The sequence below is a fragment of the Juglans microcarpa x Juglans regia genome, chromosome 1D, assembly GCF_004785595.1.
Source record: "Juglans microcarpa x Juglans regia isolate MS1-56 chromosome 1D, Jm3101_v1.0, whole genome shotgun sequence".
NCBI lineage: Eukaryota > Viridiplantae > Streptophyta > Magnoliopsida > Fagales > Juglandaceae > Juglans > Juglans microcarpa x Juglans regia.
The window spans coordinates 18,769,959-18,830,906 of NC_054594.1; the positions used below are offsets into that span (position 1 = coordinate 18,769,959).

General features: G+C 34.5%; 2 protein-coding genes and 1 pseudogene across 3 annotated transcripts; 1 reads left to right on the forward strand and 2 right to left on the reverse strand.

Moving 5' to 3' along the window:
• Positions 1-6,223: 6,223 nt before the first annotated feature.
• LOC121238423 lies at positions 6,224-7,537 on the reverse strand (annotated as a pseudogene).
• A 34,061-nt stretch (positions 7,538-41,598) lies between these two features.
• LOC121238432 lies at positions 41,599-42,430 on the forward strand. 2 transcript variants are annotated; one of them, XM_041135287.1, is made up of 2 exons: positions 41,599-41,716; positions 41,857-42,430. In XM_041135287.1, exon 2 carries the CDS (start codon positions 41,869-41,871, stop codon positions 42,268-42,270), a length of 402 nt encoding a protein of 133 aa, XP_040991221.1. In that variant the 5' UTR covers positions 41,599-41,716; positions 41,857-41,868; the 3' UTR covers positions 42,271-42,430. The 2 variants fall into 2 exon arrangements, with proteins under 2 accessions (XP_040991221.1, XP_040991215.1); XM_041135281.1 differs by having other exon boundaries at positions 41,861-42,430.
• Positions 42,431-51,247: 8,817 nt separating this feature from the next.
• On the reverse strand, positions 51,248-51,658 carry LOC121237469. Its single transcript, XM_041134243.1, has one exon. It carries the CDS (start codon positions 51,656-51,658, stop codon positions 51,248-51,250), a length of 411 nt encoding a protein of 136 aa, XP_040990177.1.
• Positions 51,659-60,948: the final 9,290 nt, after the last annotated feature.

A 60,948-nucleotide genomic window follows, 5' to 3' on the forward strand; every position in this document is an offset into this window, starting at 1 on the left:
GACGAACTTTAGGTTAAATTATGCAATTTTTAAAATGCATGTCCTTTTCTTTTCTTATATAGCTTTTGTTGTACTCATAATTATATGGTGCAAACCCATATGAAAAAAGTTAATAAATGATCAAGGGGGGGGGGGGGGGGGGGGGGGGGCGTACCATGACATGTCACATGTTACTAATGATGATTTCTTCATGTGTCAAACCATTATTTTCTACGAATCTTTGTCTAATTAATTAATACCCACTCTATCTCTCTCTCTCTCTCTCTCTCTCTTTTTTTTCGGTTCATCCAGTTCTCACGAAAGGATGCCAGCCTAAAAGAATATGGATGGAATAAGCTCACCTAGAAATATTTATTTAATTTACAACAGTGCGAATTTAAGGGACTTTAAGTCTTTAACAAAGCAATTTGCTTTGAATTTTATATGCACAAGGGGAGGACGCTGGTTTTGACAGAAAATAGTTCATGGAATTTCAGTGATAGCTAATTTGAAAATTAACGGTACCTAAGATCTAGCTAGCAGGGTCCTAATACAAGTGTGTATATATATTATATGCAAATTTTACTTTTTAGATTAGGTTTAGCTAGACAGTTGAGATGAAAGTTTAAAATTAAATAAAATATTATTTTTTAATATTATTATCGTTTTGAAATTTGAAAAAATTGAATTATTTTATTGTATTTTATATGAAAACTTATAAAGATTTTAATAATAAGATGAGATGAAATTGATTGAGAGCTCCTAGTCTCAATCCAAACCGAGCCTTAAGCTTTACTTTCAATTTATATGATACCTTAGATTGAAAACAAATATATAATAAAAGAAAAGGATATATAATACAAATCCAACATACGCATTTATATCTATTTATTTTTTATGTTATTTAATTATAATATAAGACTATTCAATTTGTCTAGATAATCAAACGATCAGACAATCAAAGCTGAGTGTTTCATTTCATATTCTACTCACATCAATTTATATACTGCTGCTATATATGAATTTGCTACAAAATTATTAAAGAAAACTGTTTATATCTTATCAGTTATTTTCTGTAAAGATGATTATTTCCTGTTAAAATGAATTTGTTTTCGTCGTAAATAATCCGTCACAAATACTCGTTTTTCTTATAGTAAAACTATACCTATATCCTACTTTCATTTTATTATGTGACATGTTTATCAGTATTAATTTTTTTTATATATATTTTTAAAAGGAAAATCTAAAGATTGATTAGTTATATGTCGACTAATCATCGTAAGAGGATAGAAGTAGGAAGACGTTATAGTTTACATAATCTTTCCCTTTAACGTCCACCCACCTCGCAGCATGTCACATGCTAATAAGCACTAATGATTTGATGCCTCTACCTTGGAGCTGACACCTTTCAATCTATGACTAGATTTCGTATTGTTTAGGCTAAGTGGACTAATTAAGACTCTTGATCATTCGTTATCTTTATTATATGTCGGCATTAATCTTTTCTGTGGGCTGTTATTAACTTGGAGCCTAATTCAGGATAAAGCCAAACCCTACCGCGTATTAATTAACGAGGGGTATTAGATTTCTATATACCTTTTTTCTACTAAATAGTGTAAACTTTATTTATTTATTTTTGTTTCTATTTTTTTAATAAATTAATTTAAATATTTTATAAATAAAAAAAAATAAATAAAAAAATACTTCATTAATCTTTAAGTAAAAATAATTAAAAAACAATTGGTACAAAATAGGTGTACACTTTTTATATAGCTCTATCATTTCTCTTAATTAATTGCATGCCTTTTTATTTCTTTCCGTGCTATATACACATATATACCAATTGTGTGATTAAAGTTGCGTTTGAATAGTGATATATTCTCAGGTATATATTCTGTAAATAATAATAAAAAATATGTAAAAAATAATAATAAAATAATGAATAGTGATGAAGTATTCTCAATATCCAAACTGTCTAATTGTTTGGAAGTGAAAGCATTTATCTTTGACAATTAATCACTTGTACGTGCGTAGTTGTTATCAAATAATTTATAAGATGATTAAGTGATAATGTGCAATGCTGCTAGCTAGCTAGCGTGTGTGTGTGGTGAAAGGAAACTTTTAAACGTTTCAGTGGATGATGAGGGTCATGTTTGTTGTTGAAATCTGATCTATTTGATAATTAGTATGTTTTCTTGGCTCCCAATCTTAGTTTCACACCATCATTGCGTGCAGTTGATGCCACAAATAACACTTTCAACATGGAAATTATAAATTCGGACTTAATTTGTCAGGAAAGACACACTGATCATATATATATATATATATATATATATATATATATATATATATATATATATATATATATATATATATATGGTCTTCGACATTGCATCTCAAAGTCAGTCTTGTTTTTAGAGTGGTTTCAGGAAGCGCGCGCGGTATTGTGGATATATCCGAATTAACAATGCCTCCCTCACGATGAGGTTTCTCGAACTCATGATCTTTGGCTTTGATACCACTAAATAGAAACAGTACTTGAGCTACCAGTCCACTTAAAGACACATGATTCGAATCTTTTATGGCATTCGATATCATACCCCACAAGTCTGTTTTTAAAGCAGTCACAAGAAATATTATTGAGAATACGTAAGGAAACTTTAGATTATTTCAATAAATCTAGAAAACCTTAGTCATTATCAAATACACTATAAGACACTACAAGAAAAACGGATATTTGTAGTCATTTGTTTGTGATGAAAATATTTTGTGACCAAAACAAACTAATTTTAACTGTAAATAATCATTTCGTTAGAATTAATTAACTGTAAATAAATAATTTTTTTTTTAAAGTGAGATATATATATTTTTAAAAAATATGTAGTGTACAGCAGAGAAAACCTTAAAATAAGTGACTTTTTCACGATATTAATCCTTTGTATGATGAACTAAAGCAAAGGCGGGAGACATCATGAAGAAGGGAATAAATAAATCATGTGCTTAATTGCTAGTTTCCTCTATTTTTTCTTTTCTTTTCCATTCCACTCAATAAAAAAAAAAAAAAAAAAAAAGAGAGAGAAGAAATTATGAGAAGGCTTCTGTGCTGTGATTGTGACCATAACATGTGCACCAAAAGTTCGTGCTCGATACGGGTTCTAGGTTCCTAACAAGCAAACGTAGGAGTGGCAGCCTACTTTAAAAACTGCTCATGCATTCTCATCTGGACCCCAATAATTAGAAGCGGAGCCGGATGTCGACGGATAAACAGTACGTACTTCCAAAGCCACTTACTTTTTTTTGTTTGTTTGTAAGTTTAATCGGCTAAAATCTCCCTTTAACCATTCGTCACAGTGCTGGGATTCTACTGACACTGATGATCTGGTTCCTTCACGTAAAACACCGTTAATGATCGGTTTGAATAGTGAGATGAGATGAAATAAGATAATTTTATATGAATTGAATTAAATATTATTAAAAATATTTTTTAATATTATTATTATTTTAGAATTTGAAAAAATTATATTATTTATTATATTTTATATGAGAATTTAAAAAAATTGTAATGATAAGATGAGATGGATTGAGAACGTTTCGTTATCCAAACGGAACTATACGGAAATGGAGGTTAAAATACACAACCACATGCGCTAGCTGTTTGTAAATATGCCAGAGCCAAAAGAATGCTACCATCTGCTGCTTTCACAAGTTCATGACATCCAAAAACGAGCCTACCTATCTATATATACATATAAACTGCAGAAACTGCATGTGGTCCTTAAATTTTGAACCCCATCATCGAAATCGAGTGCCTCATCCACTTGATTTAGCTCATTCCCCCCCCCCCCCCCCCCCCCCCCCCCAAAAAAAAAATAAAAATAAAAATAAAAAAGACAATCCCAGCTGCACCCGTGTGCCTCAATTGGGTACGCCACCGAAAACGAGAGGCGAGTACTCCTATTAGATTTTGAGATACATGCATGCAGGGCACAAAACAACAGGGTATTTAACCCCAATAGGACATCTTGAGAGTGACTTTACTAAGGAAACCTGTCCGACGAATGCTCCATTTGGTAGGGTAGGTTGACCTAAGATTGGAACAGTTGCATGGCGGCGGGGATGCATATTGCTGCCCAAACTCGGGACTTGTCTAATAAATAATTTTTTGGCACTTTCGACCGGCAACTTTTTGGGACAGTGGAGTTAGCTATTCAAGACACTCCCCACATGTTGCGCTCTGCACGATGGCCATTTGTATATAGGGTCCGCACGCATGCACCTTTTGTAAATCAGAGTTAGGACAGCTTACTGTGTGAGCTCCATTCATATATGTACCTAATTTCTTAGGCTATGAGAAGCATTGATATTAGATGGATATGAACTTTGATTATTTCCCAATAAGGGATTGTCTTTTCTTCTCCATAAAGCTTAGGAAATTAAGATCCCTCCTATTTTTATTGGAGGTTGAGAGATGTGATCATAATGAGAGAGGAGATGATTTGAATCCTTTGTCGTGGTTAGGGAGTACATGGGGCATGCATCTCACAGCAGTGACAGAATCTAGGAGGCTAGTCATTTTTTGGAAAAAAGAACACAAATTTTAAGGAGTTTTGTTCTTATTTTTATTAAAACTAACCTCCTAAAAATATTTAATGTAACTTCATGGTTCTCTTATATATAAGCTTCCATCCTAGCTTCATCAAAATGATAGAATTCCTTGAATAAAAAATCTTGTACAGTAAATATAACAACTTGCCTAATCCACCCATTTTTTTTTAACATCAATCATAAGAAAAAAAAAATAGAAAATGCTAGTTTGTCCCTTTGATTTGCCTCTTGAATTTAATCGCTAGTGCCTTTTTCTTTTTTAATAATTTTTAAAAAATTTATTAATAAATTTGTATTTTTTAAAATATTTTAGAAAAGAGAATGAACTAGCGATGACGTGCATAATAAAAACTGGACCGCGCAGAAGCATCGTAAAAAATAAAATTGGCAGTCCGCACAAATATCCATTAACCCAATATGATGACACGAGAATGTTTTTCTGACGTCTATATTCATATTTATTTAAAATGATACAAATTTAAGAATTATTAAATGCTGTCGGGGCAACATGATGTATAATAATAAAATAGTTGAATAGTTTCTTGACTTAATTAATAGGAAATACTTAATTGGACACCGAGAACCACAAATAACATATCTTGATACAAAATAAAAATCTCCAGGTATGTTTATCTCGTAAAAGGATCTTCATTAGCTTGGTCAAATACATTTTTAAAATTTAATAAATATCACATAAATTTATATTTATCTATTTCATTTAAATTTAATCCTTATATTAGATTATCTATTTACTCTCTATATAATAATAAAATATTATTAATTTAATAATTTTTTATTTAATTTATTTTTATCACATTTTGTAATTCTACCAATTAAATGTTAATAATAATTTAATTACAATTAAATTAATACTAAAAAATCATATTTTCAAAAGCCATTTAATACTAATAACAAAAAATATTTGATTAAACTCATCTAAAATTTTATATAAATTTCTTAATTACTAATTAAATATCTAACAACATACTTATATTCATGTCAATAAGAAATCTATATTCATGTCAATAAGAAATCTGTACTTACATAAACACTTACAACAAATTATCATGTCTGTACTTCCAACACCTACATAAATTTAGATTGAGAAATTATTATTCTAATATTTGTTGAAGTTAATCCAGTCTTCCATATTTAGTGAATGACTGTAGCTGAAATCTAAATTATTTTATCAATATCCAATTCAATATGAAATCTTTTGTCACATATTATCTAAATTTTAGCCTTCTTTAAACTTTGTTCAAGCCAATGAATATGTAGAGAAGCATCAAATACCTATATAGCAGGAAATCCTTCTATAATACCTATGTATTATTGGTATGGAAAGATTTTATAAAAATAAGCTCACAATAAATTAATATAATTTAATATCTTATATTATTTTATAATAAAGATAACCTTAACCGCATTAACGAGAATTTATAAATTTATTTATATAAAATTACTTTCTCAAATGAGATAGATCTTTATTTTGACAACGGATATACTACCAAACAAGATGCTTTTAACGGCCCATTAAACAATTTAATGCCCTCATCGAATATGAATTTCTTAAACACTCTAATTTCCAAATCAATTTAGAGCAAAGCCGATGTCTATCGAATGAAATTGTTCTCCAGTCTTCGTTGGAAATTGGGATGGTATTTACTTGGGATTAGAAAGGAACATGTATTTAACAGATAATAAAAAGAGAGATTCAGAACAAAAATTAAAAAACAGAAGAGAGGTGAAAATCAAAGTGAAATGACACCTGGCAATAGCCAAGAGGTGTCATCATCAGCTGGGCGGCGCCGAATTAGAGCCGGCGCCGGCGAGCCTATCGGCGAGGCTGTCATGGCTCGAATCTGCATCTCAAGCGCCGCGATATAATCAGTGGCTTCTTCTAGAATAACCGGCAACGGTTCTTTCCTGCAACCGGGGACCAACCGCCCAAGAACCGCACTTTCCTTTGCACGGCCGGTAGACCCTTCCCCTTCAGCCTCAACACATTCACCTTCGGCTTCCTCGACGACGAAGACCGGTTAGTCCCGGTCACTGTCGCAACGACTCTCTGCCTCTTGTGCTTCTTCTGAAACTTGAGCTTCAGCCTGTTCGTCAAAATCGCCCTGCTCCACCTCGTCCTCCCCTTGGCAGCCACTGCCAGGACTCTATCGGCCGCCTGGCGCACGGCTCGTCCCCGGGCGGTGCCGAGGCCGAAGCCGAAGAAGAAGAAGAAGATGGAGGAGAAAGAGAAGGAGGAGGGCTGCTGAGGCGGATTTGGCTCAGAGCTTGGAGGAGCTTGGAGGAGTAGGTTTGTTGCTGAGTCTCGGATTTCCATTTGATATGGTCCTGATCATGGTGATCCTTGGCTTGAGTTTTCTTCTTCTTCTTCTTTCGCGAACGATCAGAGTTCGTTACCGGGTTCGAGATCATCAGAGTCGATGCCATCGCTTAACCGTATGGATCCGCAAGAATTGCGTATGCCTCTGCGCCAAAATTTCACCAAAAAAGAAAAAGATTTCTGTGCCTTTTTGGCAGAGAAGACGAGCATACACCTGGAAAAGATTAAGAGATGTAACAGAGAAAGGGAGGATTAAGGTAAACCCGATTTTGATATTAATCAAATCCTTGGGGAATCAGATAAAAATCCCATTTCGGATCGGATATTGAAACATAATTCTGGTATCAAAATCTTAAAAAAAAAAAAAAAAATCGAACACAGGAATCGTGGGAAAGTGAAAGAGAGCTTACCTTAGAGAGAGAAAACAGAGCAGTCTCCTTACGTATCAGGCTCCAATTGATACATTCAGAGATGGTGGAAATGATAGAACGGGGAGAGGCTAGAGCGAATGAGTGTGAGAGAACGGAACGGAGTGGGTGAGGTGTCGCTCGGTGGTTACGAGATGAAGGAAGAGAGAAACGTTGGGAAAGAGGTTTATAAAAAAGGAATCAGAGGATAGCACGCCTCCTTTGCTTTGAGACCACAATTTTTTTTTCTTTTTTAATTTAATCTTGCATTTTTTTTTTTTTCCCCTTTCGTTCCGAGATGATAAGGAATACCAATACAGAGATGCTTATAAGTTGAGGTGTCAACGTTTCACTAATTATTTAATTTATTATAATTATAAAAAAGAAATTAAAAATTTAATTTTGTTATGCTAGATAATGAAGTAAACTTTAATATTCATTATAAAAGAAAATAAATATTTACGACGAGAATAAATTCTTTTTAATAAAAACTAAAAGCCATTTTGATTACAAATAATTAGTAATATTTATCCATATACTAAAAAAATTATTTATCCACGCACTAAAAAAATTATTTATTTTTTTATTAATAAATAAATAATTTTTTTAGTGCGTGTATAAATAGATTTATCAAAGATGATATGGACATGACCACATGGATGATGGATGTATTAATGTGGAAGGACTATGGCTGAAATGAAATTGGTTTTACATATAATTGTAGGCGGATGGATGGATGAATTAACGACATTACGCGTTGAGTAATTGACATTTTTGTGGACGTTTGTTAGTGGATCATATGGAAAAGTCATTTAAAAAAAGATACGGAGGGTTATATTTCTTATCATCAGAGAGAAGTTGGGGGCGAATCTGAAGTGCATGAATACAAATTATAATGTCTTGAAATTAAAGACAATTTATATGTTCTTCACTGTATGTAACATGACTATTTTTTTTTTTTTTTTTGTGTCGGTAATAAATTATATTCGAGAACCATTAATGGCACGTGCCTCTAGCTTTGACAAGTAGTTCTAGATCAACAACTACTCATGATGATAATGTTTCATTTTAAATAATATATCATAATCAGAAGTTTTATGGCAAATAATTTCTTCCTTGCATGATTAACTTAATTTCTTATTAGCTGTATTGCATTATAAAAAAAACGGATTTTATGATTAATTTATTACAATTAAAAGACTATAATTTACAACCAATTTTAATTATAAATAGTCATTTCGTTAATATTAACTGATCGCAAATAAGTAATTTTCTTGTAGTGTTGATTTGGTACTGCCTTTAACTAATTTATTTTTTTTATGGGCATACTATTATTTTTAACAGTATTTTGTCGGTACAATCATGATCTTGAATTTTGTCTAAATATTTAATTAAGCTTCTTAATTTCCACAGAATATATGTTCTTTTTTTTTTGTCCTATGTTGTTTTGATATATATATATATATATATATATATATATATATATATATATATATTGTTACAATTCTGACTTCCTTAGCAATGCCAAGATCAGTATCTTGTTGCCAAGATGTGTCAAGAATTTAATGAAGAACTTGTAAACAGAAAAAGCAGTAAAGGAAAGAACACACAAGAATTACGTGCTTCGATCCTAATGATCTACATCCACAGCAGGAACCTCTAGGAGTCTTTTGTTTCATTGATCATGAAGAATAATAAAGTATAGAGATTTACAAGATATCACCCTTTCTTCACTTTCCTCTCAAAGTCTCTCTCAAGTTCTCTCTCTCTGTTTCTCCCTGATCTCTCACCAAGTCACAATGTAATTCTACTTAAAAATCATCAAAACAAATGAACTACATCAATCCTTAAATAGTTACACAAATGCATAACAGAAAATTGCAGCGCTCCACCTCAACAACTTGAGTATCACTTGGTTGTAACTTTTCTCCATTTGACATGTGTAAGGATCTCAATGGTAGACATTTTATATATATATATATATATATACAGACACACACACATACGAGAAACAACTTTCAATATCATGATGAACATGATTTTCTCCAACTAAACCAAATTTCTTAAATCGTGGTTAGTTAATTCAAGATCCGAATAGGGTTATAACTTATAACGGTTACATAAATCAATAGCAAAGGTACGTAGTGTGCTGACAATCCTGGCCTTGGATATCATTCATGCATGTTGATCTCTTGCTTATATGAAGAAGATAAGAACATGAGATTGAGCAATCAATAATTAGCCCTACGAGCTAAAAAGTTAGCTAAAAGGTTGGGTTTTTTTTTGTTTTGTTTTGTTTTTGGGCGGGGGGATTTGAACTTTAAATTTAGATCACAAAAAAAAAAAAAAAAAAGAATTTATTATTATTTTTTAAAAGCACAATGTAATTGAGAACAGTTTGCAGAATCGATGAGAAGGTTCATATATAAAGACAGAATGAAAATAAAGAAATATGTATTGCTGACGTGTCATGTCTAGTTGAGTCGATCTGAATTGTTGGCTTCCACTAATTGATCACTGGAAATTATTTGTTTATCATTCGGTGCAATGATTTTGTTAATTAAAATTAATGAATAGTATTGAGATGATTTCAACTCATCTCTCAATCCAAATCCGCTCTTAAACGTGGAATGGAAATGCATGTGGAATATTGTGGGCTAGCAGCTAGCCATTGTTTCCTATTTTTATGGGTTTTGTAAATTTCCTCCTAGCTTTTGTGATTTGTAGACAGCTAAGCTCCACATTCTCGGAAAAAATGGGTCCTCTCATCTGCTGCTCTCCCCAAGTGGAACATAATTTTTTTTAATCTAATGCCTAATTATTTCATAATTATCAAATCAGGAAGGAGATTATACTGATTGAGCTGAGAATGCATATGATTTCTCTACCACTCGACACTAATGATAATTATTAATATATGCTGCATGCACGATCGACCCCTTTGTTCATTGGATGGGACAAAGTTCAGAGACAACAAAGCTGTTCATGAATGCCAACCAGAACACCATATTGGTCGATCTAAATGCCAGTTTTTAAATTATGAGTTTTTTTTTTTTGTTGGGTCTAGAATTTTGATAAATCATGAACCTAATCGGCCTGATCATTCTCATTAAAAAAAAAATCATCGTACCATGCATCACCATCATGTTCATATTAGTAGGGACATATATTCTACCGATCGGAAATATTGATCTGCAGACAAACTCAGAACTATTGCATGGCAAGTGGGCATTATATATTATGATGCTCGAACAAGCTGGAAAATTGCCTGTATCTCACGTGACACAATTATATAAAGATCAGTTTGTATCAAAAAGGGAAGAGATTATTGAGTATTAGAGTGCACCAGCAGAAACTGTTATACATGAGCTTGTTGATTATGGAATTAATAAGGTACGTAGTTCGGGAAAACCAACCTGGTTCTATATAATATGAATTTGAATCATAAATCCCTAACTAATTATTAAGTTACTATATATATAAAAATGAATCCCAAAATTATTTTTGCTCCTTTCATTTCCTGAGTCCGGCCGTCCAGCTGGTTTATCAGCAACCACCATGTTTTGTTTTGATGTGACCAGAAAAAGTAAGGGTGGCGATCGATCAGACCAGTCAATGAAGAAAGAAAAGTTTGGTTTGAACAAACCGGTTACAAAACCAGCAGAGTGTTGAGGTTACTTTTTGGTACTACTGGATCCCAGCTTAATTACATATTACAGCAAGTAGTTTATAGTTGCATCTAGCTAGAGAGTTCCATTAACGTGAGTAAAACCGAATTTCTTATTAGTCAAGACTCGAACCAAGGGATCATGTGTTCTTTTACAAACCAGATCAGATCCTAATTAATCTGGAGACACGAGGATATATGACATTAATTGGACCAAATTCGAAAAACTTCGTCACTCCACATGCTCGGCTGCTGCTATTTACTTTTTACTTACGGCTCAATCATCATGGACATTAGAAATAATAAGCATCTGAAGTTTCTGTTTAAAACCATTCATTTAACTTAGTCGGATCGAGTTGAATTTATTGCCATCTATCGTTCAAACTTCAAAGCCACACAACATGCACGTACATGTTCTTCAATTAGTAATGATCATAAGCGACATTAAAAGCACACCCCTCGAATGAAAATGGAAGAAGAGAGCTTGCACTGTGTGCTTCTTTTGTGCTAATTTCTTTGTGGCATTGATATGGCAAGACAATTTGCTTGCTAGAAATATATATATTTTAAGGGTGGAAGGTAAAACAATTACATCCTCACGGCATGCTTTTCAAAACTATCATGAAAATATTGAAAGTAAAGCAAATTTCATAACCTTGCAATGGCCCCAAGATCATTAATTTCATCCTAAACTCGAATGCATCGTAATCATCATGAGATTCAGCTTTTTAAGAGGAGTTGAATGTCAAGTCAAAATGGCATCTAAGCATCAATATAATAATTGATAGGTTTCTTTATGTGGAGTCAGTTTTGTTTGTGATGGTTCGATTGATTGATGATCCAATCTGATAAAAATTCAATTTGATTTTTGGTAGATTCTTAACGAGGCGAAATCTTTTTGACCTATTTTGGTTCTTGATCCAGCTCACAACCCGCCGATTAAGATTTACATATATATTGTATTATACCTAATTTGTACCACGTACCACTGTATTGTATTTTGGTTATGATCATCTCAAATAACATCCTTTACAGTTCCGTGAATGTAGATACATTTTTGAATTATGCAAATCTTATGTCGTGTGTGATTGATTTTTTTTTTTTTTTTTTTTTTTGTCTTTTCTCCTATCGTTCCTAACAATAATCAATGTCTCTTTGACTAACTAGTACTCCCTTATAAACACAGTGAAACATGCATCCACTTAGCTCTGCGCATATAAATGAACCTAGTTTCTTTGATAGTACATGTTTCTGTGACTCTGGATTATTCTGAAATCCATTTAAAAAACAAGAGAGATCGGAGAATGATTCAGTACTAGTACTACTGTTATTAATCTGCCTATTCCGGACTTCGAAATACCATGCATGCATGCCCTTTACTACTGATACATAAATTTCAAAAGCTATATATATAGACTTCAAAATTTTACTTATAATTTCTATATATTTCAGATGATGAATTTCATGTGCCTACAGGCTACAGCAGCTTATACAGAAAAACAATCAAAATTGTATATAATTTTACTACACAACATGCTACAAATTAAACACTCGATCGGGTTCCACAATTATATTATAATCTCGTTCAACAGTACTAGTACTTTACAACTTTTTTGTGGATTACACCAAAGGCCTATACCTTTAAGCACATGAGCTAGATCTCAATGTTCACTAGTCTCTTAATTATTCATGATGAACTAATACATGCTAATTTCATGGGTTACACCCAAATTAATGATCGTTCACTTTAAGTACTACAGCGGCTACCCCACCACCAGCCTCTCTCTGATTCCTACTAGTGAGTGTCATGACTGCTTTCATTGACCAAGATGTGATTATTTAAGTAGTGTCAAAATTAGATTCTTATATCTGTCCCGTCAAAATATCACTTTCAGAAGAGAGCCTATCGCTTTTCTTCCATCTGTTGTCTTTTATATCCATTAATCAGATTTTTCTCATCCTCATCTTGTAAGTTTTAACTACTTCCTCGAAAGAGCCTATGAGGCCAAGCTTGGTGTCCTCTAAATTATATTACTAGCTCATGACGTTTTCCTTGTGTAAGTTTTAACTACTTCTGAGCTGTATGCTAGCTGCTTTATTATTTTCTATTTATTTTCTACTTTGACTGCTTAGGTTTGACTGGTTTTACTTCTATTTTGTACGTTCCATCACATGCTACCGACTACCACCATGATTTCCTCACAGTAACATGTATCATTTTTACATGATGGGATTGATTGATCCATCATTGATCACTCTCATATATAATATTGTGGATATCATTTCTGTAATATTTGTTTTAAGCTAGTATCATCTTGTACGTTTGAACGTCCCCTCTCTCTCTCTCTCTCTCCCCCCAGTCAGTACATGTGAAGCACCTGAACCTTCAATTACGGTGTATCAGACGATCATTATCATTTTAGTATAGACTATCACAGAAACTTTAATAATCAACTACGTACTGAATCTCATTAATTTAAGGGTAATTAAGTGCGTGTGTGTAAAGAATCTTGTTAATTTCATGACAGTAAGCAACATCAATCAACCTAAATTATTGACCAGACTGGGATCATCTAATTCAGAAAGAACAAATATACTGTGTCAGGACAGTATAGTAGTTCTGCTATCTGCATGGTGGACTCTCACCGCCGAATGAAATGATCACTTCAACTTCGGCCACCTATAATGGATTCTCGACTTCGGCCCATTCCAGTCCACGGACTAATAAACATTCGGACCTATTTGTGGACCAAAATGAAGCTTAATTGATTATTTAATTCTGGGAATGCTGATGGTTATAACCCAAGGAAATGGGGCATCCTCAAATGGAGGTGGAGACACTTTGGTGGAGCTAGCAGCTTTCTCTTGCCAACAATAATATCCAGACAGTTCATGATCTGTTATGGAGGGTAAACTCAAGGATTCGACGGTTGGTTTCAGACAGCAATACACAATATCCGTGACAGCTAGCACATATTTACTAGGTGCAGCAATGAATTAAGATGGGCAGAGCAATTAATTACAAGATCAGTTACGTACTGATGAAAAACAAACTTCTATAGTAGTGGCATGCAGCAGCTAACTTCACGTAAAGACGTTGGCCAAAAACACACTCACAGTACTATCACAGTTCTCAATTAAAGATCAAAGAGGATCTAAGAACGTACGATTCATAACATGATCGGAGAGACAATATCGAAGCGGAATGTATTCTAGATTAATACATGACCTGATCTTGCATTAATTGTTTGCAAATTAATCAAGATATAGTAGCTTATAATCTATCTGGTACCTCAAGTACCATCAAAGGTCAGATTGCATTAAGTTATAGCTAGGGCTCTCGATACCTGAGATTTATCCATTCCATGTAACCTAATTGCATCTTCTCAAAGTATATTAATTGGGGGGCTATATATAGTAGTTGAAAAAGAAAGTGTCTATGATTCTCGCACACGTGCATCACGTGCACATAATTTATGACTTTTTAGCGAGCATGTGATATATTTCCTCTCCTATTAGAGCATGAAATATTACATGCAACAGCATACATCAACACAGAATATACACAAAGGAAAGCAGCCCGTCATTAGTGAAGAATGATGATTTTATCATTTATGTTTTACTTTTGCTACGTTGTATAAAGGGCAATAATGTATTTCCACTTTTAGTAGGTTGTTAGAAGATTCTTTTTGGCAACTGTACGTATATGTGCCCCTTGTAAATTCCTCAATTCAATTTGAACAACACATAATTAATATTTTTATCTTTTCTGGTTCTTCTCCTGCAAATCTTCTCTCCATTTCAGTTTGTTACATGGTACAAGAGCTCCCATCGATCCTAATTTGCCACAATGACAACCGTTTCTGAAGATGATACTTTATCCAGGATAAACCCCAATGATCGATTTCTCTATTTCTCAGACCCTTTCAACCCATTCCGAATTGAGAATGGTGACAACCCTACCGCTGTGTTGGTTTCTAATTTCTTGACTGCTGATAATTACGTCAGTTGGTCACGGGTGTTAACCATGCTCTTCGTGCAAAAAATAAGATTGGCTTCATCAACGGGACGATTTCTAAACCACTTGATTCCGCTGATCCACTCTTTGAAGCTTGGGAATGCTGCAACGATTTGGTTGTTTCTTGGCTTCAAAACTCTGTAAGTGCCTCTGTGAAATCTAGCCTTGCCTTGGTTGATGATTCCAGAATATTGTGGTTAGAGTTTAAGAATCATTTTACTCAACAAAATGGTCCTTGTATTTTTCAACTCAAAACGAGACCTTGCTAGTTTATCATAGGGTTAGGATACTATTAGTATCTATTTTGGTCGCCTCAAGGGTTTTTATGGGATGAACTTGCTGTGTATGATCCCCTACCTAATTGTGATTGTGGAAAATTAAAAGTTCTTCATGATCGCTATGATAGAGACTGTGTTATTCAGTTGATAATTGTTTCAAGATTGAGAATGTTGAACCTCCCATGTGCACTCATTGTAATATGACTAGCCATACTATTGAGAAATGTTATAAACTGCATGGGTACCCACTTGGTCACAAGCTTCATCGGTAATCCAAGGGATTTGCAGCAATTACTACTCAATCTCGAATTGTTTCCAATGGTGATCAAGATGATGAACCAGCTGAAACCATGGTTCTTACCAAGAGTCAGTATCATCAACTCCTTGCTCTACTGCAACCCAAAGACACCAGCTCAGCCATGGCTACCATCTATGTTGCTCAGCCATCCTCTTCTTCCCTCCCATCCTCTAACCATGTCAGCACCTTTTGAGTCTCTGGTATGGTCACTTGCTTATCTACACAAAACCACAGATCTTCTGATCCACAAACAACACCTTTGATTATTAACACAGGAGCTACAAATCACATGATTTGTAGCACCTCTCTGTTTACATCCATCACGGCTAAAGTCTCCTCTCTAGTCAGATTACCTAATGGGGAAGATATTCATGTCACTCATATTGGTGTTGTAAAATTGACTGAGCAATTGGTACTGCATAATGTATTATTCGTGCCTTCCTTTACTTTCCATTTAATTTTTGCCAAGAAACTTGCTCAACATTCTTCATGCTGTCTCATATTCTTCTCCCATTCCTATTTTCTTCAGGACTTGTCATCTTAGACAACGATTGTGATGGTGAAGTGAGAGGTGGTCTATATCACCTGCTAAGATTTAGGTTGAGTTTGGATACACAAACCTCCCTATCTTATCTCATCTCATCTTATCATTACAACTTTCTCAAATTTCCATACAAAAATATAATAAACAATTCAACTTTTTCAAATTCAAAAATAAAAATAATACTAAAAAATTATATCTAACAATATTTTATTCAACTATTATTCAAAACATCTCATCTCATCTCATCTGAACTGTCTATCCAAACCCAACCATGTGTCACCTTCAGTTTTAGTTGATGTTTTGCTTACTTTTCTTCATAAAGACCAGCTTATTTCTAGTTCTGCTAGTCACAAGGATTCACTTTCTGCTTTATGGCATTGTCGCCATGGACACATTTCTTTTTCTAGACTGCTCTTAATTGATGATCCTATTGTAAAACAACATCTCAATTCTACTAATCAATCACCTTGTTGTGTTTGTCCTTTGGTCAAACAATATCGTCTTCCCTTTCCACATTCTACACATGAATCTTTAAATGCTTTTGATATTGTCCATTATGATATTTGGGGCCCCAATTCCACCATTGTTGTTGATGGTTCCAGATTTTTTGTCACCATTGTTGATGAATTTTCAAGGACCACTTGGGTCTACATGCTTAAAAACAAATCTGATGCAAGACCTTGTATTGAAGTTTTTTATGACTTAATTGAAACTCAATTTAAAACCAAAATAAAGATCCTAAGAAGTGATAATGGATCAAAATTTCATATGAGGGAACTTTTAATAACAAGGGTATCATCCATCAAAGAAGTTGTGTGAAAACACCACAACAAAATGAGATAGTGGAGAGGAAACGCCAACACATTATGAATGTAGCTCGAGTTTTAAGATTTCAATCCAATATCCCTATGAACTATTAGAGTGATTGTGTTTTAACTGCTGTCTACATCTACATCATTAATAGAACTCCAACCCCTTTACTTAACGACAAAACTACTTTTGAAAGCCTTTTTCATAAGCCACCTAGCTACCAACACATGAAGGTTTTTGGTTGCCTTAGTTTTGCCTCGACCGTATCCCATGGGAGGAAGAAATTTGATCCTAGAGGAAGGCAATCTGGCAATGTGTATTTCTGGGTGATCCTTTTGGGGTGAAATGATCTAAGTTGCTAGACTTATAAACTGGATAGATTTTTATCTCAAGAGATGTTATTTTTCATGAAACAATTTTTCCTTTCAATTCAAGTGTTCCTTGCACAGATTTAGCACATCTCCTTTCCCTTTCTTTGATTCCTAATTCTTCCCCTCAAATCATTCTGCTTTCACCTAGTATCTCTTCCTTCCCACAATAGCACCATATTTCACCTCCAATATTACATCCTATTCCTGAAACTTTACCTCCCGAGGTTCTCAGTTCTGCTCCAACTCACACTCACACTCACACTCCTCCTCTTGATTCTTCATCTCTTGCTCCTCGTCATCATCCACCAGCCTCCTCTTCACCTACACAGTCCCTTCTTCTTCCTCACAGGTCAACCAGAACTCGGAGTGCACTTAAATATTTGCAGGATTTCCATTGTCAACAGACAACTCTCACTACTCCCATCACATTGTTGGACAAGAAGCTAATGTCTCCCTCAGGTACTTCTTTTCCCCTTACTAATACCTTATCTTATTATACTTTTTCACCTCATATCAAGCTTTTCCACTACCATTTCTACTTACCTTTAACCACAGACATATAAACAAGCCATAAAAGACCCAAGCTAGTGTCAAGCCATGGATAATGAGCTGGCTGCCTTAGAGGCAAATCATACTTGAGAACATACAGATTTACCACCTGGTAAGGTACCTATCGACTGTAAGTATATTTATAAAATTAAATACAACTCCGATGGCACTGTTGAAAGATTGAAAGCCCGCTTAGTAGCCAAAAGCTACACTCAACTTGAAGGAGTGGATTATCATTATCATAAGACATTCTCACCAATTGCCAAATTGGTAACCATGAGATGCCTCTTAGCCATTGCTTCCATCAAAGGCTGGCATTTACATCAATTTCATGCAAATAATGTCTTTTTGCATGGAGAATCAAATGAAGACATTTACATGAGGAAACCTCCTGAATACAAGAAAGGGGCACCACACCAAGTATGTAAGCTACTTAAAAGCCTATATGTACTCAAACAAGCATTGAGGCAATGGTATTAAAAATTATCTACTTCATTACTTGAATCTGGTTTCTAACTTACAAATTTACAACCTAGTAAGGTATCTATCGACTGTAAGTATGTTTATAAAATTAAATACAACTTTGATAGCAGTGTTGAAAGATTGAAAGTCGGCTTAGTAGCCAAAGGCTACACTCAACTTGAATGAGTGGATTATCATGAGACATTGTCACCAGTTGCCAAATTGGAAACCATGAGATGCCCATTGCTTCCATCACAGGCTGGCATTTACATCAATTTGATGTAAATAATTTCTTTTTGCATGGAGAATTAAATGAAAACATTTACATGAAGAAACCTCCTAGATACAAGAAAAGGGCACCACACCAAGTATGTAAGTTACTTAAAAGCCTATGTGGGCTCAAACAAGCATCGAGGCAATGGTATTCTAAATTCTCCACTTCATTACTTAAATATTTTTTCTCTCACTCTAAGACTGATTATAGTCTTTTCACCAAGGACAATAATGGTTGTTTCATTGCTTTACTTGTATATGTTAATGATATTCTTGTGGCAAGTAATGATCTCAATTTTGTAAATAACTTAAAGACATTTCTGGACAGCAAGTTTAAAATAAAGGACCTTGGCTCCTTAAGGTACTTTCTCGGTATAGAGGTTGCAAGGTCCTCTACAGGCATACATTTGTGCCAAAGAAAATACACTTTGGACATTTTGGCAGACTTAGAAAATTTGGGCAGCAAACCAACTAAAGTTCCTATGGATCAAAATTTAAAGTTCACTCAATCTACAAGAACACCTCTATCATATCCTAGTGTGTACAGAAGGTTGATTGGTCGACTTTTGTACCTCACAATCATTCGGATTGATATCTGCTATAGTGTTCAAACTTTGAGCCAATTAGTGGCTAATCCTACTGATATGCATTTGTTGGCTGCTCATAAAATCTTAAGTATCTCAAGGCTGCACCTGGCCAAGGCTTACTTCTCTCTAGCTCTTCTTCTCTTCAATTTGTAGCTTATTGTGACTCAGATTGGGCTTCATGTCCAGATACCAGGGGTCCGTGACTGGGTATTGTATCTTTCTTAGTTCTTCTCTGATCTATTGGAAGTCCAAAAAGTAGTCAGTTGTCTCCCATTCACCAGCTGAGGCGAAAAATAGATCAATGGCATCCACCTGCTTTGAATTGACTTGGTTGAGGTTCATTTTATCTACTCTGCAAGTCACTCATCCTCAAGCTGCCTTATTACACTGTGATAACCAAGCTGCTCTTCAGATAGTTGCCAACCCTGTCTTCCACGAAAGAACCAAGTACATTGAGTTTGATTGTCACTTAGTCCGCGACAAGATCCAAGAGAGTAGTGTTTGCACCTACTATGTCCCAAGTTCTCTTCAGCTGGCAGACCTTCTCACTAAAGGCTCTGTCATCCACAGTTCTTAATCAACACTTATCCAAGATGAGAGTTGTAAAATCTTTACTCTCCATCTTGCGCTCGCGCGCGCGCGGGGTGTGGGGGGTATTAGAGCATGAATTACTATAGCTTACATAAACATATAATACACAAAAAGGAAAGTAGCGTTAGTGAAGAAGGATGATTTTTTTCATTTATGTTTTACTTTTGCTGAGTTGTACATAAAGGGCAATAATGTATTTTCAATTTTAGTAGGTTGTTAGAAGATTCTTTTTGGTTACTGTACATATATGCACCCCTTGTAAATTCCTCAATTCAATTTGAACAACACAGAATATTTTTCTCTTTTTGGGTTCTTATCCTACAAATCTCCTCACCATTTCAGTTTGTTACATCAATTCATTGATCGAATATGTTCACTAAGATATGTTCATCCACACCACACGCATGCGCAAAACCCAAAAGTGAACTTCATGATTAGCACTGAAACAGGGTTGCATGCATGCAGTACTATGTACAAGCGCAAAACATGGTTGAGATGATCGATTCAATAAAATCCACCAAGTAGCCTAAGAACTCTAGATGACTTCAATCCACTCTGTTGAAAAATCAAAAAATAAGAAAGATTTATATATACATGCTGGATGATAGAGATTAGAGGAGATCAGATCAAAGTGAATCATTGGCTAATCAATGGTGTCCCGCCCTTTGATCATATTATCGACCCTTACATTACACGAGAGAGAATATTGAAGGAGATTTCTGAGAGAATTTCTACTGTTCTCTTGTTTTTGGGCTAGGTTACAGCTTTTACTCTTCACTCTGATGGTGTTTACGCCGCTGATGATATATATATATATATATATATATATTATTGCAATTCAATGCATGGACGAAATTCAGTACGTAATTGGTTTTCAACAGTCTAAGATTTTGTTTAATCAAAATCGAGACTGTAGCTTCATCACCCACAAACTTAATTAATTATTATTATAATTTTAGCCTCTCACAAATAAATACTCAAAAAAACTAAATTAACGTAACTAGTTATAATATGCAATTTAATATTGAATATCAGACAACCAAATCCCAAGAAAATATATGATTAATGTGATCGGTTTAGTTTTCTATTTAAATTAACTAGAAAACTTGAAATCACAGTATATACTCAAGCACGATCAAAATAAAAGTGAGAATAATAAAAGAAATGCGAAATCAACACAAGAAATTACGTGGTTCGACCTTAATGGTCTACATCCACGGCAGGAAGGCCAGGAACAGTCTAGGAGTCTTTATTATTGAAGAATTTATCATAAAACTTGAGTTTTTAATCATTTATAACCATTGATCGCCGTACAAAATATAAATTGGCTTCCTCGTATTATCCTGTAACGAAACCATACCATAAAATACACTTGATCATCTGCTCAAACTCCAATTTGATCTTGATAAAATTAGGGTTTGAAAAACTCCTTTGTTTCTCTCCAGAATCGCGTGCGGCTTCAAAGAAAAGGTAAAGTTACTTTTTGCTTTTGCCTCATTCGATTCCCGTAGCTTGACTTTATATATAAATTTCATAATTACAACTTTGCCATCACTTAATATTACAAATTTGCCATTAATCAAATATTACAAGTTTGCTATTAATCTATTTGCAAAAAATGCCATTAATGAAATACAAACTTAAAAGTTTGACACATCTTCAACAAATCTCCACCTTGACAAGTGTTTTATCCTTGTAAAGTGATCTTTTTATTCCTCTAAACTGTTTCGGCAAAGTAATCCGAGCTCTAATAGCTCCCCATATTAATAAAATTTAGGCAATGCCTAAACTTGGTAGCTGGTAAGGATTTTGTCATCATATCAGAAGGGTTTTCTTCAGTTGGAATCTTTTATACTTTAACCTCTCCAGATGCTATTACATCTCTCACAAAATGAGGTCGAATGTCTATATGTTTAAACCTTTCGTGGTATACTGAATTCTTGGCAAGAGATATAGTGCTTTGATTCTCACTATGATAACCCCTTTAAATATGCCTAACTCATGTGAAAAACCCTTTAACCACATAGCCTCCTTTATTTCTTCTGTCATAGCAATATATTCAGTTTCAGTTGTTGTTAAATCAACTACAAATTGTAAATTAGCTTTCCAACTAATAGCCCCTCCAAATGCTGTAAATACATACCTAGTCAAAGACTTTCTGGTATCCAAATTAGCAATATAGTCAGAATCCACAAATCCCTCTAACTCACTCCCCTGTTGCACATCCCCTCCAAATCTCAAACCTAGACACTATGTTCCAATTAAGTATTGTAATACCCACTTCATAGCATGCCAATGTGGCTTCCTATGGTTGCTCATAAACCTACTTACCATGCTAACATTATAGGTTAAGTCAGGTCTAGAGCACACCATAATATACATGATGCTTCCCACCATGCTTGCATAGGGTATATCTTGCATAAATCTAATATCTTCCTCGATTTTAAGGGCTTGATTTATGGACAGTTTTGAATGATGTCCTATTGGTGTGCTAACAAGTTTTAAATTAAACATGCTAAACCTATTTAGGATCTTGGTGATATAGTTTTTCTGAGATAAATAGAGAAGTCTTCTTTTCCTATCTAACTATTTCCATACCTAATATCATCTTAGCTAGCTCAAGTTCCTTCATCTCAAATTCTGTTTTCAGTATACACTTGACTTCCTCAATTAGATTGGCATCCCTACATGTTATAAGCATGTCATCTACATACAAGAGTAAGTAGATAATGTGGTCCCCGGAATGCCTAAAGTACACACAGTTATCATGACTCATTTTAAACCCATTGTCCAACATATGAGAGTCAAATCTTTTGTACCATTGCCTTGGGGACTGTTTAAGTCCATATAATAATTTTTTAAGTAAACAGACATGATCAATGTTAGACTCATTTACATAACCCTCAGGGGGTTGCATGTAAATAGTCTCATCTAGTTCGTCGTGCAAAAAAAGCTCTTTTTATATCTATTTGCTCCAAGTGTAAATCTTCATAAGCAATATAGGATATAATTAACCTTATTGAATTGTATTTAACAATGGGTGAAAATATTTCATTAAAATCTATCACTTCCCTTTGAGTGAATCCCTTTGCTACCAGCCTAGCCTTACACCTAGGACCCTCCACTCCTAGTATGCCCTCTTTCCTTTTGTAGATCCATTTAGACCCTACTACTTTAGCCTTTTCAGGCTTAACAACCATTTCCCAAGTATGATTCTTTTTCAAAAAATCAATTTCCTCATCCATGGTCTGTACCCATTTATGAGACTCAATGCTTTCCATGGCTTCCTTGTAGGATCAATGATCCATTTCTATAACTTCATCTTCTACGGTCAAAGTATAAACAGTCATCTTAGCTTGACCATACCTTTTGGGGGGTTTTATAACCCTCCTTTTTCTATCCCTGACCAAGTTGTATGAACTAACTCCACCTTGGTCTTCATTACCTAAAGTGGAAGTTTGAGTTTCAGCATCCTGGCCTTCTAATTTTCTCAAATTATTGTCAAGTTGCTCTACCTCAAGATGTATCTTCTCAGGGTTAGAATCCTAAATGGGTTCAAGTCTTTTAGTTTTAACCCGAGCCATTTCATGTTCATTAAAGACCACATCTCTACTAATGATACACTTTTGTATTCCTGGCTCACCAATTCATAACTTGTACCTTTTTACTCTCTTAGAGTACCCTACAAAGATACATTTCATAGCCCTTAGTTCCAGTTTATCAATTCGAGTGTGAGCGTACGCAACACACCCAAACACCCTCAAGTAGTCATAGTTAGAAGGTTTTCCAGTTCACATTTCTTGAGGAGTCTTAAACCCTATGGCTGAAGAAGGACTTCTATTAATTAAATGGACTACAATTGTGGCAGCTTCAGCCCAAAAAGACGTAGGAAATCTCGAGTTCGACAATAAGCATCTAACCCTCTCCAATATGGTCCTATTCATCCTCTCGGCTAGACCATTCTATTGAGGGGTTTCCCTTACTGTTTTATACCTAGCCATACCCTCCTTCTTGCAAAACTGATCGAATTCACTTGAGAGATACTTAAGCCCATTATCAGTTTTTAATTTGTTAACCTTCCTTCTTACTTGAGTTTCCACCAATTTCTTCCATTCCTTGAATTTCTCAAAAGTGTCACTCTTATTTTTAAGAATGTACGGCAACACTTTTCTGGAATAGTCATCAATTATAGAAAGGAAATAACTTCCCCATCCATGTGAGTTGACCCTAACTGGACCCCAAAGGTCCGAGTGCACATAGTCTAGAGTTTGTTTTGTAGAGTGAGTGGTTGTTTTAAAGCTTATCCTTTTTGCTTTCCCAAGGATGCAATCCTCACAAAAAAGGTAATTTTTTCAAGTTTTTCTCACCTATCAACTCCTGCTTATGGAGTTCTAAAAGTCCCTTGTGACTCACGTGACCTAACCTTTTGTGCCATAGAATAACCCTAGCCTCACCCTTCTCTAGGATAGAAGAAACCTCACCTATAACAGTTTTCCCAATGAGGGTATACAAGCCATTTTTAATGACTCATTTCATCACGATGAGTGAACCTTTAGCAACCATCCAAATTCAGAATTAAAAGTGTACCCGGATTGGTCTAACATACCTAGTGAGATTAGGTTCCTTTTTAATTCAGGTATGTATCTAACCTCAGTTAAGAGTCTTTCAATATCATTATGGAGCCTTAGTCTCACTGACCTTATACCCTAGATTTTACAAGACTTATTGTTGCCAAGCATCACAAACCCCTCATCTAAACTAGTAAAAGTTTCAAACCATGTTTTATCAGGACACATGTGAAAAGAACATCCTGAATCAATGATCCATTCTTTTCCTGAATCAACCTCGGACATGTTTAGAACCTTGGCATTCTCATACCCATCACTCACAACTGAGACATCCTCCTCCTCCTCCTCAGACCAATTTCCTGTGTGAGGTCTCTTATTGAAGCAATCTCTTTTAAAATACCCATCTTTGTGACATAGGAAGCATTTTAATTGCTTCCCTTTATACTTAGACCTACCATTCACATTATTTTTACTGTTCTTTCCCTTTTGACCTCTTTTTTCTGCTCTCCCTCTCACAGTCAAACCCTCTCCAGCTTCAAATTTTATTTCAGACATGGCTTGTAATTCCCTAGAGTGTAAAACGGCCAGAACCACATATAAGGTCAGTGTTTCCCTATCATACATTATGGTCTCTTTCAAACTAGCATAAGAATTATCTAGAGAACTCAATAATAAAATTGCTTGATCTTCATCGTCAATTTTAATATCAATATTAGCCAAATCTAAAATAATTTTATTAAAAGCATCGAGATGGTCAGAAATCGATATACCTGCAGACATCTTGAATGTGTAGAGCTTTGTTCTCTTGTACAGTCGGTTGGCCAAAGATTTTGTTATGTAGAGGCTCTCTAATTTCAACCAGATTCCAACAGTGGTGTCTTCGTTGGCTACCTCCCTCAGAACTTTGTCTCCCAGAGAAAGAATAAGTGTGCTGTGAGCTTTCCTTAAGATTTCTTTCTTATCCTTCTCTTCAATAGATTCCACTTTCTTTTCTCCAAGAAGAGCTTCTTGGAGACCCTGTTGAGTGAGAAGGGCTTTCATCTTGATCCTCCACAGCCCAAAGTCATTTTTTCCATCAAACTTTTCGATATCGTACCTTGCAGTCCCCATCGAACCAAAACTCTTGATACCACTTATTATAATTTTAGCCTCTCACAAACAAATACTCAAAAAAACCAAATTAACATAACTGGTTGTAATATGCAATTTAATATTGAATATCAGACAACCAAATCTCAAGAAAATATATGATTAACGTGATCAGTTTTGTTTTCTAATTAATTTAAATAGAAAACTAAACCTATCACGTTAATCATATATTTTCTTGGGATTTGGTTGTCTGATATTCAATATTAAATTGCATATCATAACCAGTTACGTTAATTTGATTTTTTTGAGTATTTGTTTGTGAGAGGCTAAAATTATAACAATTATAATATATCTCTCTTCATGAACAATTAATCCTTACTAGCTATTTCATGAATAGCTTCTATAGGATGGATAAAACAATAAAAAATAAATGCATAAGCTCATTAATTGTCTATTTGGTTCCCTTGTCCAAAGGGATCGAGCTTTTGGTGACTAACCAACGTACCATGATATCATGGCCATTAATTGTCCTTAATTAACAATTAAACTTGTATCTATAGTTATTATATAAGTGAGAATCGGCGTGCTACAATAATTTCCCATTCCGTTTTTTTCTTCCATGTGTTTGTTTTGCCTTTTTTGCCTTTCCATTTCTGCCCTTTGTTTCCTTGTAGGGGGGGTTTGTTTTTTCCTTTAGTAGATATTTAGGTGGGCTTGTTTGGATGGGTGCTTTTTATCTTTGTGTTTTCTCCATTCGGTCTTCTCTCTCTCTTTCTCTCGCCTTCTCCCTCTCTACCATAGGTTTGTTTGGACGCTTGGGTGGCTTTTGATTTTGGCGTTTCGTTCGTCCATTGTATTTGGTCTTCTCTCTCTCTTTCTCGAGGTTTTTTCTTCTCCTTTTCTGCTGTTCTCTCCGTGTGGTTCTTTGTGTGGGTTTGTTTGAGACCTTTGGCTTGCTCTCTGTGTGGGTTTGTTTGTTTCAGTGGAATGTTATATTTGGTGGGGATGTTATTGTGGGTTCAAATTTGAGGTTTTTTTTCTGGTTCTGAAAGAGTTTGAAGGGTTTCGGATTTTTTTAGGTGTGTCTTATGCCTTTTTCTGGAGTTTTTGGTAGTGCATTTTGGTCTGTTTGAAGTTGTTTGGAACGTTTTTCTTACTTCTCATTTTGTCTTTCTGTTTTTTACGTATGGATCTTGGTGCTGTGTGGGTTTGTTTCGGACGTTTGGATTTTTTTTCATTTTGCCCTTTTGGTGGTGCTTGTCGAAAAGTAAGGGTTTTTCTGAAAGTTTTGGTTTTTTTCCAGGTTGAAAGTTGTGCTTTTTTGTGAGTTCAAAGTTGCGGTTTCGTTTCAGAGGGGATGTTGTTGTGGGTTCAAAGTTGAGGTTTTTTTGCTGGTTTGGGTTCAAAGTTGAGGTTTTTTTCGGTTGAAAGTTGTTGGTGTTTTTACGGGTTGAAAGTTGTGGTTTTTTGTGGGTTCAAAGTTGCGGTTTTTTTTCGGTGGGGATGTTATTGTGGGTTCAAAGTTGAGGTTTTTTTGGTGGTTTGGGTTCAAAGTTGAAGGGTTTCAAATTTTTTTGGGTGTATCTTGTGTGTTTTTTTTTTGGGTTTTGGTTAGTGTATTTTGGTCGGTTTGAAGGTGTTTGGAATGTTTACCTTGCTTTTCATTTTTCCTTACCGTTTTTTGCGTATGGCTCTTGGTGCTGTGTTGGTTTGTTTGGGACGTTTGAGTTTTTTTCCATTTTGCCCTTTCGGTGGTGCTTGTCGAAGAGCAAGGGTTTTTCCGGAAGTTGCTGTTTTTTTGCGAGTTGAAAGTTGCGGTTTTTGATGGGTTGAAAGTTACGATTTTGTTTTGGTGGGGATGTTGTTGCGGGTTCAAAGTTAAAGTTTTTTGCTGGTTTTGGAAGAGTTTGAAGGGTTTCGGATTTTTTTGGATGTGTCTTGTGTTTTTTTTTTGGTTTTTGGTGGTGCATTGAGGTTTTTTGTTTACTGGTTTTGGAAGGGTTTGAAGTTTTTTTTGCTTTGATCTCGTAGTCAATGATGCATTTCGTTTTAGTTTCCGTAAATTTACATTTTTTGTTATTTTGGTTCATTTCGTGGTCGATGATGCACTTTCTTTTGGTGAAAAGAATTATATTGAATGCGGATTGTCTTTCCATGTTTTTCCTGTATTTTATCCGTCGTATTATTGTGGTGGTGGTTGAATGTTGTTTACGGATTTGCTGGATTTGCTTATGGGTCTGAGTATTGATTTCGTGGTCGATGATGTACTCTTTTTTTGTATGAATTTTTATTAAAGTTATGCCTTTTGTTACTATTGTTGTTTGTAGATTTTAGGTAATTGTTTTAATTCTGGTTTTTCTTTTTTTATGGTTTTATGTTTACCTGTTACATATATACGGAGTGGAGGTTCTATTTTAAATGGATGTGCCATCCTGTGGTTAGTGCATTAATGGTGCTCTGTGTCCACTGGTTACTATTGGTGGCTTCGAGAATTGTATTTTTTGTGCATTGGAGTTCTGAACTACAGTGTCGCTACAGTAATTTCCCGCCCCCTCCGTTTTATCTTTCTGTGCATTTTTTGCTGTCTTTTTTTGCCCTTGGATTTATTACGATTTGTTTCTATGCGTTGGGGGTTGTATTTATTACCGTTTGATATTTTCAGTTTGATTGTGAGGTCGATGTTGCACTCCATTTTCCTGAAAAACTGTATATGAAATTCTCTTTCAGTGATATTGATGTATTTTTTTCGCGGTATTATTTTGGTATTCATTTTTGCGATACCTTCGGTTGTTAAATGTACCTCCATTTTGTTGTGATGTATCTGTTGTGTAGAGTTCATTTGTAAATACTTATAGTTTTAAGAAGCGAGTTTTATTCAACTATTTTTTTTTTTACTTTCCGTTCTTTATATCTGAGACCACGGTTTATTTGTATTCTTTTTTTTATGTTGCTTTTGTCTGAGACCACCAGTGATTTGTGTTGTGTTTGTCCATTCTATCGTTAAAGTTGCTCAATTTTTTTTTTTGACATTTCCTTGTTGTGTAGAGTCCGTTTCTAAATACTTGCAAGTTTGAAAAACGAAGTTTTATCCTTTTTTTTTTTTTTTTTTGCATTTCATTGTTTGCTGAGATCACAGTTTATCTATTTGCTTTTGTGATATAGCTTCTGCTTGAGACCACAGGTTATTTTTGTAGTGTTTTTCATTTATTATATTTTTTCATTTTGAATATTTGTTTAATGGTTTAATGTTTGGTTATGTTGTTTTGTTCAGATTTGTAACTTTGGTTATTTGTGTTGTGTGTTTGTACCTTCTGTTGTTAGACTTCCTTAATTTTTTGTCGTTTGTAGGTTGTACAGAGTTGATTTATAAATACTTGCAGTTTTGGAAAATGATGTTTTATTCATTTTTTTTTTGTCGTTTCTTTGTTGTGTAGAGTCCATTTCTAAATACTTGCAGTTTTCAAAAATGAAGTTTTATTCATTTTTTTTTTTACATTCCATTTTTTGTCTGAGACCACGGTTTATCTCTTTTCTTTTATGATATAGCTTCTGTCTGAGACCACATGTTATTTTTGTTGTGTTTTTCATTTGTTATATTTTTGCATTTGAATTTTTTTTCTTGGTTTAATATTTGGTTATGTTGTTCTGTTCAGATTTGTTACTCTGGTTATTTGTGTTATATGTTTGTACCTTCTGTTGTTAAAGTTCCTCAATATTTTTTGTTGTTTGTCTATTGTGGAGAGTTCGTTTTTAAATACTTGCATTTTGAAAAACGAAGTTTTATTGAGTTTTTTTTTTGAACATTTGTTTATTTAAATCTAATGCCACTTTTTATCTCTTATTTTGTCAAACAATGTTTGAAACTTCCTGTCTTGTAGACAATATGAAAGAATTATCTTGAATAAATGTCTGTCAAATTGCCTGATTCTCAAAGTCTCTCCGGCTTTGAGAGTTGTCAAGGTCGGGGAGTTTGTGACAGTTAAGTAATTAGGCTAAAATTTAGAGATTTTTTCAAGATCATTCTCCCTTGTTATCTACTCATGATAGGAAACAGTTATTTGTGTTGTGTGTGTGCTTTCTGTTGTTAAAGTTCCTCAATATGTTTTGTTGTTTGTCTGTTGTGTAGTGTTCATTTCTAAATACTTACAGTTTTGAAAATTTAAGTTTTATTCAATTTTTTTTTTTTTAACATTTCATTATTTATGGCCCCAGTTTATCTCTTCTTTTGTGATATAGCTTCTGTTTGAAACCACATGGTAGTTTTGTTGTGTTTTTCATTTCTTACATTTTTACATTTAAATTATTTTTTTCATGCTTTAAACGTTTAGTTATGTTGTTCCATTCAGATTTGTAACATCTTTCAACATTTCTTGTCTTATTGATGGTTGAAGATCTTTGTGGATGTTTTTATACATTTTTGTTGTTTGGCATCTTTGTGTTGTTGTTTTTGGCTCGTGCTGGCTTGGTTCTGAAATTTGCTTCCTTTCTTATCTGCTTTTAATTGTTCTAATTTGTTTATCTTTGCTACAGGCAAAATTGAAATACTGTTTTTGTGGTCTGTTCATTTAAGGTTTGTGTTATATTAGATGTTTCTTTAATTGAACTTAATTTTGGTTTGATATTTAAACAGATTAGATGCTGTTGTTATGTTGACGTTGGTCTTTTTGATTTAGATGTTTTGATTTGAATATACTTCAAATCCTACGGTGGATATTATGTTTTCATTTTAAATGTATATATTGTAGTTATTCCTAATTTTTATGTATTTTGTTTCTTAGTTTCTAGTTTAATATTGAAATGATTTTTGTGTTTGTATATATATTTAAGTTTCATTCACTGGAGTTCTGAATTTAAGTTGTTCTTTTTGTCTAACATGGTTGAAAGTTTTGTTTTGCTGAATCTCAAGGTTTTTATTTATTTTTTACTTGCTGTTCTCAAGATTGTATGTTGTTGGGTTTGTTTGCTCAGAACAAAGCATTGCTTCCTTCTTAAATACTTTTGTAATATTAAAATCTTTTATATTATTTTCTTTAATTTTGTATCTATAGTTATATGATGCAAATATGTTTTAACATATTATATAGTTTTTCTTTGTTTTATGACCTTTTGTTATCAATGGTTACAAAAGATTACATTACCTAGAAGACATTGTCTTTGCATAATTTTCTTTACTTTTGCATCTTTAACTTGCTAATATCCAGTCATGACTTTTCATGCCTTTGTGTGCTTTTTCATTAAACTTGTATGAAAAGACAAGGTTATGGTTTATAAAAATATGATTATTTAACTGTGGCGAGAAATAAATGATGTCAAAAAAATCATTTCTGTGCAAGGATGCTGGGTTCAATGAGAGATTTTTACATAATAGCAGAAATTAAATTGATCGGCTTTTCCTTGTTTTTTTTTTTTTTTTTCATTTTTGAACTGGTTGAATTCTTCTAGTCAGATAATGTATGAGTCTTTTTTCGAACAAACATATATTTTTTCTTAAGCATAATTTCATGAATTTTATAAATTGTAAGAGGTATTTAAAATAACATTAGAGTTGATTTCTCCTCATTAAAATTGTTGTGGAAAGTTAACAAGTTTTAAATCATAATCTTACATTTTGTACTCAATCAAAATTTTATTATTTGAAAAACGAATTATGAAATTGTTGTGTAATTCTTATGAAATATGATTATCTTACAACTTTGCTTGCGGCCAATCTTAACAACTTCATTACCATTATTAAGCCATAACAACTCAATGGTTAAAGAATTAAAAATTGAAACAAATTCAAATTTAATATCTGATCAAACCAATAAACTCTTATTATTTACGGTCATTTTCAATAATAATAATTTAACCATTCAAATGTTTTGTTCCAAAATTGTTTTATTAAGGACCTGATCAATTTTATTTTTAATTATTTTTAATTTTAATTTATGAACGTTATTAAACAAGTTGTGTTTCATAAAAAGTTGCACGTTTTATAAATTTAAATTATTATTACATCATTCTAAAAAATATGGCCTATTTTATTCTTGGAATTCGATATTTCACAATTTTTATTTTGATATTTAATTTCAAAATAGATTTTGATCTTTTATTTTTGTAATTCTTTTTAAAATTTTTATAAATATTTGTTTTGTTGTTTGCTTTCAAATTTAACTATAAAACCTTAATTTTTTTTTATAAAATTATAAATAAAATATTCTCACCCAAAACTAACATAATTTTTTTTTTTTTTTTGGAAAAATAGGGTTTATATTCTGATTCAGAAGATTTCAATTCAACCGAATATTGTTATCTCCTGGAAAAGAAACTGTAAGTATTTTTTTCTTATTTTGTAGAAATTGTTTCTTTTGTTTCATGCTTTTTTAGATTTATATATATATATATATATTGATTTGTCAAATATTTTTTTATTTTGAAATAATATTGGTTCAAGTTTTATATGCTTAAACATATTTATTATGTATTGTTCAGTGTTAAAATTAGCACACATTTTAAAAGACTCAGAATACATTGTTTATTTACAATCCAGAGAAACTTTAAGTCATTTTTTTATTATTTTTTTATATTTCATTTTTTCAATAGTAGAGAATTTTCTGTGTTTTGGATTTAATATTTCAGAAACAAATATTTTAGATTAATTCAAGAATAGATTTTAAATTTTTATTTTTTTAATTCTTTTTTAATTTTTTATAAATATATGTTTGATTGTTTGTTTTCAAAATTAATTATAACAATTTAGAAAATTAAAATTGCAGGTTTCGTTTTTTCATAACAACAAAATATTTATTTTTTAATTGTACGTTTTTAATTGGAACAAACAATTAATAATCCAACTAATAATCCCATAAAAGATCAATACTTTTAAAATTGCAGATTTTATATCGTTTTTGCATAATAAATTAAAAAATAATTTATATATTCTTTTTTTACCATAATAGAGATATTTTTTCTGTTTTGGATTTGATATTTTAGGAACAAATATTTTAGATTAATTTAAAAATATATTTTAAACTTTTATTTTTCAATTCTTTTTAATTTTTTTTATAAATATTTTTGTTTTATTTGCTTTCAAAATTAATTATAAGAACTTAAAAAATTTCCTTTGTTTTATAAATTATAAAGAAAATATTCTTTCATAAATAACATTTTTTTTAAAAAAAAATAAGGTTTATTTTCTCAATCAGAAGATTCGAATTCATGTGTTATTTATTACAAAGTGTTTCTTTTTTTTTTTTTCCATGCATTTTTGAATCTATAATATTTATTTGCCAATTATTTCTATGTTTTGAAATAATATTGGTTCAAGTTTTATATGCTTAGACATATTTATTTTGTATTGTTCAAGGTTGGAATGAGTACACATTTTAGAGAATATAAACTACATTGTTCGTTGAGGATTTTACATTAAATCGTGATCACTGGTTCGTTAGCTTTTGATTTTATTGCAATTTGCAATTTTCCAACCTGTGGTTTGCTCACTTGATATAATGAGCGGTAAGATTTTATTAATTAATTATAAAATATTTATTATGGAAATAAATTGTAAAAAATTTCCCTTGAACTTAAATTTTAGAAGCATGTTTTTGAAGCTTCTAAAAAACATTCAACAAAAAAAAATCCCGTATAAAGATTTTCCTGAAGAGAAAAAAGCAGAACTTCAACAAAAAACTAGAGAAAGATATGCTCAGAGGAAAGCTGCTAAAAGAAATGCGATTGAGCTGAAAGATTCAATGCCATCTGATGTTGATCAAATGATTATATCAATTGATAGTACATCAGTTGATAATCTTTAATCTATTAGCAATGATCAAAATTATAATGTTCAACAATCTTGATGAAAAAGATACCAAATTTCCCATGGAAATGTTGACATTCTTGGAATGACCTCCTCACAAGAGACAAATGTTCCTCCAGATGTTGATATTGTTGGGGCAGATTCAGAAGGATCTACACAATTAAATATTTTATTGGATTTTTCTATCAGTTTGAATTACTCTGTAGATTTGTTGACACAAAAATCAGCAAATGCCCTGAAAAAATAAGTAGAGGTTTCTGAACAACATACAATTCCACAGGTTTACTAATTTAACCTCTTTTTTGTTGTATCTTATCATATTCTTTCTATTCAACCATGATTTTTTCTCCAAAATAGGCTCTTTTTGTTGGTCAAATCCAATCACCTTCTCTAAGGACTCTACCAAAAAGTCTTTTTGGTAAGGAGTCAAAATAGAATTGGTTTATTTATGACATTGCGTTCTACTTTTAACCATACTTAAAGTATTGATCCAAGCGAAAATCATTCATCTGATTCTAATCAACTTTATTCCATTTTTTTAATTTTATCCCAATTTAATAGGTGCATCGCGTTCCCTTATTGCTGTGCATAGAAAAATATTACAAAATATTCCGTATGAAGCTAATTATTTACCGGATGTGCCACATTGTAAGCATTGTAAAGCAAAGAGATTCTTCCATGAGACAAACAGTTTTTGTTGTGCTGATGAGTTAATTTCTTTGGTTGCAAATGATGTTCCTGATCAACTTTATAGTTTGTTTGTTTCAAACACTCCTGAATCTGTACAATTCCGAACATACGTTCGAATGTACAATAACAAATTTTCTTTCACATCGTTTTGAGTTAAATTTGACAGAAATTTATGTCAAAGAAATAGTGAAATTTACACATTTCGAGCTCAATGTCAAATCTATCACTACCTTCTGATTTGGTTCCTTCAAATGGTCGATCTTCTAATTTGCAACTGTATTTCTATGATATGAAACATGAATTTGAAAATCACATTCTTGATTCAGTTAGAATGGATTCATCAATTATTGCTCAACTCATGGATATTCTTCGTGTAAATCTATATTCCATATTTTTTCAATCTATTGATGATCAACCAGATTTAGAATATCAGAAAATCCGTATAAGATTAGATTCTGGATTAGATCAACGGGTATTTAATGCCGCAATATCATCAGAAGTTGCTGCAATTTGGGTTGAAAATGATGATCTAGAGCAGTTAACACCTTGTGACATTTTTGTATTTAACCATGTTGGTGGGAGTCATATTGTTCAGTATTATTCTGGATGTTATGATTCGCTTTAGTATCCCTTGTTATTCCCCTTTGGTGATGTTGGATGACACCAAGGTATACAAAGAATTAACAAAAGAACTCCATCTGTATCTGCTGATAATTGCATAGTCCGATCAATTGATCCTTATCAATCAACATCTGCAGAAGAATTACTTACAAGAGAACAAGAATGTTAAATTTTTTACATTACATTTTTTATATAACAACCCACCATTTATACATTAAGAATGAAATTTTCTAAATTATTTCTTATTTTTTTGTTGTGTTAAGAAAAAAAGAAAAGATCCGATTGTTTCATGCCGTGAATATTATTGTTACAAGTTACAAATCAGAGAAAATATCAAATCCATCCTCCAACTATCTGGTCAACTTCTTCAACAATTTGTTGTTGATATGTATGTTAAGATTGAAACATCAATGTTTGATTATTTTCGTAGCAATCAACAACACATTCGATCTGAATTATATCAAGGTATTGTTGATATCATTAATTTTGGGGAGACAAATGCTTCTAGAATTGGGAAGCGTGTGATTCTGCCTTCATCTTTTATTGGAAGTTCGAGAGATATACAAAAAAGATATATGAAAGCGATGACTTTGGTTCAACGGTATGGCAAACCAGATATTTTTTTTTGACAATCACATGTAACCCAAACTGGAAAGAAATTTCAAATAAATTGCAACCACATGAAGAAACTCAAAATCGGCCTGATTTAATTGCTTGAATCTTTAGAGCAAAATTACAGGAGCTAAAGTATTAGCTATTCAAACGGGAAATATTTGAAAAAGTTTCGGCATATGTTTATGCTATTGAACACCAAAAAAGAGGACCTTCACATGTGCATTTCTTGATTATATTGCGTCAAGATTGGAAGTTATACGCACCAGAATCTTTTGATGAGATTGTCTCTACTGAATTGCCTGACAAAGACAAGAATTTGCATCTACATACAACTGTTGTTAAATATATGATGCATGGACCGTGCGGAATTATAAATCCAACAAATGTATGCATGAAAAAAAAATGGTTGTTGCAAGAATAATTACCCAAAACAGTTTGTGTCAAACACTGTTGTTGGAAATGATTGCTTCCCAATATATAGATGTTCAAACAATGGAACAACAGTCAGAATTTGAGGTCATGATTTGGATAATCGTTGGGTTGTTCCATATAATCCTTATTTGCTTGCGATGTTTGACTGTCATATTAACGTCGAAATATGTTCTACAATTAAAGCAGATAACTATCTTTACAAATATATTTACAATGGTCATGACCGTGTTGCTTTCAATTTGGTTTCTGAATAATCAAATCAACAAATTGATGAAATTGAACGGTTTCAATTGGCTCAATGAATTGCTCCATCAAAGGCTATGTGGAGAATATTTGGGTTTATTGTCAATGAGGTATATCCAGTAGTTTATAGCTTGCACTTACATCTTGAAAATCAACACCAAGTGGCTTTTCGAGCACATGAAAACTTAGCTAATCTAGTGAACTCCGATCTTTCTGCAAAATCAATGTTAACATAATTTTTCGCAACAAATCAAGTCGATCTAAATGCCAGAAAATTGTTATATAAAGAATTCACAAAGTTCTACGTGTGGAGCTAGTAGTACAAAATGTGGACTGTTTGAAAAAAATAAATTGTGATAGGTCGAATTGTTACAGCAAATCCTTTTAAAGGAGAAATGTATTATCTTCGAATATTATTAAATCACATAAGAGGTCCTTTGTCATTTGATGATCTGAAAACAGTAAATGGTGCTTTGGCTCCTACATTTCGTGAAGTAGCTACTATACACGGTTTGTTATAGAGAAATAATAGTTTAGAAGAATGCTTATATGAAGCCTCTCTCTATCAGATGCCTTTCAATTTGAGAAGACTATTCGTGACAATTTTGGCTTAGTGTAATCCCACCAATCCAAGAGATCTTTGGGAACGTTTTGAACAAGAGATGTCAACTGATTTTCAATTAATTGAACATTCTTCATTGAATGTTAGGACAGGAGTTTTGCGCTTCATTTCCACAATACTTGAATCAATGGGTAGAGACATTAATTCGTTTCATCTTATTGACCAAAACATTCATTTTGATAAAGATGAATTTTTGTCTAGAGAAATTGATGATGAATTGGCTGTTTCCAATCCCAGAAGAAGATATTCTTGCATCAACACTACTCAATAGCGTACAACAGAATGTTTACAATTCTGTCTTTAAAAATGTTTTGTCAAACGAAACTGCTGCATTCTTTATTGATGGACTTGGCGGAATAGGGAAAACATTCCTATATAAAACACTCCTTGCAACAGTAAGATCAAAACAATTAGTGGCTCTTGCAACTGTTTCATCTGGTGTTACTGCATCAATTTTACTTGGAAGTCGAACTGAACATTCACGGTTTAAAATACCGTTAGATATTAACAAAAATGCCATATGTGGTATTAGTAAACAAAGTGAGATTGCAAAACTACTACAAAAAGTAAGATTAATTATATGGGATGAAACTCCTATGTCAAGAAAAGAAGCCATAGAAGCACTGGATAGAATGTTGAAAGATATTAATGATTCAGATCTATCTTTTGGTGGAAATGTTGTGTTCGGTGTAGATTTTCGCTAAATTCTATCTGTGGTTCAAAAAGGCACAAGATAACAACAAATTGATGCTAGCTTAATTTCTTCTTACCTATGGCCAACATTGACAAAGTTTCATTTGACTGGAAATATGCGTACAAAATTAGATCCAGACCTTTCAAAATATACATTGGAATTAGGCAATGGGATGTCACCAATCACAATTGATGAACTTGTCAAAATCTCTACAGCCATGTTAATCCCATATGAAAATGATGCCACTTCTTTGAATCATTTGGTGGATGCTGTTTTTCATAATATTTGTGATTATTCAGTAAATATTTCAACCATGATGAATCGAGCTATATTGACACCAAATAATATTTATGTTGATGAAATAAACACTGTTAATTCAGAAATTTCCATTGGAGCTAAAACGATATTACAACTTTGATGAATCGATTGATGCATCTGAACAGGCAGTTATGGAATATTTCTTAAATACTCTGATACCAAATAGACTTCCTCCGCATGAGTTATTACTGAAACAAAATTGTCCAATCATGTTGCTCAGAAACATTAACCATTCAGAAGGATTATACAATGAAACATGACTTATCTGTCGCAATTTTGATCGTAACGTCATTCATGCAGAAATTGCTGTTGGTCATCACAGTGGCAAAAAAGCTTTTATTCCAAGAATCTCATTCTTACCAAATCCTGATGAAAATAGTAGTTTTCCATTCAAGTAAACTCAATTCCCTGTTAAATTAAGCTTTGCAATGAGTATAAACAATCACAAGGACAAACATTGAATTTTGTTGGGATATATTTACCTCATTCAATTTTCTCACATGAAAAATTATATGTAGCTTTATCAAGAGCTAAGACTATTTCTGCAATCAAGATTTTAATAAGGCCAATCTTAGCTGAAGAATCGGAAAACAATCGCACAAAAAATATTGTGTATACATAATTATTAACATTGGCATCTTCTGATTGATATTATACAGGTAATTAAATAAAATTCTAAAATTCCTTTTTAACCTCTACGAACAAATTAAATGTTCATTACATTTTTTTTGTGTGTTGCATATTTTACTAATTTCTTTTTGTCAATCAATAAAAAAAAGTTCTTTTTTGTTCCTTTTTAGTATGCATTTTAATTAACTGTATATTTTATATCCTATACTTAAACATTTAATTTGTTTCTAGGTCGCCAGTTTTTAACATGCGGACCATTTATACATCAATTAAAGATATTTCTCCAGCCACAAGAAACTGTAAAATAAAAATACTTGTGGCTGAAAAATCCCCCAAACGAACTGGGCAACACTCACTAGTCAAATACCAAAATTTGACATTGGTCGATCAAGAGGTACTTCATTTATTTTTGTGATTATCCTTCTTTTTACGATAAAAAAACCATTATGTTTTTTATTATATATCTTTTACCTTCTATGTAATTATATTTTATCATAAAAAATAATTATTCATATTTTCTTATGTGATACAGGGAAATTGGATCCAAGTAACGTTGTTTGGTAAAGATATTGAATTATGGGATGATTCTTTGTAGACGTTTCGATCTTATTATATTACAAACACATATGTTAAGCCGTTGGATCCTAGATATAGGATTGGAAGTCATGAATATCAATGAATTCTAAATTCCAAAACAATCATTGAAGAAGTGCCAGAGAATGAAGATCAAGTAAGAATGCCAAAGTACAATCTCATTCCTATCGAAGAGTTAGATCCTTATAAAGACTTGATTGCAGAAATAGATAATTTATTATTTTCTTTTGAAATTTTTTATTAACAAGAAACTAATAATTTTAACCTTATTAATCAGATCTCTTAGCGATTGCCATTCATATGAAGCCATCAAGAGAGATAACATTAACAAGTGGACCAACTGTAATTCCAGAAATCTATATTATAGATCAGAGGTCAAAAATTCATTCACTTTAATGTTTTAAAACTACTTTGCAATCTTTATTTTTAAAATTTTCTATTGATTCTTTTACTTTATATGTCATAGTCTAAATCCCATATGATTAACAATGTGGGCCGCTTTGTTAAAGACGAATGCCAAAAAATTTCTGAGATAATTGAAGTGAAACCAATTATACTTTCAACAAAGCTAAGAGTTCGGTCTTATAATGGTACGTTTAATAGTTAACATTTTTAATTTTCTTTTGAATCATATATTTTCTAACTAATAATTATCTGTATTTATAATACAGGATTATCTCTCTCATCTCGACCAACAAGTGCATTTACAATTAATCCTCTTCTTCCTGAGGCAGAGCCGTTGAAAAGATGTAATCCATATCTAAGCAATTCTTCATTAGTATATTTCTATCAACAGTTACAAATCTATATTTTGCTTTTATTAATGCGTTAAAAATAGCACAATTATATTAATATTGATTAATCTTAAATTACTTAACTACATACATTGAAGATCTAAACTTTTTTTTCCCATTTTTAAATTAAATATCATTTCTAATTTTTAAGGACGGCAATTAATGATTCAATGCTTAAAAGTATTATTGCAAAATCTTTGAAATATCCATCCACATCCTTATCATCGGTTGGAAATAACACAAAATTATGATGTTGCTGCGCTGTTGAAAAGTTTGCAACCAATGGAGGTAAAATACTTTTCTCAATGCGATTTTTAGATTCTTGTTCATTCTTGATGTGTAAAATATTGTTTCTAATATAATATAGAAAGCAAAATTCTGGATCAAAGCAAAGATAAACATCATCAACTTGCATCAAATATTCTTTTACATGTCATGCATCAATTGTAACAAAGGAACTGGGCATGACCAAAATGAAAACTTTCTTTGTTATCACTGCAAACATCAAAGTGTTGCTCAACCACGGTATATATTCTTCAAACTTCGCTACTTAATAATTCATTCAAATTTTTTTTTTTATGTAATTCTTACCAATCCTAACAAAAAACAATACTCTCATCATTTGTAGTTATTAGGCATATGTTGAGCTTGATGACGAGACAGGAAAATTAGCTGCGGTTATGATTGGGAAACTTGCAGAGGAGACATTAGGTTGCACAGCAATTGATTTCATGAATCACACTGGAGAGATAACTTTTTTCATTTTTACTATTTTTTCCTTTTCAACAAAAGATACTTAATTACTTTAAGATATCTCTTATATTTTCTATAAAATAATTTAACTATATATTACAACAATTAACATATAAACCATAAATAATAACTTAAATTTCTAAACTTAAAAAGTCTAATAATATAATTAAATTGCTTATAAAAAACAGTGTTAATTTTTCAGTTTTCAATTTTCTTCTATGTGCAAATTATTCATACATTTGTTGATTATTTAATTTCATTAAATATTTAATAAACAGGAGTATTTACCATTTATAAAAAACATGGCATTACAAGCTTCAGAAAAAACAGTGGATGATTCAACTTACAGTAGACCCCGACGAATTCAACCAAAAACAATACAAAAATTTCAATGTTGTCTCAATTGGTCATGTCCAATATGGCTCAGAACTACAATGATGATAAGAAAAAAAACAGGTTTATAAATTATCTTGTTTTTTAACTTTGTTTAACATTTCTCTGTACAAATTTTTGTAAAACAATTAAAAAACCCGACTAGGCAAACGTGCATTACACGTTGCGCCTCCACTAGCATCATCTAAAAGCACTGATCTGGATATTTGAATCAATTTCTTTATAAAAATCATTAGCGTAACTATTTTTATATGTTTCACCAAACAACCACATATTACTGTGACGTTCAAGTCCCACAGTACTACTCATGGATTAATGGAAAACTAAGTATGATAAAATTGAATGAGTATGGTAAAAATATTTGTTCCTTTACTAATTATAAATTAATTATGGAATAGAGCCAATTTATAATAATTTAAATTAGCTTCGATTATAACCTTATAAATTAGCCTTTTTAGAGTACTATATATATATATATATATATATAATAATTAATCTAGTTGTGATCGTTCGGAATTTTCTTTTTTTATATCTTATAAGTCATGTGGAAGCCTTATCCATTGTTGCAATACTGTAACTATTAAGTTTATAAACATTAACAACAGTGAGAATATATATAAATATAATTAATATATATTTTTAAATATATATATTTAATCAAGTGAAAAGAAATGCGCTTGTAATTATTGCTTGCGGGAAACTATTGATCAGTAGTACTTATACTTCATCGGTCGACAATCTCACTTGATTTTGAACCCAACAACGAAAGTAGTATGATGCACCACTAATTATTAAACCGTTGAATATTAACAATAAAATCCAATATAATTATGAATTTTAGTCTATCTATTTCTTTGGTGGCTACAGGGACTCCCAATGGTGCCACCATTGTGAAACACACCCAACCCCCCACCCCCCACCCCGCCATGCACTGCACCCTTGCTTTTTTAGTGCTTTGATATATCACCCAACATGCTCTCTCCTTGATCAAATGCAAAGAAAAGCCTATAAATTGTAAGTTTTGTCATCTATTTCTTCATTGATTCGTAAACCATCTTCTAGCAGATCTAAGAGGCTGTAGCCTGCAGGTATATATGTAGTATTGTAACCCCAGTTTCAGTGCTACTATTGAAGTTCATCGTTTACTTTGTTTTGTTTTTTTTTTTTTTTTTTTAGCAATCATCGGTCTCATTGCTAACCTCCTGCATGTTTTCGTATGTTTTGGAAGATAGATTGATTCATGACCATGAAGACCTTACTTCTACTCTTTGTTGCATTCCTCCTGATCTTAGCAACTCTGCAGACCAATGCAGAAACTCATGTACTGACAGTGCAGGCCGCCAATTACCATCGGCTCTCAAGGACTGAATCCACCCCTGGTCGAAAGCTTAACGCTGGTGCTAGTCATGACAGTGTCAACAGCGACGTCGTTGCCGCAAGCGCGGAGACTACAGCGGTCTCCAACAGTGATACGGCCGATACAGATGATCACGAGGCGAACCCAAGCTATCGCGGAAACATCAATGGAACTAATTCTCCTTCATCCAGTAGTACTGATACTCACCGTTATTATTCAGATGATCGCAAACCCCCAGAAGCTAATTATCGAACCAGGAGAAGGGAGCTAAATATTTGTGCATAAATAAAACAAATATGGGGTGGCTTAATGCAATAAATTAATTATATAAGCGGAACCGACGTGTTAGACGTAGCAGGCATACAGCCAAAGCACAAGCATGCATGTCCAAGATGAAGTACTTTCAGTTTCCTTTTATGTAATTTTGCGCAACGTACAGACTTCTAGCTTGCGTGCAAAGTGCAAACTATATATATGTGTATATATATATATATGTTGTGAAATATTATAGCTTCTTTGAAATGAAGGAATCATGCATGCATATGGCTAGCATGCATGCTTCATGTACCGCATCATTTGCAACCGTGTGGAGTGAAGATTATACATCACAGGAAACCAAAACTGTAGTACTAGTCTTCATTGGAAAGAAATCAGCTAGCCTAACTTCCTGACTTATTTGGCAGATGTGTCCAGATAGGATGAACATGATCTAGCTAGCTAGGCTTTGCGGAATAGTAAAGGAACGTTAATTCATCGTAGAAAGAGATGGTAAGAATAGGGGGTTTTTTTTATTTTTTATTTTTTTTATTTTTAATTACTGGAGGAGGTTTGGGAGTCCTCATAATGATGAACGTCGAGTAGAGAGAAAAGGAGAGCATTCACTACGCTAGGTTTGCAGACTTGGAATTAAACGCGTGTGGATACATGACAATGGATCATAACATGCACTATCAAAATGGCATGTGCGTATGTACGTACTAAAATTAAATAAGAAAAATTACTCAGTAGACTTACATGATCACACGTCTTTTTTATTTTTTATAAAAGTGACCGACCTCAGACTGAGTTGGAAACAGACACATAGCTAGAGTACTCTTTTGTATATTGCTAAGTTTAGTTGTTTTGTTTTATCGGAATGCATGTTATTTTCGCAATATTCTTGGGATAGAAGAAATATCAACCATAAAGATTGCTAATGTATAAAATCAACGTAAATCTTTTACATATCCTAGTATTCTTGGGATGGAATACTCATTACAAGAAAAATGGTCTTTTGCGGCGATTTTGATGTCGTTGCGGACTTTTAACATCAAGTTTCGAAATTGGTCTATTGTAGCGATTTTTTAGCTTTTTGCGACGAACAAATTCACCGCAATATAAAAACACATAATCAATTAGTTGAGAAATGGCCTTTTGTAGTGATTTTTCACGGAAAAATTAGCTGCAAAATGTGAAAAACTTGTTCTGGCGATAAGTGGCCTGATGGAATTGGTGTTTTTTACAAGCAAATTACTCAGGTGCCAAAACATAATGCACCAAAATGCCCTTTCCCCCCAAAAATGCCCTTTCGCATTTCTTGCGTCTTGAGAAATCCCGCCTACGTTGCCCTCTCTAGTCTCTCGTCGCCCAACACCGAGTGATCTTTGAAATCACCGTCGCCATCGCTGTCCCTCTCGTCACCCAGCACCCAGTCTTTGAAATCACTGTCACAGACTTACTTCCACCCTCCCCCTCCCTTCGAAGCATTTCTTTCCTCCCCCTCATCAGAGTCTTCAAAGCCTTAGCCCAATCTCTAACCCCACCTTGAAATCCATTGAACAAATATGCAATCTTATTGAACTGCTGTTAAACTACATGTGCCTAAGATGTAACTAGTTTCCATGTTCAGGTTTTATTGTTGTTATGATAAACTACAATCAAATTTTAACTTTATTTCTTAACTTGCTAGAAGGCTTATGCAGGATCACAAACATTGCAGAGTATCATTTTATTGAACCTTGTTTCAATAGGCTCACATTTTTCTTACTTAGTGAGTTTTTTGGTTGGTTGCTTATTCTGTTTTTCTAGTTATTTATCAAACTTATGTGTTCTTATTTATCCACTTGCTTCTGACAGTTGAGATTGGTTGGTAGCATGTTTTGGTTCGATGTCAAATGTACTAAACAAAAAGTTTTCAAGTACTACAAATTTTATCAAACTCCCTCCCACCTTATTATGCTTGGGTAGGCAAAATATATGCTATAAAATTTACATACGCATAAACTTAAGAAAATTTCCTTAAACCTGATATGTTTTGTGGGAGGTAACTGGGCAAGTTTTGGATTGTTGAGCTTTTGAAATATCCTTAAACCTGATATTAAGTCCTTAAGGTTGATGTTTTGGGTTATCTAGTGTCCATGTCCCTTTTTTCACAAATAAGGGGCAGCTATGCTTGAACGAAAGTAGGCATTTAGCTGATCATATAGGTTCTAATGTCATAACATCGGCTCAGGTAAGTTTTATTTATTTTCTTCAAATTAGAGAGGTGATGTGAAAATGTCAGCTACATGCTTAGAATTGTTAAATGCTCATAACCAAGTTTGGGTTGCTGCTCATAGTTGTATAATTTTTTATTTATTTTAACGAATGACTGAGGAACACTTGTGTTTGGTTTGTGCTTTTTGGTCTAACGTTCTCCATTATCTGTCTCTGCTATTGTTGTTCTGCTATGTAGAAGACTGGCTCTTACCATTGTTGTGGTTGTCATGCTCTTTTTGGCATTTCTTGGATTTTTCAAGTCTTTTGTGATTTTATTGAGTAGAAGAAGAATATTCTCATCATATGACTTATTATAATATACATATATTATATATAAGGGCCTCTAATATGAAGTATAGCTTGGGTATAGTCCATCAAGATTAATTTTGTGGAATTTTTTTCTTAATTTTGTGAAATATCTTTTCCGGTGAGTAAAATTTACTGGAAATATTTTTTTCGTATATTAAACTTATTTCCGATGATCATATATCATTGGAAATACATTTTACCGACAATCTTTAAAGTATTTGCGGTGAGCATTATTTGCCTCAAAGAGTTTTCCCAACGATTTAATTATGTCTTTCGAATAGATCTCCTCATTAGCGGCGATTTATTAACTTTTTACAATGACTATAATTCGCCGCAAAAGGTTTTTCGGCGATTTAATAAGCAAACCGAATGGGTATTTATAGCGTTTTATTAGGAATTTGTGGCAAAAAAAAAAAAAAATACCAGAAAGGATAACCTTTTAGCAATGATATTTGGCTTCCATTGGGGTAGATCAGAAGTGGGGAGATAATACTGGCGAACATGCAGCAATGTGTAAATCATTGGAAAAAGTCAATAGTAGCAATTTATAGGACTTTTTCCAACAAAAATAATCGCTGCGAAAAGTGACTTCCCTTGTAGTGACTTCTAATTTACTAGTTCCTCAATTACATACTAATATATCCTAGCCAGCTGGCCTGTTCAGACCTTAACTATCAGGGTATCAACCTAACTTACACAAATCCACCTCGCAAGCATAATGGCTCATTTGGTGACCTGGAAAGCTCCACCACAGCGACAGAAGTTTCAAGAAAATCACATTCTGTTAGTGACATGAGCTAGTGCATTTTGTTATCAACAAATTGTGTAACAAGTTTTTATTCTCTACATTTTATTCCCTTCTCGAGTGTATATACGCCTCAGCTTTTGTCTATAAAAGCAAACCAATACAATGTAATCTGATATAGAAGAAATACAAATGGAGTTTAGAATGCCTTCTTCCTTCTCTTATTTATTTCTCACACGGTATCAGAGCTGCTGACTAGCAGTCTCTTGATCCATCATATATTTTTCTTTTTCAATGGCCATAAAACCTAGGAAGTCCCCTGTGCCTCCTACCTCCATCTCCTCCTTCTCTCATGTAGTCACCATAAAGCTTAACCTAGATAATTACTTGTCATGGTGAGTTCAAATCTCAACCTATCTTTGAGGTCATGACCTCTTTTCTTACATTGATGGCACACAAACTCCACCTCCTACTGTAACACCCAGATTCCACTATGAAACCCAAGCCTAGACCAGATGGAAGCCTAGCCTTCAAGAGAAACCGACACCTTTTTGGGTAAGCTTTCTCCCTTTCAATTTTGTTTTTTTTTTTTTTCTTTTATGGACCCAGATGGTTACTCCTCTTATCTCTTTCCATTTAGTTTTTTTTTTCACACCTCCGAATCCCTCTCCACCTTGAGTACCACCTCCCCACGCCTCTATAATTATTTTTTCTCTCCCAACAAACTCTTTGTATCCATATCATTCAAGCTCTCGGTTCTCTCTCTCAAAGTCTCTCTTGTTTCATTGCAAATCTACATGCAGTCACCGTTACTTGGGTCTTCACGCACTGCTACAACACCGCCAGCCTCCCTGCATGCTCGTCCTTCACTCTCATGCACCATCATCAGTAACAGATGGTGCTGGACATCAAGACTCCGCTGTCAGAAGCAGCCCCGTTGCACTCTTCACAAGAGTCGCACATGCAACCACCGTAAGCCACCCCAAAGCAATTCCCCATGCACGTTCAACAACTTCAAGCCTCTGCGTTGCAATCTCCTCTCTCTGACCACCACCGTACCAGCCATCGAAACCTTGGATGAGTGTGCCCTATTGCACCACGCCGAAATAGGGGAGGTTCTTCCCCACTGTAACACACAACCACCACCCTCACCGAGAACTCCATCACGTTGAGACCCCACAGAAACCGCCGGCAAAATTTTCCCGTCACCCCCTATTCACCGCCCCACAGAAACGGCCTTCGGCCTAGTTCTCCCCTTTTGTCCCACAGGAGGTACACTGTTCTGACAGTTTGAGACTGAACCGCTCTTGCTTGTTGATATCATAGGGAAGGTAAGTGTTGGGTCAAGCTGGCGCTGATCCCACTCTTTGTTGCGGTAGAGGTCTGGGTAAGTTGTTTGGGCTGCTAGGGGGCATGACCTGCTCTCCATAGCGGGAGGGGTAGAGCAGCCTTCAGCCTAACTCTCCCCTTTCGTCCCGTGGGAGGTACGTTGTTCAGGCAGTTTGAGACTAGATCGGCTCCCGCCTATTGACTCTTGCAAGGAAGGTAAGTCTTTGTCTTCAGGCCGCCAAGGGCTGATCCGCACTCCGCTCATAAGGCAACCTTTTGGCCTACCTTTCCCTTTGATTTCCCGTAGGGGAGATAACTTATGCTTTAGCTCTGGACGTAGCATTCTTTAGCTAGGGTCTGTTTGCCTTGAATTTGTCCCACTCTGTGGGGATTCAAGAACTTCATCTTGAGGTGGTAGGTCGACGTGACAGCCCGCAAGTTGTTAAGGGTGGGCCTTCTGATGATGGCGTTGTACGACGATGGGCTTCTCACTACTAGGAAGTCGATCATGATTGAGGCTGTGCAGGGGGTGTTGGCAGCGAGGACCAATAGTGTGATGGTTCTCACATGATGAACCATATTCTTGGAGAAGCCTTTCAACGGCATGGGGGTTGGGTATAGCCAGGCCACATCTATTCTCATTCTGGTGAAGGCCGCTCAGAATAGGATATCCACAAAACTCCTATTGTTAATTAGGATTCTTCGGGTGGTAAAGTTGGCGACTAGCATAATCACCACCAGCACATCGTCATGGGGGTACAGGACCCCCTCCTCGTCAGCCTTCGCAAAGAAGATGACCGGGGTCAGCTCATCTCTTTGGTGCTTGGCGGGATGGTACTTTGCTGAGTACACCATGTGGTACTGCGTCGGCCTGGCGTGTGCTTTTTTACTTGAGGAGGAAGTGCCCCCACCTGCAAATCCTCCCATTATGGTTTGGATTTTCCCGAGTGGAGGTCCCCCCCATGGTGGGAAACGGGGCATATCTTGTTGCGGCCCCCGCACTGGTGGTCATCACCGGGAGCTTCCTTCCCTCTTGCATCGATCGGATCGATCTACGCTCCATTCCCTCAACCTCCCCTTTCTTTCCTGCTCCAGTTTCCAGGCAGGGAGATAACGTTACCTCATCCGCTTGGCATGCTCCCTTCTCCATTTTCCCTTGTTGGGAGAAGCAATCCTTGGTATTATGCAAGGTAGACCTATGGTATGTGCAGTAGTGGCGTGCAATACCTTGGTCATCATCTTCGCGAGCGGCGGAGGTTTGGCCTGATGGTGAATGTAGGCTGGTTGAACTGAGGTCTTGGTCCCCTTGTCGGAGTTTCCTCCCTCCTTTTGTCTTAAGAACTCTTCTTAGGCTTCTTGTGGGCCTTAGCCCTCGAAGTGTTTCATATGCCTTTGGACCAAGTTCCAACAATTCAAGTCTTCAAAACTTGGGCATGCGAAAATAGAGAAGAAGACAACTGGGAGAGGGTAGCCTTGGGGCCTGGGAGTCTTTAATACCAAAGTTAGTAAAGTCTCTTGGAAGTTTGTAAATAAGTAAGAGAGTCTAGGGATCAGAGAGCGTTTCTCATACTTGGGACTTGCTATTTATACCATGAGTCTGGGGGGAACAGATTGTGTTTGCCCCCATGAAGTCTATGTCCTTCGTATTGTTTCTTTTGTCAGAGTCATTTAATGCGTCGAGGCTTTACGATGGCGTCACTAATGTGGCGTATTGTTCAGGTAGTGGTGCCATTAATGCGGCGTGATTTTCCGATTTGCCTCACCCTGCTAGCATCCTTGGTGGTCCGTGGAAGACCAGTCGATGTCTTCCATGTCAGAGGATCGAGGGTCCCCCTTAGATTTCGCCCATTACACGGACAGACACTTAAGGGCTAGACATTGTTCGAGGGGTCTCCAGGTTGGCGAGTCTCCTCCTCCTGCTGTACACTCCCTCATGGAAGTTGCATCCAGGAGAGTCTACCTATGGGCTGGGTCGAAGAATCTACTTATTCTGGTATGGGCCTTCGTTTCTTGTTCCCTTAGTCGCCCTTCTCAGACCCGTTAAAACCGGGGGAGGGGGGGGGACCCCTTACTGACATGATTAAGCGAGGCTGTTAATAGCCATGGCCCATATTAATATATATACAAGATCAATTAACTTTAACCCTAAATATTTGAATATCTTAGGATATTTGTCCATGATCATGATGTTGATCATCCAGTAGTAGTACTATATACTGATCATCATCATCACCAAGTGCTGGTAATTATTGCATGCGAGAAATTAATCACATCATCCAACTTACTTATATATAGTTACACAATATAAGCTTATAGCATATATATATATATATTTATATATTATCCATGAGTAATTATTAAACCATTGAACATTAACATTAATGAAGTACTTGTATGAATGCTGGCATAGCCACAGCGTTTCCCAAATTAATTAGTGGTACTGCCACACAGTTTAAGTGACACCCCCACTGCAGTACCCTTTCTTTTTTAGTGCTTTGATACTTTTCTATCTCGAAATTACATGACCATCATCGATCATAATCAGATGCGAAGGAAATGGCTCACCTATATATTGGCCAGCTCCTCTGCCTGCATCCATTCCCGGCCTCATTCCTCCATTAACATCTTCTAGCGCAGATCATCAGAAGGCTAGCTGCAGGTATGTAATTAATCATGTAGTCCTAGTAGTTATAATTACGTGCTAGTTATTAAAGTTCATGATCATTGAGTTTTACTAAACAATAGTACTACGTCTAGTCTTAATACACGCCTACTTAATTAAATCCAGGATTTCGTAGACATATTGATGATCATGAAGACCTTACAGCTTGTTTTCATGAGTATTGTTGCGTTCCTCCTGATCGGCTTAGCAACTCTGAAGATCAGAACCAATGCAGAAAGGGTCCCGGTTGTAGTAGGATCAATACTGGAGGAGAAGCGTAGATCAAAGGTGGGTGGCTCCAACCCTCGGCTTCTAACCGATCGAAAGGGTAACGTAATTGGTGCTAGTACTGATACAAAAGATCATAAAACTGCTGCTGCAAACAAAGTGGATGGCCGAGCCGAAAGGCGCACTGAAACCAAGTCGACAGCGGGCGACAATCATGATATGAATGACGAGGGTGACGAACCAAACCCTAGCTATCATCATGCAGGTGGATGTGGATCATCCACTACAAGTAGTCACCAGCTTGAGAACCCTTGTTGGGTACACAGAAATGGTGTTTATCTTCCAACTCATCGACGTCGTAGGCCTTGGAGAAAACGCAGTAGTGGTAGTACTTTACCAAACAGTTAAGCTTAATTCATGTATGTGAGGATCAGATCGATGCTTCTAATAATTATGTCTAGGTTGTATGGCCTGTGTGTAATCAGTTAATATATATACATAAATGAACTGGGCAGGGACACTTACAATAAATAAATTTTATTCTTCAACAAAAGTTCATTTTATTAGAACTATGTATTAGCTTTTTGTTTTAAAAAAATATTTTTAAAAATTTTCAGAATATCCTTTGCTTTTGACTTATTTTAATGAATTATTAGCGGTTTATTAACAAACTATAATGATCATAGTTAAAACTGCCAGAAGCTATCAAAAGTTTCAAAATTATTAGGTTATTTAATTAATTTGAACTAATTGAGGGCTTTACATGATGATAAGATGGAACATGAGTAAATTTATAGCTAGCTTTTGCCTTGCCTGTAACTAGAAAAGGAAAGCATGCGCATGCTTTGATCAACATTCCGCATCTAAGACTTAATACATGACACACACACACACACACACACACACAAACTACACCAATTTTTTTTTTTTTTAAATGAATAAAACTTTTATTCAACTTAGCTCATCAAAGAATGAATACATGGAGGAATTCCCTCCAGAACAATGCTCTCCTTAGAGAGTTTAAGTGCATTCTGTGCAAGGACATGAGCCATGTTGTTGAATTTTCTAGGAATGTAATTAACAGACCACTTCTGCATCTTGTTCAATATTGTTTTAACATCTCTAATGATCATCCCAGCTGAACTCCACTTGTCTGAAGAGCTTTTAATATCATTCACCACCAGCTGTGCATCTCCCTAAAAAATAACTTGATTCAAGTCAAGCTGCTAACAAAGGATCACTGCTTTAAGTGCAGCAAAAGATTCACCCATATAAGCATCAGGAAACAAGTTGCTCTGTGATCTTAGTGTGGCCACCACTTGACCTTCCCAATCTCGGACTATAACCCCAACTCCCACTTTGCAATGTATTCTATCAATAGCTGCATCCCAGTTGGCTTTGTAAACATTAAAATGTGCTGCTCTCCATTGAAACTCAGTTGGACTAGCAATATCATTCACAACAGCAAGTATCTAAACAGCTTCCTTGTAATTAAGGACAGCTTGATGAGCCAGCTGCACTACTATTTCTGGGGCCAAGAATTTCTCCTCAAAGACCAGACTGTTTCTTCTCCTCCAAAACTGATAAACAATTGCAGCAAAATCTGCAACTTCATCTTCATTTACTGAGAATATGTAAGATAGAATCTCTTTGAAAGATTTCTCCATAACCACTACCTTTCGCAGCCTCTTTGAACAAGATCCCCAAACATCTTGAACTGAAATACATGACCACAAAGCATGAGAGACTGTTTCTGGATCTGTTTTACACACTGTACAAAGTGGTGATTCAACAATCTCCCTCTTGAAAAGGTTCTGATTAGTAGGCAAAGAATCATGACAAGCCCTCCAGATCAACATCTTAACAGCATTAGGGATTTCCATCTTTCGGATCTTAGGCCAAATCCCTAGGCTAGGTGATCTCCTTTTGATGGTTGGCCCTTAGAACTAGCTTCCAGATCTCCAAGTAGGTGATATATATGCACTTTTAACCGATAATTTTTCATCTCCAGATTAGCATTGCAGAGACTAATGGGAATTCTACTGATCAATACTGCTTCTTCCACTTCAAAGACTTCTTTTAGCACAAAGACTTTCCATTCACTGCTATTTTTATCAATTAATCAACTCACAGTGAGCTTTCTTGCAAAATTTTCTTTGGGGACTGAACTTTGAAGGAAGTAGGTCGAGGAATCCATTTATCTTGCCAAATCTTCACCGACTCTCCATTTCCTATACTCCAAAAAAGACCTTTTTTAAGAATCTGTTGAGCTGCCATAAAACTCTCCACAGATAAGATGCATTACTACCTATCTTGCCATTTAGGAAATCTGATCTAGAGAAATACTTAGCCTTTAGAACTCTTGCAGCTAATGAATGAGGCTATTGGATGATTCTTCACCCTTGTTTTGCTAGTCAGGCTATATTAAAATTTTCAGAGTCTCGATAGCCAAGGCCCTCTTCCAATTTTGCCTTGCCTAACTGTTTCGATAGAAGCCAGTGAGTTTTTGATCTATCATTCTTTTGTCCCCACCAGAATTTCTGCATTAGCCTATTAATAGCATTCAGAATGGCCTTATGCAACTTAAAAATGCCCACACAGTAGGTTGGAATGGCCTGGATAACTGAATTGAGGAGCACCTGTTTGCCAGCCTAAGATAAAAATCTAACTTTCCAATTGTTCAGTTTGTTCCTTATACTATCCAAGATAGGTCTGAAAACAACTAACTTATGTTTCCCCACATAAGAAGGAAGCCCCAAGTATTTCTCAAAAGACCTAGCTTCTCTCAACCCTGCAGGAGAAAGAATGGACTCTTTTGCTGCTAATCTTCTATTCCTACTGAAATAGATAAGAGGTATTTTCCAAGTTAAGTCTTTGTCCAGAGGCTACTTCATAAGAGTTCAATAGCCTATATAATCTGCTCTATTCCAATGCATTTGCCTTACAAAAAAGTAAGCTATTATCTACCAAAATAAAAAAAAAAGGTTAACCAGTAAAGTTCCTCTAGCAAAAGGGAAACCAGAAATGTGGCCTTTTTTCTCAGCTGTGTCCAGCATGTGACTTAGCACTTCTGAGCAAAGAATAGAAAGATAAGGGAAAGAGGATCCCCTTATCTTAGTTCTCTCGAGGTGAGAAACCCTGTTGTGGTACACCATTAATCAAAATTGAATATTTCACAATGCTCACACACTGCATGATAAGCTCAACCCAAGACACTTCAAATCCCATTTTCATTGACAAGTATGTTTATGTATTGGACACCAAACATAGTACTACTAATTATATTAAAGCATGTCACCTCAACTAGCATAACAAGTATTAGCATTTTAACTTTTTATAACTATAGTATATAGGTTTTATAATAAATGGTATATTAATGCACCAACTTGTATATATGTAGCATAACTTACATGTATAGTCAAATATGCCAATCATGACGCTCAACACAGACATTAAAGAACCCATTAATTAATTCAACATCACAAACTAAATTCCTTTAACATGAAAATATATACATAGTTAAACTTGCACAAGATTCCTATTTGCAAGCCAATGTGGATGACACACATTTCGCACTTCTTGCATAGAAAGATTTAGTTTGAAAGATTTAGACTTTTAAGTTTTTCTTGTAAATCAAATAATATCATGTAATATAAGCAATGTAGAAGGTACGTATGTCCTGATCCACATTACGAACATAGAATAAATTTTCTCTAAACGAAATAGAACATGAAAAATGTTATTTTGTTTTATATCTTTTAAAAATTCATAAAAAATTATTTTCCACTTTAAGAATTAAAAAAAAAATCCTCAACTAAAAATCTTGTTATTCTTAGAAAAACTAATAATATTATATAGAATTTGGTTTGATTAGAATTCACAATACAACCACAAATCTTATAAAAATCTAGATCTTTCTTAAAAACTTCAAATCTTGTCTCTACAAATCTTTGAAATTGTAAGACAAAATAACTATTCAAAGAGATTTTATAAGCTTTTTCTGTTCTTCTTTGGATCTTCTTCAAACTTATTCTTAATTTTTTAATACTTTATCCTTTTTATACATAAAATTTTATCTATATTTAATAAATCATGAATCTCTAATTGATAGATTTATAGATAATTTTTCTGCATTATATATATTACAATTGCTACGTCATGAAAATATATACAAATATTTTTAACATATTAAAAACAATTCGCCCCTCCAAAAAAATAAGTTTCTAGATACGCCATTGTGCGCGCATGTGTGTGTTTGTGTATATATATATCTCTCTCTCTCTCTCTCTCTCTCTCTCTCTCTCTCTCTTTCTGAGACTGAGAGTCATGTGCGTAAATAGCTAGGGAGAAAAAGTTCCTTACGAACATAGAATACATTCCTTGACATAATAACTTAATAAGGGGATAGGAAAATAACGGCAAACTTCGACTATGAATAATGAAGTTGGAGTCGTTTTTGAACTACAAATCTGACTTCCAGAAGGCCCACTCCCTTTTTTTTTTTTTTTTTTTTTTTTTTGTAGGAAAATTAACTTCATTTCATCAATAAAACAGAATTACAAAAACTGTTTATCAATCCAAATAACATTTTCAACAAAAGAGGGAACACTATGCCACCAGACTTGCATATCAGTTACACTCCATGCATGTCTTGCTAGCTTATGTGCTGCCACATTTGCTATTCTGTTTGCATATTGCAGTTTGCACTCTTTGAATCTCTTAATCAGTTTTTGAACCTCAAGCACCAGCGATCTATCTACTGCAAAAGACTTAGTAACTTTATTCACCTTTTCTATCATCAATAAACAATCACTTTCAAGGATAAGATGATCAAACTCCATATTCACACACAACTGTAAGCCTCTTAACATTGCCGAAACCTCAATGCTTTCGGGACCAAGTACCTCACCTTCCATCTTACTAACAACCATAAGCACTTCACCACTAGAGTCCCTTAAAACAGCCCCTACACCTGCTTTCTTCTAATCAAAGAACAAAACACCATCTATATTAAGCTTGAAGAAACCAGTAGGTGGAGGGGACCATTTGTAATCCACTCTTTGGAGACTACCTTTCAACTGCACCTTAGGGACAAATTTTATCTTCTTAGAGAGTTCAAAACTCATCACCTGATGTGGAGATATAGAAACATGTCCAATTCACCATCTTATTTCGCCTAAACCAGAAGCCTCATGCCATTAAGACAAAGTAAGTCTTCAGGGGAGCCTTTTGATTGAATATCCATTGCAACAAACATGTAAGGCCTATGGAGATCAATCTGATGGAAGGTTGGAAACCTTTTAACCTAGTAATCATAGATGAAAGGACAAGAGAACAAAGCATGGGCTAGATCTTCCAACTAAGTTTTACAAAAACAACACTGTCCATCCACATGAATCTTCCTGTTGATCAGATTGGCCATGGCAGGCAGTCCCTCCTTACATGCTCTCCAAGCAAATATTTTAACCTTATGAGGAACCTTCAACTTTCAAATGGAAGTCCAAAATGTTTTCTGGAAGGTCCCAGTGGACATTCCCCCATAGCAGGGTTCATACAAGTCTTGAAAAACCTGTAGACACTCCTCACACTGAAAATGCCACTCCTTTCATGCTCCCAAATCCATTTATCAGAACCATTTGAGGGGATAGGATTCAACTTCAAAATATCCTCAGCTAGTTTTGGATTGAAGAGAGTTCTAACTTTAGCTATGTCCCACCATTTGGTACTGCTGTCAATAAGCAGAACAATTAATCATATAAAAAATAGAGGATTTCGTACAGCTTCTGCCTTCCTACTAGTGGAGTCGGAGTTCTTGCGCTGCATGCATTTCATGATAATTAACGTTGTGAAGGGACAAAAAATATAGGGCAATTGAAGAGATTTGGGACGTTCAACTTAAACTTAAAGTCTTAAACGGCTATGTGCATATATGGAAGTTTATCACTGACATATGAAATTTGGAAATGGGTGTTCAATGTCTCTGGAAGTGAAGTGCACTTGAAGTATGAAGGAAGATAGTGAGGATGCAGACAGACCGAAGTCGTGACGCCCATGGGTCAGTTTTTATCTTTTTTTATCAATTAGCAAGACTTGTTAATTTACTAAGAACCTTTAGTTATTATTTGGTAATGGGTTAGGCCCAGAACGTTGGATGTTGTTATAGTTTGTTTATTTTGTTGCTAGTGAATTAGTCCAAGCCCACTATATGGGAAATGCTGTTAGAGTTTGTTAGATATATGTACTAAGATGGTGCTCGGGTACATTTATGCAAAAGGTAAAGAATCTTCTAGTAAAGAATATTCTAGTTTCTAATCTCAGTTTCTCTGCATGGAGGCCCTCTCTCTTTTGAAGTGAGCTTTTACATCTTTAACCTTTTTGGGTTTGTTACATTTTTGGTATGAAGAGATATCGGCCTCTGTACAACAAGTCTACGACAATGGCAGAGGGAACCTGGTTGAACCAGCTTCAAGATGGGCTTAATGCCCTTAAGAAGTCGACTAATTTTCAATACCAAAATCTGGAAACAGAAATGCAGGCCTTGAAAAGGCAAATTGACTCTATGGTATAACAACTTGCTGCTTTAACCCTGAAATTGCAGGAAAAAAATCTGAGTCATAGCCCGAGAGAATCCCCTTCTGATGTCCATATCTGAGATGATGTGAACCACTCTCATGGGAGGGAGGTCCAAGCAAGAATAATTTGCCTTGAGTTCCCAGTTTTCCATGGAGAGGACCCTACTGGTTGGTTGTACAAAGTACATTTTTTTGCTTTTCACCGCACTCTGCCGCATCACAAGATTAGTCTAACTTATTTTCACATGGAGGGAAAAATCCTTATTTGATTCCAAGATCTAGAGGAATCGGGGTAGGTGACAGATTAGGACACTTTTGTTAAGGCACTACTAGTTAGATTCATACCAACTGCATATGTTGATCCAATGGAATCCTTGATTAGGTTGAGACAAAATGGAATTGTAGAGGAATATAAAGCTCGGTTTGAAACTTTGTTTAACAAGCTAAGGGGGCTCTTAGACACTTACACAAGCTAAGTTGTTTTCTCAGTGGATTAAGGGATGAAATAAGATTACAAGTAAGAATGTTTAATCCCCCAAACCTCACAACAACCTATAATTTAGCTAAAAGCCAAGAAGAAGATGTTAACTTGTGCAAAAAATACCACAAACCAACAACACCTTACTCACTTTATCCTGGAATATTAAAAAACTCAAATCCTCCAAAAAAACCTTGCTTGTCCAGAGAATTAGCCAAAACCAGACAAGGGATATGAGAGAAAAATTGTTATGTTATTATCGTGATGTTAAGTGGAACCCTAATCATAGATGCCAAAATCCTAAACTCTTACTGCTAGAAGAAGTTTTAGTTGAAAGGGATGCTAAGCCTGTGCAAGAAGTGGTTGTAATCAAGAGGGAAGGGGAGGGAGAACTAGTGGATTTAAGTGCTGACTAGGACAACCCAGAAATAACCCTGCACGCTCTAACAAGTTCCCACAACACAAAGACAATGAGGGTTATGGGGAAAATAAGGCCTACATGGATAACAATACTGACTAACATTAGGTTTACTCAAAATTTCCCAGATGCAATAGTGGTAAAAAGGGATAGTCTTCCCCTAGACCTCACTAAGAAGGTTTGGGTGAGAGTGGCCAGTAGGTAATTACTGCTTAGTGATGGTAAAAGTGAAGGGATAAGAGTTAAGACACATAACACTATTTTATTGCAAGTGTTCATATATTAGTACTAGTTGGTTGTGATAATTTTATGGGTATTCATTCATTGGCTGAGGGAGCCTAGACCTATTTTATAGAATTTTGGGGAGTTGACCATGAAATTCAACTAAAAAAGAAAGTTAGTGTAGTTAAAAGGGTTAGCTGCAACCCAAATGATTGATGAAGGGTCACTCAACAAATGTAACAAATTTGAAAAGAAGGGAGTAGTCCTGCAAGTGATTTAGGAAGAAGAAAATAGTGGATAGATGCTGGAAAATAGACTGACAACAGTTGTACAGTCCCTTTTGGAACACTACACTGATATTTTTTCTGATCCAAAGGGTCTGCCCCCTTCCCGAACCCAAGACCATACCATTAACCTAATTTTAGGAACAAAAGCCATCTCAAAGTCCATATTCCTTTCCGATTCTCTTGGTAAGAAAGGCAGATGGCACTTGGAAACTATGCTTGGATTATAGGGGACTCAACAGTGTCACAATCAAGAATAAACTCCCTATACCTGTAGTAGAAGAACTCATGGACGAGCTACATTGGGCAATGATATTTTCCAAATTGGATTTAAAGTCTGGATACTACCAGATTTGGGAAAAGCCAGATGATGTTCTAAAGATTGCATTTAGAGCTCATGAAGGATGCTACGAGTTTTCAGTGATACCCTTTGGGCTAACTAGTGCTCCCTCCACCTTCTAGAGTCTCATGAATGAGTTATTTTGCTCCTATCTCAGGGAATTTATCCTTATTTTCTTTGATAATATCTTGGTGTACAACAAGTGTGAATAGGAACATGTATGGCATCTATAGATCACGTTGAAAACTCTAAGGCAACATAAGCTCTATGCAAAGCAATCTAAGTGTAGGTTCGGGTGCTATGAGATTGCCTACCTAAGCCACCTCATTTCAGTCCAATGAGTAAGGGCAGACCTCGACAAGTTATGAGCCATGAGGAAAGGGCCTCTCCCTAATCCCCTTAAGGCTTTGAGGGATTTTTTTGGTTAATACACTTTTACATGAGCTTGATTATAGGGTATGAGGTATTGCTTCACCCCTCACATAAATAATAAAAAAACAACTCCAATTGGACTGAGGAATCCAAGGCTGCATTCCACAAGTTGAAGGAAGCTCTCATGCAATCCCTGTCCTTGCCCTCCCTAACTTCTCCTCTTCTTTCACTATTGAATGTGATGCATCCGGAACAACTATATATAGGAGCATCCTAGAGGGAAACTGAAGAAGAATGCTATGTTTCCCTAATTACTTTCCCTCCCCTGAGTTGGGTGGAGGACTTGGAAGCAGCCTATGCTAGTGAAGAGTAGTTTTTGAATCTCATAAACCAATGTCAAGAAAACCAACTACCACTAGAATACTCTATGAGTGGAGGTCTATTCTTGTACAAAAACATGCTTTATATACCTAATCAGGTAGAACTTAGAACTAAAGTGTTAGAGTTAATGCACATTAGTCCTTGGGGTGGACACATAGGCTATGCCAAAACCATATGCAAAATAATGAGGGATTTGTTTTGGCCTGGGCTCAAGAAAAATGTTAAACAGTTTATCATAAATTGTGATTTATGCCAAAGGGTTAAAGTGGACAATACCCTCCCAAGTGGTTGCTGCAATGGCTTCTTATTCCCTTCCAACCTTTGACACATATCACCATGCACTTCATAGAAGGGCTACCTAATTCAAATGGTTTGAAAAGTCTATGGGTGGTGGTAGACAGGATCACAAAGTACAGCCACTTCAATCCCCTAAAACACCCCTACACAGCCAAGACAGTACCTAAACTCTTCCTCCAGAATATGATCAAACACCATGGGTTACCCAGCTCCATCATATATGATTGTGACAATACATTTACTAGTCAATTTTGGTAAGAAATTTTTACCCCCCAAGGAATACAAATGAGTTTGAGTACTGCCTACCACTCCCAAACTAATGAATAGACAAAGGTAGTTAATAAGTCTTTGAAAAATTACCTAAGGTGTTTCACAGGGGATCGACCTAGGGATTGATCTTCATGGATAAAACTAGCAAAGTGGTAGTACAACTCCAACCAACACCTATCTACAAAGCTTATCCCATTTAAAGCTTTATATGGGTACCTCACATCCTTGGCTACTTAGTTATGTATAGGGAACATCCTGCTTGGAGTCTATGAAAAATAGCCTCAGATTTCACGACGAAAAACTACAAATCTTACGCCACGACCTGCAAAGAGCACAAGAACAAATGAATAAATATATAGATTTGAGAATGAATGAACAAGTGTTTGAGATTGGGGATTGGGTGTACCTCCGACTCCAATCATATTGGCAGATTTCAGTGGCTCACCGACGCAACCTCAAGCTGTCTCCATGATATTTCGAGCCTTTTAAGATTTTACAGAAGATTGGTGCTGTTGCATACCAGCTAGATCTACCCCAGGGTTGGCTCAATAGTTTTTGAGGCCTAAGGCGATAAGTTAAAATGAGGCATTTTTCTTATATTAAATTAACTAAGTTATATCTAAATATATTTTTATTTAAAAATTATTCTTCTTGCTTTTTGAGATGCAAAATTACTAATTAAATTTTTATATTCAAATTCTTTTAATATCTCATTCTCAATTGATAATATAGCTAGTCCATTTAATCTTTCCTGCAATGTTGTTGATCTTAGATAAGATTTTATCAATTTTAATTTTGAAAAACTTATTTCTACAGAAACAACAGTAATAGGTATTGTCAATAAAATTCTGTAAGCAATACATCCATTTGGAAAAGAATCAAGTCTTTTTATATAATTTAATATATCTATAGGAGTGCTTTTTACTACTGGTAAAATTTCTTTTAAAACTTTTAGTTCAGAAAATAAATCTAAACCATCAATATCATATTTCAAAAAGCTTTCAAGACTAAGACAATTTTTTTACAAACTACCATTGTCAAGTGATTTCAATTTCTTGATATTAAATAGAAAACCAAAAATATTTTCATATTTGAAATTGTTCAAACTTGTTTTGAATTGAAGAAATTGTTTGATCTACTATAAATAAGAAATAATTAATTCCACAAGATTCTTCAGCAGATTGTGTTGTCTCTTCATTGACATTTTCATCAAACTGTTTTTTCTATGAATTATTCGTTTTGCTCAAAATACAGGTTCTATTTCCATACTAATTGCAATCTCTTTCGATGAAATCATAGCAGATTTAAATCCATTTTCTCTATAATCTTGAAAAAAAGAAATAAGACCTTTTAACTGATCAATGGCAACATTATTATGCATATCTTTGGATTGCAGACTTTTACTTACAGTATTGACCGCAAATAATATATCATATCATATGGTCATGCCTAATATAAATTCAAAGTTCTCAATTTCATATGATACAAAACAATTAACTTCACTTTTTGTTTTAGGATCTTCAGTTATTTTTGCTAGTT

Bases quoted from the DNA above. Each gene is read 5' to 3' on its own strand.
- LOC121237469 (XM_041134243.1), bottom strand. From the start codon at position 51,658: ATGGAAATCCCTAATGCTGTTAAGATGTTGATCTGGAGGGCTTGTCAT.
- LOC121238432 (XM_041135287.1), top strand. From the start codon at position 41,869: ATGACCATGAAGACCTTACTTCTACTCTTTGTTGCATTCCTCCTGATC.